The sequence below is a fragment of the Balaenoptera borealis genome (assembly GCF_965194805.1).
Source record: "Balaenoptera borealis genome assembly, chromosome: 18".
In the NCBI taxonomy this organism is placed as follows: Eukaryota; Metazoa; Chordata; class Mammalia; order Artiodactyla; family Balaenopteridae; genus Balaenoptera; species Balaenoptera borealis.
The window spans coordinates 53,720,586-53,792,674 of NC_138877.1; positions in this window are offsets into that span (position 1 = coordinate 53,720,586).

A 72,089-nucleotide genomic window follows, 5' to 3' on the forward strand; every position below is an offset into this window, starting at 1 on the left:
AAAGATACTTGATACGATTTCAATTTTCTTAAATTTGCCAAGGCTTGATTTGTGACCCAAGATATGATCTATCCTGGAGAATGTTCCATGAGCACTTGAGAAGAATGTGTATTCTGTTGTTTTTGGATGGAATGTACTATAAATATCAATTAAATCCATTCTGTTTAATGCATCATTTAAAGCTTGTGTTTCCTTATTTATTTTCATTTTGCATGATCTGTCCATTGGTGAAAGTGGGGTGTTAAAGTCCCCTACTATGACTGTGTTACTGTCAGTTTCCTCTTTTATAGCTGTTAGCAGTTGCCTTATGTATTGTGGTGCTCCTATGTTGGGTGCATAAATATTTACAAATGTTATATCTTCTTCTTGGATTGATCCCTTGATCATTATGTAGTGTCTTCTTTGTCTCTTGTAATAGTCTTTGTTTTAAAGTCTATTTTGTCTGATATGAGAATTGCTACTCCAGCTTTCTTTTGATTTCCATTTGCATGGAATATCTTTTTCCATCCCCTCACTTTCAGTCTGTATGTGTCCATAGGTCTGAAGTGGGTCTCTTGTAGACAGCATATATATGGGTCTTGTTTTTGTATCCATTCAGCCAGTCTATGTCTTTTAGTTGGAGCATTTAATCCATTTACATTTAAGGTAATTATCAATATGTATGTTCCTATTACCATTTTCTTAATTGTTTTGGGTTTGATATTATAGGTCGTTTCCTTCTCTTGTGTTTCCTGCCTAGAGAAGTTCCTTTAGCATTTGTTGTAAAGCTGGTTTGGTGGTGCCGAATTCTCTTAGCTTTTGCTTGTCTGTAAAGGTTTTAATTCCTCCGTCAAATCTGAATGAGATCCTTGCTGGGTAGAGTAATCTTGGTTGTAGGTTTTTCCCCTTCATCACTTTAAATATGTCCTGCCACTCCCTTCTGGCTTGTAGAGTTTCTGCTGAAAGATCTGCTGTTAAGCTTATGGAGATTCCTTGTATGTTATTTGTTGTTTTTCCCTTGCTGCTTTTAATATTTTTTCTTTGTATTTAATTTTTGATAGTTTGATTAATATGTGTCTTGGCGTGTTTCTCCTTGGATTTATCGTGTATGGGACTCTCTGTGCTTCCTGGACTTGATTATTTCTTTTCCTATATTAGGGAAGCTTTCAACTATAATCTCTTCAAATATTTTCTCAGTCCTTTTCTTTTTCTCTTCTTCTTCTGGGACCCCTATAATTTGAATGTTGGTGCGTTTAATGTTCTCCCAGAGGTCTCTGAGACTTTCCTCAATTCTTTTCATTCTTTTTTCTTTATTCTGCTCTGCAGTAGTTATTTCCACTATTTTATCTTCCAGGTCACTTATCCGTTCTTCTGCCTCAGTTACTCTGCTATTGATCCCTTCCTAGAGAAGTTTTAATTTCATTTATTGTGTTGCTCATCACTGTTTGTTTGCTCTTTAGTTCTTCTAGGTCCTTGTTAAACGTTTCTTGTATTTTCTCTATTCTATTTCCAAGGTTTTGGATCATCTTTACTATCATTATTCTGAATTCTTTTTCAGGTAGACTGCCTATTTCCTCTTCATTTGTTAGGTCTGGTGTGTTTTTACCTTGCTCCATCATCTGCTGTGTGTTTCTCTGTCTTCTCATTTTGCTTAACTTACTGTGTTTGGGGTCTCCTTTTTGCAGTCTTCAGGTTCGTAGTTCCCGTTGTTTTTTGTGTCTGCTCCCGTGGCTCAGGTTGGTTCAGTGGGTTGTGTAGGCTTCCTGGTGGAGGAGACTAGTGCCTGTGTTCTAGTGGATGAGGCTGGATCTTGTCTTTCTTGTGGGCAGGTCCACATCTGGTGGTGTGTTTTGGGGTGTCTGTGGTCTTATTATGATTTTAGGCAGCCTCTCTGCTAATGGGTGGGGTTGTGTTCCTGTCTTGCTAGTTGCTTGGCATAGGGTGTCCAGTAGCTTGCTGGTTGTTGAGTGGAGCTGGGTCTTGGTGTTGAGATGGAGATCTCTGGGAGATTTTTGCCATTTGATATTACATGGAGCTGGGAGGTCTACTGTGGACCAACGTCCTGAACTTGTCTTTCCCACCTCAGAGGCACAGCCCTGATGCCTGGCTGGAGCACCAAGAGCCTGTCATCCACATGGCTCAGAATAAAAGGGAGAAAAAAGAAAGAAAGAAAGAAAGAAGAATATAAAATAAAATAAAGTTATTAAAATAAAAAATAATTACTAAAAAAATTTTTTAAAGTAATGAAAAAAAAACAATGAAAGAAGAGAGCAATCAAACCAAAAAACAAATCCACCAATGATAACAAGCAGTAAAAACTCTACTAAAAAAAAACCAAAAACCCGACAGACAGAATCCTAGGACAAATGGTAAAAGCAAAGCTACGCAGACAAAATCACACACAGAAGTATACACATACACACTCACAAAAACAGAAAAAGGGAAAAATATATATATATATATCGTTGCTCCCAAAGTCCAACTCCTCAATTTGGGATGATTCGTTGTATATTCAGGTATTCCACAGATGCAGGTACATCAAGTTGATGGTGGAGATTTAATCCGCTGCTCCTGAGACTGCTTGGAGAGATTTCCCTTTCTCTTTTTTGTTCGCACAGCTCTTGGGGTTCAGCTTTGGATTTGGCCCTGCCTCTGCGTGTAGGTCGCCTGAGGGCCTCTGTTCTTTGCTCAGACAGAACGGGGTTAAAGGAGCAGCTGCTTCAGGGGCTCTGGCTCACTCAGGCCAGGGGGAGGGAGGGGTACGGATGCGGGGCAAGCCTGCGGCAGCAGAGGCCAGCATGACGTTGCACCAGCCTGAGGCGCACCATGCGTTCTCCCGGGGAAGTTGTCCCTGGATCACGGGACTCTGGCAGTGGTGGGCTGCACAGGCTCCCGGGAGGGGCGGTGTGGAGAGTGACCTGTGCTCGCACACAGGCTTCTTGATGGCGGCAGCAGCAGCCTTAGCATCTGACGCCCATCTCTGGGGTCCGCGTTTATAGCCGTGGCTCATGCCCATCTCTGGAGCTCGTTTAGGCAGTGCTCTGAATCCCCTCTCCTCATGCACCCCGAAACAATGGTCTCTTGCCTCTTCGGCAGCTCCAGACTTTTTCCTGGACTCCCTCCCGGCTAGCTGTGGCGCACTAGCCCCCTTCAGGCTGTGTTCACGCCGCCAACCCCAGTCCTCTCCCTGGGATCCGACCTCTGAAGCCCAAGCCTCAGCTCCCAGCCCCCGCCCGCCCCGGCAGGTGAGCAGACAAGCCTCTCGGGCTGGTGAGTGCTGGTCGGCACCGATCCTCTGTGTGGGAATCTCTCCGCTTTACCCTCCACACCCCTGTGGCTGCGCTCTCCTCCGTGGCTCCGAAGCTTCCCCGCTCCGCCACCTGCAGTCTCCGCCCGCGAAGGAGCTCCTAGTGTGTGGAAACCTTTCCTCCTTCACAGCTCCCCCCCACTGGTGCAGGTCCCGTCCCTATTCTTTTGCCTCTGTTTTTTCTTTTTTCTTTTGCCCTACCCAGGTACGTGGGGCGTTTCTTGCCTTTTGGGAAGTCTGAGGTCTTCTGCCAGCGTTCAGTAGGTGTTCTGTAGGAGTTGTTCCACATGTAGATGTATTTTTGATGTATTTGTGGGGAGGAAGGTGATCTCCACATCCTACTCCTCCGCCATCTTGAGGGTCCCTCAAGGTTCACTTTTTATGCAGTTCAATTCTTTGGGTTTTGATGTATGCATAACATTATGTATCCACTATAGGATCATACAGACTAGTTTCACTGCCATAAAAACAAAACAAAACAAAACGAAATGCTGTATTCTCCTATTCAACCCCCTCCTCCTCCCCCAGGACCTCTGGCAACTACTGATCTTTTAATGTCTCTACTGTTTTGTCTTTTCCAGAATATCATATATTTAGAATCAAACAATATATAGTCTTTTCTGATTAGATTCATTCACTTAGCCTTCTGCTTTAAGTTTTATTCCTGTCTTTTCATAGTTTGATAGCTCATTTATTTTATCACTGAATATTCCGTTGTATGGTTGTATCACAGATTGTTTCTATTCACCTACTGAAGGGCATATTATTTACTTGCAGTTTTTTGTGGTTGTGAATAAAACTGCTGCCTACATTCACATGCCATTTTTTGTGTGTGAATATAAGTTTTCAAATAACTTGGGTAAATACCTAGAGTATGACTGCTGTGTCACATGATAAGATGATGTTTATTTTTTAACAAATGAACAATCTATGATCCTGTTCTTACAGGGAGAAAGCTTCCAGTTTCTTATCATTAAGTATGATGATAACCATAGGGTTTTTATTGATGTTCTTTATCAAATTGAAGTGGCCCTCTATTCCTAGTTTGTTGAGATTTTTAAAAAAAGATTATTAATGGTATTATATTATGTCTAATGTTTCCATCTATTGATATGATCATATGATATTTCTTCTTTAGTCTTTTGACATAAAGGATTATATTAACTGACTTTCTAATGTTGAACCAGTCTTTCATACCTAGAATAATCCTATTTGGCTGTAGTGTATAATTCTTTTTATACATTGTTGGATTCAATTAACTAGTTGAGTATTTTTGCATAATTAGAAATATTGATCTTAGTTTTCTTTTCTTATAATAATTTTATCTATTTTTTTAGGTATTTTTTTAGGTATTAAGGTAATGACCTAAATCATATCTCCTCCCACTGAGAAGCTCCCTTCTCTAAGGGGAAATTCAACCATTTTTAGCAGAAATATAAGAGAAATGACATTTTTCCCACTACGTAAATCTTATTGTTCTTATCTTTTTTACTAACAATCAACCCAGAAACCTCATTAGGACACGTGAGGAAATGTAAAATATGACTTTTTGACGTCTGTGTCTTTTTCATCAAAGAGGTATCACCTTATTATGTGACATATAGCTACTTTATTATTACTATTATTATTATAATAAATGCCTTGTACGAAATGTTTTATAAAACATGAGGAAATGTAAATTTGATTTATGTATCTTTCTTTCAACTTGTCTATATCCCCAGAGGACTTAGAACTTCTCATATTCTATAAACCAATGATATACTTATGAACACATAGTTGCAGACAAGATGATCTCTCTGCCAAAAATATCATTTTTCACCATACTATACATGTTTTATCTTTGAGAATAATATGCTCTTTGGTGGCATTCTGAAATTTTACTTTTTTTTTTTTACAACAAGTTTTCCACCAGTATGTTTAATATTCAATTTTAGTGGTCACAGCTTGTTTCGATACTTAGTGGAGCACACCAGCAAACAATAAACATTAAAAGTGTGTTAATGTTTTAAACAGAGCAACTTTCTTCCAGAAAATGCACTTTATTTTTGCTTCCGGCACTGAAATGAAGAGAAAGTTCAAGCAGCAAACCACACTATTATTTCTTGTCAATAACAGTAAAAGTTATCTAGGGAATTTCATTGGCACATCTTCAAATATAGACTACTCCTCTGACCTTCCTTCACATAATAATTTTAATTTTGCTTTTGGGGAGAACTAAAAGATTTTTCTGTTTTTAACAATTTTTTTAAAAGACGCTGATGTTTCTTTTACTGTTCCTAGTAAAAGTATGTTTGAAGTTACCGTTTGTCAATGAGTGATTCTTTTAATTTGATGTCTATGCTTGTTTGTATAATCAACAAGGAACCTTTTTCATACTCTTAATCTAATCTGTGCTTTTCTAACAGTTCTCCCAGCTGATTTCTTTTTTAAATTAGATTTTATATATACTCAAAGAGGAGAGTCAAAATAATGAAGAGCATTACACTGAATGTTGCTGAATAATTGTAGAGTTGGATTAGTAGAGAAAGAAGGGCCATTTTAAAATTATTTACATTTTTCCTAGAAACATGATATATTCATTTATAATTTCTGATGACTCTTGAGAAGTGGGTCAGTTAGAGTATCTTTACTACTGATTTTCTAATCTTGTATTACTAAATTAATAGCCCTGTAGGACGGTGGGCATTCAGTGCTGGGACCTTTCCCAGGCTCTGAGCCTCACTCTGTCAATGTGTGTTGCCAGTCTATCAGACATTAGCAGTGTCTTAGAGAACCACCAGCAACTGCAAACATCCGGCCTCTGGTGAGGGCTTTAAAAGGTCAATTGATAGGAACCCACTTCAAATGCCTAGAATTGCCAGGACAACAGCAATTTCATTCTTTGAGTTTCGAAAGATTTAACAGAGAGCATAAAGAAGAAAAAAATTACCTGATGTCGACCTTATATAATATTCCATTTCAATTTTACATCATTGCACAGATTATTTTTAATATTTTTTTAAACACTAGGGCAGTAGCAATTTCATTTTTGGGGTTAAAAAATTAATGAAAAGCATAAATATAAAAAAAGAAATTTAAAATAACTGTTGTTGAGCTTATTTAGTATTCCATTTCAATTTGACACAAATGCATAGGTATTTTTAATGTGGCTTTTTCTAAACTTTTATTCCTGCACCACTGAAGAAAATCTTGAAAAATCTGTATGCATCTTAACAAATAACCAAATGGACTTTATAGAAGACTGGAGATTTTTGGTTTGTTTGATTTTTCATGGTTAGAGGGTGGTGATATAGTAGATAAATGTATCTTTTTTTTTCACAGCTGTGGCTTAATGCCCTTTTTTTAAAAATTATTATCTATCAGTACTTAGTTGTTCTTCTTCTGTTTTCTTAATCAGTTATAAACTTTTATTATCTCGATAAATTCCCTTATATCCTTACTTATATTGATCCCTAATTAAAAATAATAAAGGAAAAAGAGTAAATAGTATTTTTGAGTATATCATTTTCTTTGACAACATCAAATCATATAGTGTCACACATTACAACTTTTGAATAAACTATGAAAGTGTTAGAAGGAAAAAGACCATCTTTATTTACTGAAATGAGTATAATTCTAAAATAATATTTTTTAGTTTAATACTCTGTTTCTATTAAGCAAATAATTAATTATGGCTTACATTAATAGTTTTCTTAAATCTGGCTCTTACGACTAAATAAAACACAGTATAACTCAACAATGAAAGGCAATATGTAATTACAAAGTTGCTGAAAATTGCTCCTAGAGTATGTGTCCCATTAACTAATGTCTAACCTTGGTATATTAGTATATTTTGGGACTCAGCCACTTGAGAATGCATATGAATATTGAAAAACTACAATCATCAGGTTAGGTATCCTGCTCACAAACAATTTCTAGTTATTTGAGGTAAAATGTTGGTTTAAATGGTGTGTTTAGTTTAATCTCCTTTTAGCTACATTTCTGAGAGGTATAAGCAGACTGAAAACAACAAACACAACAACCAAAAAAAAAAAAGAAAAGAAAACCAAAGGAAGTCTGTAATCGTCACATTACTTTAGGTATCCTTTCAGCATTTAATTTGAGAGTTTGTTGAACTATTCTGAGATTTTGTTTATTTGTTTGATTTAGTTAATGAGGATAGAGAATAAATTGAACAATTACCAAGATGTTCTCAAACAATAATTTTTCAAAATAGTATTCCTAAAAGGCAGCTTTTTCATGACATGCAATAATTGCTGAAGAGCAAGAAGATGGATACAGACTAAATGATAATCTGACTCTCTCAAATCAAGAAAGAGTTAGAAAATAGGAAAAAATATCTGTAAGAGAAGAAAATGCAAATAGAACCAAGGAAAATGGGGGGTATGTTGTTGATGAAAAATACTCTCAAAGCATTTCAGCTCATTTTTGAGGTTGTTTGGAAATCTTGGGGGGAGAAACTTTACGTAAGAATTCTAGTAACTACAACAAGATTTGGCTACAATTCCAATTTAGAGGAAAGTGATTGCATCTTTTTATTTTCTCCAAAGAACATCTCAAATACTTTATACTCCAAATTATCTATAAAGAATGTCCCATTAATGAGTGTCCCATAAATTATTTTTCACAAATTAAACTAATAGTTTTTCTTGGTAATTCTATTTCTTTCTCTGTACAGCTCCATATGCCAACAAATGTCTCCTACTGTTCATAAATGGAAGACTTATCACTATGTTCACTTCAAAGGAACAGCAGAAAATGTGCTCATTTCAGTGATTAAATTATGTCAGATCTTAAACTTTTAAATTTGGTGAATGTCTAGATCAGGGATCAGCAAATTATGGCCCATGGACCAAATTTGAACCACCAACAGTTTTTGTATGGTCTGCAAGTTAAAAATGCTTTTTGCCATCTTAATGAATAAGAAACAAAAAAGAAAAAAATGAGATTTTGTGAAATATGAAAATTATACGAAATTGAAATTTTAGTATTCATTAAGTTGTATTAAACACAGGCATGACCATTCCTTTATGTTTTGGGTAGAGATTCCTTTACACTACAAAGGCAGAATTGAATAGTTGTTACAGAGACTGTATGCCTGCAAATACGTATTTATTATCTGGCCCTTTTATAATCTGGCCCTTTCACAGAGTTTTTTGCTGACCTCCTATCTAAATAAAGATACTATGAATGTGGATATTAAAATTATTATTTGCTAATTCATTCACTGATCCACTAAACATGTATTTACTTATTTTCTTGTCTGAAGACTTTTTAGCTAGTTCCTAGGGCTACATCTTTTGGAACGTACAATGAAACATGATTTAGTCTTCCTGCCTTCAAATAAAATGAAATAAAAAATACATGGGTGTTAAAAATCTTATGAGAATTAGAAAGTAAGGCCAATTAATGATAATAATACCTTCAATTTTTAAAGAGTTTAATAACTTAATTATGCTATCACATATTTAATCTCATTTGATTCCTACAGAAACTCAGTGAAGTAAGCAAATCAGGCATTGTGCCTATATGATAGGAATGTAAATACTGAAAGAAAAATTGTGGCTTTTCCAAAATCAACCATCAGTGGTAATTTTACAGTGACAATCTTATGTACTTCCTAATATATTACAATGATGATGGTCATGACAAACTTCACTATGGTATTTGAACTGGGCAGTGAAGGATGTTGCACTTGAATTCAATAGAGAGACAGGTGGGGACAGAGTTAGTAGAAGAGAGGCAGAAGATGTAGCTATTAAGAAAATTAAATCCATAATTTTAAAGAATTTCCAAATTACATCAATGGACTCTCAGAAAATGGGAACAGAAGGGAAATTCTTCAGCTTGATAAAGAGCATCTACAAAAACCTACAACTAACATTATACATAATGGTGAACTACTGAGTGCTTTCCCCCTAATATTGAGAAGAACGCAAGACTGTTCTCTCTTACCACTCTTATTAAATATTGCTAGAAGTTCCAGCCAGTAATGTAAGGCAAGAAAAGGAAATAAAATGTATGCATACTGAAATAGAATAAATACAATTCTTCCTATTTGCATATTACATGTTTATGTAGAAAATCTCAACAAATTAAAAAAATAACCTATTAGAACTAAAAGGGAATTCAGCAAGATCACAGGATACAAGATAAGCATATAAAAGTTAACTGTATTCTTGTGTACTACAAAGGTACATGAAAACACCAAAATTACATCTTCAATATCATTTAAAATGCACGAAAATTGAATATTTAGATGTAAATCTAACAAAACCTATTCAGGCTTTGCATGTTAAAACTACAAAATGTTGAGAAAAGAAATCAGAGAAGATCTAAACAAATGGAGAGACATATTATGTTCATGAAATGCAAGACTCAACAAAGTAAAGATGTCAATTCTCCTCCAAACATATATATATATGTTTAATATGATTCTTATCAAGATATCAGCAAGATTTTTTTGTAGACAAGACAAAATTATTCTAAAATGTATATGGTGGGAATTCCCTGGCAGTCCAGTGGTTAGAACTCTGCGCTTTCACTGCCGAGGGCTCAGGTTCCGTCCCTGGCTGGGGAGCTACGATCCCACAAGCCATGCAGCATGGGCCAAAAAAAAAAAAAAGTATATGGAAATGCAAAGGAGCTAGAAGAGTTAAAACAATTTTGAATATGAAGAATCGAGTGAGAGAAATCTGTTTTCTTAATTTCAAGATATTAAATAGTTCCAGTAATCAAGTATGCAGTATTGGTGGAGGGATAGACATATGGATCAATGGCATAGAATAGAGAATCCAGAAAATACACAAGGATACCCAACTGATGGAAGTGCAAAAGTAACTAAATGGAGGAAAAATAGCCTTTGAAACAAATGGTGCTGAAGCCATTGGACACCCATTGATTAAAAAATAAAAACCTAAACCAGATAGCTTATTCAAAATTTATCTCAAAATTGATTACAGATTTAAATGTAAAATGTACATCGAATGCTGATTTTATTGTATTTCAGCAAGAAAAATACAGAGTAGTTGAATTTTCTGTACATTGTCTGACAAATATTGAATTCTTAGAGGAACGTTAATGTAAATTTCAGTGAAAGATAACTATAAAGTAAGTTACGCTTCCTTAAGAGTGGCGTTGGATAAGGTCATTTTAACATGTTTTTTTTGAAGACGGAGATAATTACACTAACTCTTCCTCAGGGTTTTCCAGATGTGTGGAGAGCTTCAAATCTCTGCTGGATGCAACTGACTTCATTTTACCTGAGGAATTCAATCTCACTAGCAACTCATCAAAAAGACTGCAGGCCACTGCCAATGGTTGTCTATAAAGTGTGCTTCGCTTTTGAAAACATATGTTTTGGAATTTCACAACAATGGGAATAGAATAAGCAGGAAAACACTTATATTTTTGTTTCTCTCCCTTTTCTCTTTAACAACTCAAAACAGAATCTCAAATTCCTAGTGGTTGGAGATTTTGTTACTGTTTCTGTTTAGCCTGAAAGCACTGTAATAATTTCCACTATCCAAGGAATATGTACTTTAATGGTGATGATATAAAATTTATCAGTTTTCCAAATGTGATACTCATTGAGAGTAATAAAAGGTGAAAATAGTGGTACAATTTTTTTATGGTAATTACCTATTTATTGGCAAATTAAAAGTGATTACTAGTATATGAGCCTGTGCCACATTTTTAATGTGTAACAGAGTTCAAAGCTTCTTAATTTTCTCTTGGATTAGTTTAATAATTTTGTTATCTTGTAAAAACAGTGATGAGGCTGAAATTTTCAAGTAAGCTTAACTAGAACTGTAATTAGTATTGGTTTGCATTTAATTTTTTTCAGAATCTTTGGTTATATATTTCTTACATATAAATGTTTTTTCTCTTTTTTAATAATCTTTCAACTTTTTTTTGATAAATAAACTTACTGGATTTGTGATTTTTATTATTCCATTATTTGATTAATTAATGTTTGATTTTTATTTTATCGTCATTAGGATTGCTTTGCTGTTCTTTTCTGGCATCCCTATTGAATACTTAATTTGTACATTTTCAATGCCCCTTGCTTAATTTGGAAGTATTTATGAGTACAGATATGACAGCATTCTGAAAGCACTGCAATATACTATATAAATATATGATTATTTTCCATTATATCTTATATACCTCTTTCCTCTATGTATCATATACAGTATAACTGTTTATAATTGCATATGCTTATTTATAAATATATATATGTATTTATTTTCTACATAGTCTAATTATACCCCTGATTTCCTCTCTTTTCCAAAAATTATCTGAGGAAGGATGTGTTAAAATTTTTAGCTGATTTAGCTTTGTTTATATCTAATTCTGTAATATTATACACAGAAAATATGGTTAGTGTTATTGTCAACATTACAGATTTATCACAGCATATTTTTTGTGTCAAATGTTTATATTTTAATGTTCTCTAGGTACTTGTAAAGGCCATATGCTCACTCTTCTTTGCAAGGTTGAAAGTTTAACACACATTTATAAAAATATACTTATATAATTCAGATTAATATTTTAATTATTATAAATGTATTAATTATATTTGGTCAATCTTGTAATTAAGATTAACTGTACTTATCAGATTTTTGTCTACTTGATATATCCAAAATAAAGAATATATTTTTTCTTTATACCCAGTACCATTAGATTCGTATGAGTTGTAAGAACAGTACAGAGAGATCCTGCATGTCCTTTACCAAGTTTTCCCAGTGCTAACATCTTGCAAGTCTATAGCATAATATCCCAACAAGGATATTGAGATTTATGCAGTCAAGATACAGAACATTTCTATCAACGTAAGGATTCCCACAAACTGTCCTTTACGATCATGCTCACTTCCCTTTACCACCACACCCTCCTCAACTACTGACAACCAATGATCCATTTTCTATTTCTATAACTGTACAACCACTGTACAATCCGGCTGTTCTCTACTCCTGTATCTGATACATAGGATACCTTTACTACAACAGGTTTGTATCCACTGAAACTAGAGTAGAGATGGTTAGAAAATCATTGCTGGCTCTGAAATTACCACTAATATGATGTTAAACTGTTCTTTATCTGTACTTTGCTACTGATAATATTCTTGGCCTTTGATCCATTTGAAAATGACACAGGTTTTCAGTTTATCCTCTCTTACACTTGTGATCAGCTTCTGGACAGATGTACTTCTTAAGACTCACTGTGTGTTTCAAAAGGATTTATTTCTGAATTTCTCTCCCTTGTTTTGAGTGACCCAGCCTCACTAAAGAAATCACATCCTGACCCATTTGGTCCACTCCAATCAATCTTCCCTATAAGAAAGCAAAAGTAAACCATTACTAGGTTAATTGCCAGAGGTACGCCAAATAGAATGAATGTATCTGGACTGGGAGTCAGGAGCCCAGCTTAGTCTAAGTTTTACCTATTTCTGTAGCATAGAGCTTCTCTGAATCTTAATTTCCTTCGGAAACATAATGTGAAAATAAATAAAGGAAAACCTCATTGAAAATGGAGTCAGGAAGCCCTGAAGGGAGAGCTCTCATTCACATCCCACTCCTTGCAGCCTGCATAACCAGCAGGAAGAAGAAAGACCTTAACAAGGTCTATTTGGATTAAATTTTTTGTATAAAGTTCTCTCAGTCTCAGCTTTTTACATCATGGATAAGAATGTTACTCTTTTTCTGGTACCAGGGAGGACATGTTTCACATGGGAATTTCATCGCCTGCTTTTAAGCAAAGGAAGCAAGAGGCTTCCTGTCTCAGCAAGAATGCACTGACCACCTCTTGGAGCCAGTAAGAAACTGCCACAGCCTCGAACTCTGAACTCTTTTCTTCTCCAGTGAACTTCTAACTTTTATTCAAAAAAAACTCTCCTCAATTTCCTCCTAAAACCTAATAAAAGGAAGCTCCTCTCCTTTGCTCTCTGGATTTGCCTATGATTCGCCCTAGCTTGTTTGTCCTGAATTGCAATTCTCTGCTATTCCTGAATAGGCCCATTTTGCTGGTAAAATAAATGGTTATTTTACTTTTGAGGTTGACAACTGAAAGGTAATATCCTTGTACTCTTTTTTTTTTAATTAAAATTTATGTATTGTTTATTTATTTTTGGCTGCATCAGGTCTTAGTTGCGGCACGCGGGATCTTCGTTGAGGCACGCAGGACCTTTTGTTGTGGCGTGCGGGCTTCTCTGTAGTTGTGGCGTGCGGGTTTTCTCTCTCTAGTTGTGCCGCGTGGGCTCTGTAGTTTGCAGCACGCAGGCTCTCTAGTTGAGGCACGCGAACTCAGTAGTTGTGGCACGCGGGCTTAGTTGCCCCGCAGCATGTGGGATCTTAGTTCCCTGACCAGGGATTGAACCCAAGTCCCCTGCATTGTAAGGTAGATTCTTTACCACGGAACTACCAAGGAAGTCCCTATCCTTGTATTCTTAATTTTTTTTAAAGATATTGGTATTTTGGAAGATTTTAATGCCCCAAAAGACTTTAAGACTCTAGGAATCAAATAAATAAGCTTTAGTAGTATAATGTAGCAGGAACATTTGCCTTGAACTCAAATTTTTGAAATCACGACACTTAAGTAGCTACATATTCAACCTACATGTAAAATCCAACTTGAAGAAGTGTTCAGTAAAGCCTTGGTGGGTGTCTCCATGCTCAGATTACATAACCAATGTAATTTAAAAAAGAAAAAATATTGAACTGGATGTCTTGCTTATACAGTGCCAAGCAAGTGAGTGGTAGAGTTTACCCAATATGATCAAATGTGTTTTAAAAATGTTATTTAACTTGGGTTTCCATGAACTTATTCAGTATAAATCCCTATATATATAGCACACAGGAGAAAGGATAATAGGTTGTTGAACTTAAAAAAAGTTATATAATCAGTTATAATCTATTGTCCCAATGTAATAAAAAGCAAAGACATTTTACTGGATCTTCTTTTTGTCACTCCAGTAAGAAGTTCTTAAAAATAAAAATATATCTACATTTTTCTTATATACTGTTTTATAACAGCAATATCAAGAGTTAAACAGGGTAATTTTTGAGTTAAATTGTGAATTTAAATAAAGCAGAGTTTAAATATTTACTACGCAAAAAAATGTGGAACACTGAAAAATAAAGATAGGTACTGTTACCTTTTTACAGATTTCTCTTTTGTTATTCATCATATATGATAAAAAATTCTTCAGGTTAGATAATTTCTTTTCCAAAAGAAATAGGTGCTTTAATATCATTTTATGATCTTGGAAAACAAAGGGTCATGGTTTTAGTGCACTAAAATATTTAGTCACCATCCTAGGAAAGGTTAACAACTCTTTTCCCCAGAAATCCCTTAATGTACATAGAGCAAAGTACTATTATTTTTAAAAAGCATTTAGGCCACACAGCCATACTTTTTGAGTATTTAGTAAATATAAAGGAAGTAAGCTACGGTTCCTTTTAAATGTAGGTTATGATTTCAGTCCAACCCATTAAGTTTTCTAAACTAGGGCTTGTGGTATTTGGCATCAATTCTTCTGTTCTTTTGATAAGTACCTAAACAGGATGTCCTTGCAAATTAAATGAAAAATAGCTCTGGAAGTTTTCCTCCCTTAGGAATAAGCATTAAGATTGGCAGATGGCTTAAGTGGAAATACACAGGAATGCACTTTAGCCAGCGTTAGAAAAGTGTTCCAGCAGATATTACTGAGGTTAATTCAAGAAGGCCCATCTCACTTCCTTCTGCACTAAAATGTTTAATGGCCTTAAATTGAAGACGCTTAATTTATTTTGTCTAAACTGTTACAAGACAGCCTCAATGAGGAAGAGAGCTTACATATAACTAGTAAAATAAAAATAATAGCTGATTTCTTACCATAGAAATTTTATTTATTGATGTTGAAGAAAGAAGAAACACCTCAACTCAAACATGTTTTCTAAATCTTGGACTACCCAGAGACTAAATCATTCTCCATACAACCTAAATCCTCTAACCTCACATTTCTTTTTCTCTTTCTCTTCCCACTTTTAGGCACATAAAGTTAATATACCAGATATTTTCATCATTCTCTCATGATTAAGTGTTCATACTTTATGAAAAAATTAAGTGCTCAGTAGTAATGCCACACAACCATCACAAATAATACTTTAAAACCATTAGAAATACTTTAATGTTCCAACTTAAAGATTTCAGGTATTAGAAATAATTGGAAAGAACTTCATGAAAATGGGAATTGGGGAAACAACGTTTGAAAGGAATACCCTATTTTTATTTAATTGAATGATTCATAAGTAGGAGGTATCCCTTTAAACTGTAGTTATGTTTAAGGGCTGATATTCCCAAAAATATGAACATAATACACTTAATAAATTAGGAAAGATCCTAGGAATAAACTCAGATGGGGAAAATGTGGAATTGCCCAGTACAATCCCACAGTAGCTTTTTGAGTGACACAAACTGACCTTTCTTGATCTTGTCAAAAGTACAATCTCTGTCAAGCATAGTGAAATACATATAGGAAATATTCAAAGAATCTGTAAAACTTTTTTAAATGTATACTTTCAATTTCTTCCTTCCTTATTCCACTGTCTTACAGAACAATTAGAAATCAGCAAGGCAGCTATCCACATTTTAGTCCTCATCATGTGGAGGTACACATATTTGGTGTAAATTGAAGGTCAAAGAATGGAGAACAATTTAAAAAATTTTAATAACAGAGAGACTTAACTTGTAGGATTTGTCCTTTCTTGTACAACCCAAATTATATTACAGTTTTCTTTTACTCTCTCTAACCTTCCAAATATGGCTGTCGTAAAAAATGTGCGTACTCTTTTCTGTACCATTTCAACAAAAATGACAACAAAACAGAGTAAAATCCAGCTAATCACTAAACCCTCAGTGATCACTTTTTCACATTCAGCTGCCAAACATCCTCAGCTCCATTTATTCATATTCTCAATTGTCTTGAAATTACAAGTGATATAAGGATTCAGACAAGTCAATAAAATTCTATGAGCTAAAATGTTTTCAACTGAAATGAATAGATAGAGATCATGGTAACTTTAAAAAATACCTCAACTTTAATATTAAAAATCATAGGAAATTATATATACTTGTAATTCATCTTTTTGTTAAAAGAGAAACATTAATACACATTCACTATTCTTTATAGGATGTTTCCAAAATGTGTTAAAATGTTAATTTGCCCTATTTTGTGTGTGTGTGTGTATTTTTTGCTTGCATATTGGCTGTGGTTTTTTAGCTGTTAAACAAATACCAGCAAAATATACAGGCGAAGGTACTCCCTTAATTTCCTAAAAATGCATTATATTGTCTTAGGTTGAAGATGTTTTATTAATGACTTTTTTGGGGGAACAAACTTGATAGTGTCTATCAGTAGGATTGGCGATAGCCATGACTATAAACTAATCAAGGTATCTCTGGGACTCTGCTATCTCTCCCTTTTCTAATTTCATAAATCCAAGAACCTAGTCTTTGTTTCTCAGTTATACCTCATATATATCAAAAAAATCCCCAAATTACATTTTCAGCCTAAACTTCTGTCATGAATCTCAGGAAATCTAGACTCAACATATGTCCTTACTTGAACTCTTTATAATCACCTCCTCCAATCCTGATTTTTCTTCTGTATTCCTAAAATAAGTCAATAGCACTATCCTCTACACCTAACTACCCAATGCAGAAAACTCAAAACTCTCATTTCTCTATCACGTCAATTATCCAATCAACAATTAGGTCTTGTTAATTCTGTTAATGAGATAGCACTAAAATATTTTCCTGCCTTTAAAACAGGTTTACTTAGGAATTATTACAGCAACTATATGAATAGTTTTGCTCTCTCTTAAATTGCCTCATTTCAGTACTTATTCCACACTATTGCAAGAGTAATCTTTAATACAAATAGGATCATGTCACTCCTACCAGAAAAAAAAAAATCCTTCCTAGAGCTTCGTTGCCAATAGGAAAAAGTAAAAACTCCTCATCACAGTGTATTATATTCAGGACCTCTTAATCTGAGACTGTTTACTTTTTCAAACTTACACCATTATACAGCCACACTGAATCCCCTCAACATCAAACGATGTGTTTATCAAAACTATTTCCTTGCAGTATATCACCCTGAGATCACAGTGCAGAAAGCACACAGGATGATTGTACGTCTCTTTCTTCTTTAAGCTCCATCCATTCTTCCTGTATATGTTTAGATCCTAATCATTAGCTGCATTAAAAAATATGCATTGTTAAATATTTCTATTGGACTGAGTCTTTTTTTATTACAAAGTATCTTTTTACCTCTGCTATCACTTCTTGCCTAAATTCTCCTACCTAAAGAACCACTACTCCTTTGGCTGGTGTTTGCATGGTATTATCCTTACTATCCTTTCAGTTTTAGATTTTTTTGAAACTTTATATTTAAGGCATTCTATTGGAAGTAGCATATATTTGGATTTTTATTTTTAATCAATTGTGAATTTTTTAATTGAATTTTAATCTATTTATATTTGATATATTTACTGATGTATTTTAAGTTTGCCACATTATTCTTTCTGTCCTATTTATTCTGTTACTTTTGTTTTCCTTCCTATCATTCTTTTGGATTAATTAAATGCTCTTTTATCATTTTATTGGTTTTTTAGTTTGTTAGTTATACATTATTTAACTAATCTTTTAATGGTTATTTAATTTTATACCATGAGTCCATGACATATTAAAGTCTAGTATGTATTAGATTTATTAAAACCTAGTATATATATTTGCAACTTCCCATAAAATAAAAGGATCTTAGAACACTTTCACTTCATTTTCTTTTTTAAAAGGCAGGTCTTTATGTAATAACATACTTTTTTGTTGTTGCAAGCCAGCTGTTAAACAACAGCCATTATTAAAAATTAAGTTTGTAAATTTACAATTAAATTATATTAAAAATAAGATTAATAAATATTCAGAATTTATCCCTTCCTAGTTACTTTACTAAAAAATGTTTAATTCTAAACTTAAAAACTTAAAAGACACTGATGTTTTTTAATTCTTGTATTTGCTCTGTCCTCTATCCTTTACTTTTCTTGTTTTTCTAGGTTTTCCTGTTGGATAGTTTTCCCACTGCCTGAAGCATTTTCTTGAAACTGGTTCTGCTTGTGACACATTATCTCAACTAATGTATGCTTGATAATGTCATCATTCGCTTTCAATGCTGAAGGATATATTCACAATTTACACAATTCTAGATTGGTAGTTACTTTCTTTAAATGCTCTAAGTTATCATACTTTGTCTTCTTTGCTTTACTATTTCTGCTTAAAACTGAGATGTTAGTCTTAGACTTGTTCCTTTTAAGGTAATATGTTCCTCCCACCACTGTGACTGTTCTTAAGATTTTCCTATTTTTTTGTTTTGTTTTGTTTTTGGTCTACTCCACTCTCCCTATGGTGTCATAATGTGCAGTCTTACTGCTAAAGTTTTGTACTACTTCATTATTATATTCTTTGAAATATTTATGGGAGCTACTCGATTACTAGTTCTTCAAATATTGCTTCTGCCTCATTCTCTCACTCCTGTTCTCCTAGGACTCCAAATACATGTATTATTTTACACTCTTGTCTACATTTTCTTTCTTTTTTTCTTGTTTCCATAGATATCTTTTTATTTGTCTTATCTTCCATTTAACTAATTCTCTTTTTGTATGTTTCTGATTTCTTGTTAAACCCATATACTGAATTCTTAAATTTTTATTACATTTTTCAGTCTAGAGTTTCAATATAATTCTTTTTTAATAGTTTCCTGTTTTCTACTAATATTCTCTTTCCTATGATTTAATTTATTGAATTTTTTTAATGCTCCTTTCTGGTTACCCTTGTGTCTGACATTCAGTGGGTCTGTTGCTGTTCTTCTCTCATAGTTTTTTGGATAATTCCCATATTCTGCTTGCCTGGTTATTGTGGATTGAAGAGAAGACTTTTGGAGCCGGAATGAGAGAGAAATAGGAGTTGAGGTTCTGTAGTTCTGCATACGGCTATATGTTCTTCAATAAAAAATTTACTTTCTGCTTACGGAAAGTAGTTGAGGAATGGCAAATTAATTAATTAGAGGTTGAGCTGATTCAAAGTAAAGCTGAGCTTAAGTTTTGCAAGAGTTGGTATATATCTTGCTCATAAAAATGTAGTCTTCTTCATGTTCAAACTGAAAGCCTAGGGTGCTTAGCAGGTCTCTCTTACTTACATTAAACTATAATTCCCTTCACTGGCATAAAATGGCAGAAATCTTGGTTTTATGTCTAAGTCTCTCAAACTGCCTACTTGAAGGTCGGCAAATACCTCAGGGGTGAAGCAAGGTCAAATATCAAGATTTCCTCTGCTGGTTGCCCTGCTCTGTATTACCTTGGTTCCTTAAGTCCTTGATGCTTTAAAAGTTTTCTAATAAGCCCTGCCACCCCATATTTTACATTTTGTTCAGCCATTTTATTTGATTTTGGAGACAGAACCGTTGTTTTGAAACAAGCTCGCCCGTTATTACTGGAAGTAAAAATTCACAAAATGCTCTAGGCTTTGGGTATAAGTGCTAATTATAAAGGTTGACCAAGACAGAGAGACATTCTGATCTAATGGAGCTTATATTTTGGAATGGAAACACAAACAGTAAGAACAGCATGTGGAAAAACCCTGGGAAATGATCAAGATCTTTTGTCTTTTATGAGGATGAAGCCTAGTGTAGCCAGTACGTAATGAGTGAGGTGAATGAGCTGAAGGTGAAGTCAGTGAGGGGGCCTCCTATTTCCTAGGGGGAAGCCTCTGAAGGTTTCAAACAGAAAGATAACGAGTTGATGTGTATATATATATATATATATATATTGGGGAGTGCTAATTCTGCCTTATGTGAATAAAATGGGTAATAATGTGAGTAAGAGCAGAATTAAGGCAGGATTCCAGGCAGAAGATAATTATGATTGAATTAACCTGATACCAGTAGAAAGACAGATGTATAAAGATTTAGAATACGTTTTGAAGAAAGCACCCAAAAAGCCTGCTGGTGGATTTAAAGTAGAGAGGTGAAGAAAAGACTCAAGAATAACTCCATTGAGGGGGAGGTTTAAACCACTGAGTAAGACAGTGATGTCATTTAGAGAAAGAACATACATGGAGAGAAAAAAAAATCAAGTGTTACCTTTAAAAATGTTAAATCTGCGATGTCTATAAGATAGTCATGTCAGGCTGGAAACAGTGGTTGAAACTGTATATAGGAGAATGGAACTCAGTGTTTTAGTGTTAAATTTTGATCAGAATTCAATGTTTATAAATGTTTAATGCTGCCAATTCACTAATAATGAATCACTTTTCAACTGTGAAAAATTATAAATTAAAAATGTTTCGACTTATTTCTTACCACATAATTTCAAATGCATCGCTAAACTAAATGCATCATCCTCTTTTCTTAGTTTTAAAACTTATACTTCTAATATGAAGAAAATTTAGATCAAAAATACCATTCTGTTTGAAATAGATTACGAATGATTTCTCAGTCCCTCAACCTGAACTCCAATTTTCCTGCCTTATCTATAGCTACACATCTTTATCTCTTTTCCCCTCAGTTTCATTTCTCCATGCTTGGACATTTGGCTTTCATTTTTGTTTGTTTTCAAAAATGTTCTCTATGAAATCATCACTAATCTTTTCCTTGTCAAACCCAATGACTTCTCTCTGGTCATTATTCTATTCTACCACTCCGTAACATTTTATAATTTTTAGCTTTTTCTTCTTCTGGGAGGTTTTCAAGCTTGTTCTTTATAATAGCAGGCTCCCTCATACAGCCCTTAGTCTATAACTTCTAAATCTCCTTCATTGATTCCTTTTTCCTGTAAATTACTTTAAAGATAGACTTCATTAAAATCCCTCCCATGGGCTTCTTCTTCTTTCCCTTGAGACACTCTCCTTGTGTGATGAGCTCTCCTCCAAATGCTTCATCCACCACTTTCACTCAAAAATATCCAAGGCCATTTACTACCTCATACAAAAACATTTATTGGTGCCCGAGGTGTATGCAAGACTGGACTGTATCATAAGGAAGAAAAGTGCATAAAATATTAGCAAATATACTGGAGTTATAAGTCAAATACATACGACTGAAAAACACAATTAAAATACCATATGATAATGACTTATAGAGCACAAAATGTTATGGGAGAACATAAAATAAATGGTCGTTCTCGCACACAAAATAGGATAGGCTATACGGAGAGGAAGAAATTAGGTTAAATAATTAACAATGATTAAGATTTTGCTTGGTCACAAATCAGGAGGACAATGTAAGCAGAAGAACAAACTGTATAAAATGATAAAGGGGACAGATGGTTATTAGATTTATCATGGTGATAATTTCATGATATATGCAAGTGTCAAATCACTATATAGTACACCTGAAACCAACATAATACTGTGCATCAACTATATTTCAATAAAAAACACTAATTCTGTCATTTTTTTGGCATGATAGAAGATGTGCCTTGCATGCTTTCCCTCCAAATCATCTCTTCCAATTATCCCTGAAATTCTACCATTTGAGAATGAACCCTTTTTCTCTGCATAACACTTTGATAAGGCTTTCTGTTCTTATGCGACTTCTTCTGAATGGTGCTATGTATTTCCCATCGACTAAAGAATGTACTATTATATCATTCATTTATTCTTTATTAAATCATTCAGCATTTATGAAGTGCTTAGTAAGTATTAACAAGAACTCTTGGATAAATGAAGTATAAAATAACAAATTCTGATTTCAATTAACTCACAGTTTACTGAGCAATAATGTTTTCCTATACTAGAGGTGGGAAATAAAGTTACAGAATTATTGAAAGTCAGCATGTAAAGAAGCATAAAAGAAAGAATAAAAAGTTCTAAGGGGCTGTAAGAGTAAGTATATAGTACTGAAAAGTAAGAGAAATGTAGAAAGAGGAGGGTTTTAAAATGTGAATTCATATTCATAATTTCAGGTAACTAAAAACAGTTTCCTCAATCTGATGCAAGGTGATGTTTTCATAAACAAAAATTTTCTCTGCTATAATAATGATCTCCCCCACAGAGAGCATACCATATGCTCTGCTAGATGCTTTAATGATGAAGAAACTGAGACTCAGAGCTATTGGTAACTTTGCTCCTAAGTTGACACAATTCCTAAGCAGTTTATCAGTCTTACTCTAAAGCCCATTCTTTTTCCCTTACTTTATCACTCTATAAAGACAGATATTATTGATTCAATGTTTAAAGGATTATTGGCTTTAATCCTTGTAGTATTAGTAATCCTCATTTTTCAGACGTTCAGAAAGGTGAAATAACTTGGAAATATAGCTGGTAAAACATTTATTCTTACCAAAGAGTGGTCCTTGTACTTCGGAGATCAGAAACGCAAAAAGGGCCTAGTGTCCAGCTCTATATTCTTAAAAATTTCTTATTGAGCTGCTCCCCCTCTACACACTCATTATTTTCCCACCCCTCTCACTTATGCCTAGTTTTATAGTTTGAGACCATTGTTTAAAGCTTAGAAATAATATTTCAATGTTCGAAGTTCTTGTTTCCAAATGATAATATACAGTCAGAATATATTTACATATTTTATTTCATGATTTAGTTTTAAAAATACACACTACACAGATAGTTAGAATTATTTTAGAAAGCATGCCTCAGTGCTTTTTGTATTTCTATTTTTAAAGGCTCTTGAAGAGAAAAATCACACCTTGAGTCTAATGTTGGATTACTTTTCCCCAAACCTAAAGTTTTTGTCCTCAGTTCTTAAATTCCAATTACTAAGCACATTGCCAACATCAAGTAGATTCTCAAAAAATGTGTGTTGACTAAACAAGCAAATTAATTAATTATTAAGTGAACGGATATGGTGCTTGACGTAGGATTGCTCACAAAATCTCCAATCCTACAGAATGAGCAAGGTAGAAAAAAAGTGAACGCTTCTTGGGCTGAAAGGCAAGAGATCCTTCCGAACTTATTTAACTCCCTCTAAGGCACACAGATGTTTTTCTCCCATAGGGAGAAGGAGCAGGAAGATGAAACTGAAGAGATAATAGTATGTCTTGTCAGCAGTTCTGGAGCGACTGCCAAAGAGATTCACTGTTAGCAAAGAGGGTTCTGAGCGACTGCCAAAGAGATTCACTATTAGCAAGGAGGGTTCGGAGATAACGCAGTGCAACAATTCTATCTTCACACAGGAAGCAGAAGGCTGGCCTTTTTTAAAAAAAATCAATACCCTGCTATTTGTAATATGCATAGTTAGAGGTAGAGTGTGGCAATGAGAGAGAGAGAGAGATAATTCAATTGTTACACAACCTTGAGAGAGAACTAGATACTTGGCTAAAATGGTATTTCTGTATATTTGCTTCGCTAAGTAAAATTCTGAAAATTAAGTTGTTATAAAAGATTAGAAAATACAGGCAGTTGTAATTCTCATGAGAAAATGGTGAAGTATGATAGCCTCCTGCCAAATTTTCCTTCCTCTTCCACCCGTCTTCCTCCATCTCCCTATGTTTCATCTTCTCTTTCTACCTCCCTTTCTCTACCTCTATTTCTTGCTTTCTCTTTTTCCATTCTCTCTTTCTTTCTGTTTCTATGTTGTCTTTCTTTTATATATATATATATATATATATATATATAGAGAGAGAGAGAGAGAGAGAGAGAGAGAGAGAGAGAGTGTGCTGTTGCACCTGACTGCTGAAATTTTTAAATACATTTTCAGTGTTAAAATGAGGATTCTTTCAAATTTGCCAGGGAGCATTAATCTTGGAGTCTTACTTTGTTTAGTATTTTTAAAAATTTAATTTCATATTGCAGATATTAAAAGTACATTTCATTTGCTAAAAAATGTACATTTAATTTTGCATATTAATGACTAAGAAGGCACTTTAAAGAATCTTTGTTCTCTGTTTCTAGAGAAGACATTTATGTGAAGTAGGCATTTCTTTGGATTTAGGAAGTCCTTGATCTATTGTATTTACCTGACACAATGAACAGAGATGTTTAAACAGGCACCAGCAGTTGAATTAGCAAATACAGGTAGATTAGAATGATACAAATTCTCCAGATCTAAAAAAAAATTAGCACTGTATGGAATTGGGTGACGTATTTTTAAAACTATATTTAAAATGTTAAAATTTGTTTATGGGGCCCTAACTCTTTATCCATCACATAACTATACTATACATATATTTCTGTGTTTGTGTGTGTGTGTGTTCTGATTTGTGTGTGTGTGTGTGTGTATATATATATATATATATATGCATATGTTTTGTGTCTGTGCATTTGCCTTAGAAATTCATTATTATTCATTCATTATTATAAAAATGCATTCATTATTAAGAATGAAAATTACAGTTCTAAGACAGAGACCACTGCATACCTAGAAAATAAACTACAGGACCCAAATGAGGTTCATTGTTTTAAAGAATGCTAGCAAAGTGGTATGAGTAGGAAATTCAAATTGATTAGATATGTGCTAAAAATGTTCCTAGGTGAAAAAAAAAAGGTTGCTAGAAATGACCATATCTTTCAGTTCAGAGTGAGTGACTATACTGCACTATGTGGCAAATTATACGTGCCTCTCTTGGTTATTTATAGCATGAATTTTTCTCCTTGAGTTCAGAAGTGAATGGAGGCCAACTGGATACACAATTGCTATTGCTTCAAAAAATATTATTCAATAAAGTGTTGTGAACAATATTGAAATGAGTCATTCAGGTCGGTAAAACTGAACTATGCATGAACACTTGCAAATTCCATGTACTTTTATTAAACTACACACTCAACAGCTAACTGTTGAGCTAACCCTCCCATAACCGTCTCATACCCTCTTCCAGGGAAACCCACCAGTTAAAATATGCCTAGAAAGAGAGAGAGTCCCTGGCTAGCCCTGGATAGGAGCAGGATTAATTCTGCCAAATGAAATTAGGTAATGAATTCCTAAGACAAGGCTCACCACAGAGGCTGACTCTCTTTAGTTTTTATAATTTCAATCTGAGACTATCAGCAAGAGGAAATAAAACAAAAAATATGATGTTTAAATATACATGTGGAAAACAATTTTTATATAGCTCGTACATATCATCCTTCTAGTTTTCTCTTCCTTTGTTTGAATTATATACAAGCTCTAAGTTACATTACAATAACTATAGCTAATGTGTATTTCACACACTGTAAATCCAGCACTGTGCTTAGTGCTGTTAGAGATTTTATTTCACTTAATATTCTCATTATCATTTTATTCTTCAAGAATCTGTCTAAAGTTGTTCCTAAGGAAACATTTATAGAAAAGAATACATTAGAAAAAGGTAATGTAAGTTGTAATTTTTGATGCGGTTATTTTAGTATCATACTTATCAGTCACAGAAAATTTTCCTATGATTTTTATTTTTCCTGTTTGCCAAGTTATCCTCAGCAAAGGACAATCAGAAGGAAAACAGAGTTCGTGGGAAAATATCAACCTAATATGAAACATTAAAAAGTATATTTTCTTATATGTTTATTACATTTACCTTTTAACATTTTTAGAAAATAAATTCCCTGAAGGTGAGAACATTTATTTTACTTTATTTTCTCCACAGTGTCTAAAATACCACTCTGAGCACAAAAAATTTTCCTGATAATAATATGAACTAAAAGTAAGCCACATTTTAATAAAATTCCAAAACAATGAGGAAAAAAGACTTATTTATAAATTTTATTTATGAAATGTGTTCAGATAGCTTATAAACTTCTATCAGTTATCAAATTTTAAAAAAGTATTTATTTAAAGAGATATTATAATATAAAATTCAACATGAATGAGAAGATTGTACTGCTAATTAAGATGCTCTATGGATGATATTTATTTGTAGTTGTGATTGATTCAAACATTCACTCACTCAATCGGACAAACTTTCATTCACTTACGAGTTTATTTATGAAATATTTGTTAAGCATGTTAGATCCTCTTAAGTGTTAAAATATTATCTTGATAAATGTTTCTAAAAGTACTAAAGAAAGCAAAGAGAAAAGCTTAATAAGGATGTTTAGAAGAAGGCAGAAAGGGGGGAGGAAAGGAAAAAGCAGTGATGGAGAAATGACAAAGGAAAGAGAAGTCACATCTACTACTAAAATAACTTTATATCAATATTTTACAGTTTCTATAAATGATATTCATTATATCAGTTTTATGGTTTCTACATAATGGTATTCAATTAAAGAAAATAAATAACTGAAATTTTAATAAGAATTTATAGTTTGAAAAATACTATTAGTAAATTTGGCTTAAATTTGAATTTTTCAAAGAATTGCAGCAGAAGGCAATTTACATATCCTCTCTGAGGATCAATTTCTTAATTGGAAAAGAAGGAGCCTCTGAAAATCTTTACTGTGATTTTTCTAGGTTGCAAATTTCAGGTTCCTTGAATGTTACTGACTGAGCAACCGCTAGAGGGCACTCAAAACAAGTGCTCTGGCGATCAGCTTTCTGTTTAATGTCACCAAGGTGGTTGTCTTTCTATCAAGTTCATAACCACAGGAAAATAAGAAAACTATTTCTCACTCAATGAAATTGATTAGAAATGTGACTTTGTGTCAAAGCAGTAAAATTTAAAGAAAGAAAGTAGGTAAACACTTTGTGCTATAAATAAGAATAAATTCCATATTTTTAAAAAGTTTGATTTGGAGGCTTTAGACAAATAGGAATCTCTAGGTAAATTTTCTCAACAGGGATACCAATGGTGAAATAATAAGATCACGTGATGGAATGATAACAGGATTTAGAATCAGAATAATAATGATAGATACTCCTTATAAGGGCTTATGACGCCCCCCATATTATCCTGTACACTTTATGTATATTACTTCTTTTAATTTACACACACACACAATGTGTTTCACTGACTCAAACATACTGTCAGGAAGGATTCTTTAGAGAAAAGGAATAGAAGGCCTTGGAAGTGACTGTAAATCAGACACAGTGTTTCTCATTGTGTTTTTATGGAAAGTTGACTCCACAGTTTCAAGTGAGCTATGATGTAACACTAACATTTAAAGAGAACTTGTTTCTGTCTGAAATGGTATTTTTATCTTAGATAATCTTTAATCAAGTAATAACATATACATGTAGTTAGATTTATCTTCCCTTTGATTCTCTTTATCTAGTTTATTTCTTTTTTTTAAATTTATTTTTGGCTGCATTGGGTCTTCATTGCTCTGCATGGGCTTTCTCTAGTTGTGGTGAGCGGGAGGCTACTCTTCATTGTGGTGCGTGGGCTTCTCATTGTGGTGGCTTCTCGTGTTGTGGAGCACGGGCTCTAGGCGTGCAGGCTTCAGTAGTTGTAGTACACAGGCTCAGTCGTTGTGGCTCGTGGGCTCTAGAGCGCAGGCTCAGTAGTTGTGACGCACGGGCTTAGTTGCTCTGCGGAATGTGGGATCTTCCTGGACCAGGGCTTGAACCCGTGTCCCCTGCATTGGCAGGCAGATTATTCTTAACCACTGAGCCACCAGGGAAGCCCTCTTTATCTAATTTACTTCTTTTTCTAATTTATTTTTAGCAGCTAAGAAGTAAGTCTTTGAAATTTAAAAACAAATATTCCAGAATTGATTATGGTGATAATAGAACCCAATGGGAAATATTATTTTAATTTCCAAAGCATAATATGTAGTTAATAAGTCATTCTTTATTAATTAGCGATGTTAATTCATGACAAGGTTTATGCTAAACATGACTCCTTATTATATTGTCCATGAAGAAATGTTAAGAGTGCTACCCCTCACTGTCCCTATAGTCATTGTGAGATCTCAGACAAAGCAGTTAGATAAAAAGTATTTTTCCCATTTTACTCAGAAGATGAAGACACAGAGATTTTAAGTTATTTAAATTACTTAAAAGTAACAAGTATTGCTATGGATGAATGTTTATGTCCCTTTCCTACTCCCCAAATTCATATGATAAAACCTAATCCCAAATGTGATAGTATAGTCGTCCCTGGGCATCTGCGGGGATTGGTTCCAGAATCCCTGCAAATACCAAACTCCATGGATTCTCAAGTTTCTTACATAAAATGGCACAGTATTTGCATGTAACCTGCACACATCCTCTCATGTACTTTAACTCATCTCTAGATTACTTATAACACCTAATACAGTGTAAATTATATGTAAATAATGGCAGCATGTGACAAATTCAAATTCTGATTTCTGGAACTTTCTGAACTTTATTTTTTTGAATATGTTTTGATCTGTAGTTGGTTGAATCTGAGAATGTAGAACCCACAGATATGGAGGGCCAACTGTATTTGGAGATTGGGGCCTTTGGGAAGTAATTCCATCATGAGGGTGGAGCCCTCATGATGGAATTAGTGCCCTTATAAAAAGATACAGGAAAGAGCTTGCCTTTTCTCTGTTTCTGCCCTGTGATGATATATCAAGAAGATAGCCATCTGTAAATAAGGAATAAGGCTCTAAACAGACCCCAACCATGCTGGCAGCCTTATCTCAAACTCCCAGCCTTCAGAACTGTGGAAAATACATTTCTGTTAAGTCACTCGGTCGATGGTATTTTTGTTGTAGTAGCCTAAGCAGACTAAGACAATTATAAAGCCTTCAAGTACTTGTTAAATGTTATCCTGTCATTATATTTAATCTTATATTTTCTCCTTTGCCTCAGAGGTGTAGAATTGCATTGTTATTAGTCATTAAACACCTCATTATATTGCTGTATGAGCTTATAAAACTCTTTGTATCTTTATCCTTTTTCCTCATGGTTAATATCATATTTAAGCCATTTTCTCCATAATGGCTATTGCTCAGGAAAACTCTAAAACATGCAAGTGACAAAGTAGAGAGTTGTTTTAATAAGATAGGAAGGCTCTGTTTAACAAAAGTAGCAAAAAATGAACAAATAATCAAATCAGTAGGCTGACATTGTGACATCTGGTCTCATATTTTTAAGGCTTAGCTCAGAGGGCTGTTTCATGGGAGATCATCACTGTTAGTTCAAAGTGTGAGAACTGAATCTTACTGAATAAAAGTGTTAGAACTGTTGAAATTGTATTAGTATGTGCTTTTCATCTTAGATAAGTCATCTTAATCACAGATTACGAAAATATAGAAAAATCACAGGACTGTAGTCTGTGTTTCTGCGACCTCTGCAAATTCAACAGAGCTGTGGTAGAAATATAATGTAATACCTTCCCTTCAGTTAAACCTTGAGTTTTATGGGTGCTGTAATGCCTGATGCAGCCAAAATAACTTGAGCAAAATGAACACAGTAAAGAAAGGACATTTTCAGAGAGGGTGTCTACTTTGGCCAACATATGTCAGGCTAGGGCTCTTCAAAGAGATGACTTTTAAACAAAGTCCTAAATGAGAAGAAAGAAACATCTACAATAACATCGGAGAGAAATCGTTCTCTCAGCATAGGAACAAGTGAGTGAGTATGGGTATACAGGGTGCTCAAGGGATAGAAATACAATTTCAGTGGATGGAGCTCAATGAATAAGACGGAGAATGGAAAGAGACAAGGTCATAAAAGTAGATGGGGGCCAAATCCCACAGGACCTTGAAAGTCAGGGTAAGGAATGGGGTTTTTAATCTAACAGCTATGGATGCCATTGGAAAGAAATGACGTGGTTTGATTTCAGTTTGGAGACATTATTCTGCTGCTAATAGATGGATGTTGAGGCACGAGTAGAAACAAAGAGATCAGCGAGGCTGCTAACATGCAGTCCAGGGAAAGACTGGAAGAGGTTCTTAGTGAGAGGCTACTGGATTTTACACATATTTTGCCCCTGATGAACGAGAAGTTGAGTATGAGGCCTTGAGGGGAATCCAGGATGAATCCTATGGTCCAGGCAGAGCTACTCAGTTGATGCTGAGACTATTTGCTTGTCTAGGGAAGAGTGAAAGGAGAACATTTACTATTTACAAAGCAAGGACTGGACCTTACAGATGCACTGGATTATCACTGCCTTGAATTCAATTGCTGCCTGGTAAATATTTATTTATATTCTTTACTAAAACTTCCACAGTTTATATAAAATACATAGATACGTCCATTATTTGGACTGCTTGTAATAGAGTAAGTAGCAAATTTATATAATAATATATATGTATATAACCTTTCCAAAGACATCTCAGAACACAAAACTAACCGAAAATGGAAATATAATCCTATTTAGAAACTCTAAATAAATTTTAATGATCGTATAAATTAGAGACTGGCTTACTGATGACAGAAAAAGAGGTGAGGGGTAATTCTTGTTTTCAAAAACAGAGAAAGTTGGCCTAACGAAATGATATTGGACAGATTCTTTCAAATTACAGAAAATAAAAAATACAAGTTAGAATATTAGGAGTAAAATGACCTGATGTGTATCAAAGACATGGACAGGGAGAAAAACAGACACAAAGAAAAGAAGTATGATGAGTACTACAGGAGGAATAATTCAAGAGTTTTAGTGTTGTATAATTCTAAGGACTATATGACAGTTTTCTTTGTCATGATGCATAATAAAAATTGAATTAGAAATGGAAGTCAACCTTTAATTAATTTTGATTACAATCTTACTATTATGTAAGTTCTTGTCCTTGTTAAACAAAAAACTGTCACTGGTAGTCAATATGGAAAGTCCACTGAGTAGGTCAAAGAAAGGGAACACTTCTAGAAGTAATAAATAAACACTAAAGAAAAGAATGTTAATACATTCAATAAGATGCAATAAGAGGCATACAGAAGACTGGGAACAGTCAAGAATGGCACACAATTGTAAACATCCACCTTTCAAGGAGAGAACAAATACATGGTTGATTAGATCACCAGATCTATTTTCTACTTCTCATGTATGCTTTGATCATCCACAAAAGAGAGGAAGAAAGAGAAAGAGAGAGAGAGAGAGAAGGAAAGAAAGAAAGAAAAGAGGAGAACAGAATTAGAATTGGCACCACCATGTGGTAGAGTGAGTTGAACTGAATTGAATTGAGCTGCTTTGAATTGAACTGCATTGAATAAAATTAAATCGGGGGATTGGTACTGATTGTGAAGAGCTGGCTGTGTGGGAGAGTGGCTGAGTGATTAGCCAGGAGCTTTACACTAAAGCTGACTGTGTCAGACTGCTGCAGAGTGAGTGGAAAAATAAAATGAGGGTTTCCTGAACAGGAACTGGATATTAAGACTGTAAAGTATAAATGTTAGAATTGAAGAATAAAAAGCTACTCATGGAAAAGAAATTTGCTACAAATAGATGCCAGAAATAAAAGCAAATGGAGACAAGAAGAAACACAGGAATGAAAAATACTGCAATAGAAATCTATTGAAAGACATATATATATATAAAATGTATCTATATCTATAATTATTTGATTTTTTATTTGGCTGCGCCATTTGGCTTGCGGTATCTTAGTTCCCTGACCAGGGATTGACCCCAGACCCACGGCAGTGAAAACACCAAGTCCTAACCACTGGACCACCAGGGAACTGATTTTATTCTTTTCTAATTCTTGGGTATTACCAAGTTTAACTTCCAAGAGCTCTTCTTTCTTCTCAGTTGAGTGCAATGTACAAATCCTCATCCCCAATCAGATGAGCCACTAAAGAAGGAATCATCCATTGATGGCTCTTGAGTAATGGCAGAGATCTCTGAATGACTGAATTGAGGTTGACAATGTCCTGTGTCAGTTGCTCACAGCTGCATATTCATTATCTTCCTAAACATGGAAAATCGTAACCTATGCAATGGGACATTTAGCTGTTTCATGGGTATCAACCAGGAGCAAAGCATAGATAGTCCTAGAGGTCCATTTTGAATAAGAATATTGATAAACAACAAGGTCTTACTGTATAGCACAGGGAACTATATTCAATAACCTGTGACAAACCATAATGGAAAAGAATATGAAAAAGAATACATATATATATATAACTGAGTCACTTTGCTGTACAGAAGAAATTAACACATTTCATTGTAAATCAACTATTCTTCAATGCAATTTACAAAAAAAAATTTTTTTGTTAGAGTCTTCATTCTAAAACCATCAAAGCATGACACATTATCTTCATCAAGTAAGCCCTACTGCCTCACCGAAATGACTCCTTGAAATGGGTAATTATCTGTTCTTATGCTTTTAAAAATACTATATTTTGTGACAATATAAATCTGCCTCATGGTTCTGTGTAACTTGCAAACTATGAAACACCTAATCAAGAAGTCCTCTGCAGTCCTACGCTGGAGCAGCCTGTACCAGTCTGAGGGATCTGATGGGATGCACCTTGTCCCAACTCTGTTTTCAGTGACTTTTGACTGGTGACTTGAAATCAGCCGTGGTAGGAGTATTTACACCTCAGAAATCACTGATGGTCACAAATCGAAGCTCCCTGCAACCTCAGAGCCCAATCCTTAAACATTTACCAGCACACCACTGTCAAATGAATTTGAGGGTCATGAAGCCAGCAAACAAAAGTGCTATCCACACAAAGAATGCGTCTGTCCTTCTACTTTGTACTCTCCTTGTTTATCACAGTGTGTTGGTAATGGACATTTGTAATAGCATTAGAGAAATATAGATTTAAGTGCCAACTCCATCATTTAATAGCTCTGTGACCTTGGACACATTAAATACCTTCTCTAAGCCACCATTTCCACACTTTCTGTTTCTTATAGGATTGTAGAGAGAGAGATAGGAAGTAATGTGGTAAAATGTTTAAATCAATCCCTGGCATATAGTAACTGATACTGAGTAGCAGCAGAATAATATATTGTATGCTCATTAATTACTGCCTTAGTTTTTCAATATCTTTTTGACTCTTTGCTTCTCTCTCTCAACTCCTTCATAGTATCTATCAGGACTTGGTTGTATGTTTGATTCTATTAGCTTTAGCACTCAGCTAGGCTTATTTCTTCTGGCTAGATCACAAACTTTTCCTGGTAGATTATCCATCACCCACTTGCTATATGTGCCACCTCTATGCATTTCTATCAGATCCTGTCACTTAGGGTACAAAATGAGTACAGTGTTAAGGTGATATATTTATAATAAATTTTCACTTATAAATCATGATTTAAATAAACATGTACTGTGATTACCAGAAGACCCCCAAAATGATGATGATGTTGATTTTATACCATTTCAGTTTATAAAAGGTTTCATAGAAATGCTCTATTTTCAGATAGCAGGGGAAACCTGTGTATAATTTTTTTTCCCTGGGAGACTTCCTTAGCTTTGTATGACTTTTATCACATCCCATGTGTCTATCAGTTCTCTACTGATGTGTTTTGATAGAACTCAGAATGAATTTGGAACAAATGAGTCTGGGAAATAGAATTTTTAGCAGGTGGGGAGGAGGAGGAGGAGCTGGCAGGTCAGGGAAGTTTCACAAAGTAAGTGAAAATGGGTACTGTGTGCCAATAGATAGTATCTAGCTCAGTTTGATTCCTGGCCCATTCAGAAGCTATCAAATATCGAAGTAACATTATCTTTTATGACTCCGTTTGCTTTGTTTTTTCATTCTGTATTTCACATCCCCACTCATAGCTAACACTGATAACACAAAACCAATTATAATCCAATTTAACTTAGGAATATAGACGTGAATGATATTGAATAAAACATTAGCAAACAAAATCCAACAAGGTATTAAATGCTATTATATTCTTACCAAGGTAGGTTTATCTAAGAATATAAATATGATTCAATGACCGGTAGTCTTGTGAATGGATTTGATTGAAAGAGAAAAGCCCTTCACTATTAGATGGCAAAGAACATGTTGGACAAATTCAATATTCCAATTACTTTCTTTATAATATAGCAAGGATTTTGCTTTTTAATATAATATAAAGCATTTATCCTTGCCAAGTTGTGTGGACCAGGGTATTTTCAGACTCTTCCCACAGTGCTGAGTCCAGACTCCACTTGCTTCCGTGTATTACCTGTCAGCTGATGCCCATCAGTTCAGTCTCATTCCATCAGAGATGCTCTCCAAAGATGCAAATTCCAATCAGAAGGGGTCAATATACTTATCCCTCTATCCCTCTTTTGCTAAGGAAGTTCCTTGGCCCTGTGTGTCAATTTGTCTATTTCCCTGAGCTAGACAGATCTGGTGGGTCTAAATCCCACCAAGGCCCCAAAACCTGAGTTGCTCACGCTCACATAACCTTCAACTGCTTCCGTACGTACGTCTGCACTGTAGAATCCCTCCACTTGTCACTGGGAGGGAGATAAGATGGGAGAGGTCAGCTGAAAACCACCACCATTGCAACCTAGGTGGACTCTTCTGGGTCTAACTATTCTTGGAGGGATATATGAAAGATAATTAGTTATCCAGGCAAACTCATGGAGAGTATGTGGCCTTAGCTCTAAACGTAGGGTCAAGGGCTATATTTGGCACTTTTTGTTAGCCTCTGCAGTGAGTGCTGACAGTAACGTACGTTAGCTGCCTCTGTGACTTATCTTGTGATGTGCCACAGTAGGGTAACTGCTCTGTCTGTGTGGGGGCAGCTGCTTCTGGGAGGCCGGAGAGGAGAGGGGACACAGCATCAAAACAACCCGAACCTAACAGTTCCCCTCTTCCCAGAAAGTTCTGAGCTGTGAACAGAAGCAGAGAAAAGAGAGGAGCCTTTTCCAAGGTATTGTTTTTGCTTTGTTCTCTTTTTTAAATAAAATACTAGTACACCCTGTTTTAGAACATCTGGGAAGATACTTTAAATCTAAAAGAAAATGATGATGTTTGATATAAAAGTACATAAGTATGAAGAAATATTGATAATATTTTAGACTGAAAAATCACAAAATAAACACAAAAGTCATAGAGATAATTAAAATTTTAAAATAGGCAAACTTATTTATATGTTAATCATTCTGTTTTTTAGGAGTTTGAGATTTTAAAAGATATTTAAATTCTCTTTAAAAATTTTGAAGAATATTTTAAATTTTTTAAAGAATAAAATATGTATTTAAATATGAAAAAAATGAACAAAAATTACCTATTTCTAACGTAAGAGAATTGAGAAAATAAAATATTCTTTTCTTAAAAAGCAAATAATTCCATGAGGCAGAGAAGAATATGCTTTGAGCTATAAGTCAAAGCCTTTTTTTGTCACAACTCAAGAGGGACATCAACTAAGTTCCAAACTAAGAGAATTGGTTTTTGTCTCTAAATTGAAAAGTATGAGTTACAATAATTTTTTCAATTTCTCTGGCTCTAGCATTCTCTAAATCACATTAACCTCTGTATTTCTACTCAGAACTACTTTCTATTTTATTTTCTAACAGCAAAAGTCAATATTAATGCAACATAAGTATACTGTACGTACAATGGTACCTAGAACAGGAAAAATAGTCATGTGCCAGGAAAGCATATACAGACTCATATAAAATATTTTTAATTGAAGGATTCTAATAGATGACAGCAAACATATTTTGATTCATTTAAAAACTTAGTTTAAAATCAATCATAAAAATTTAAAAGAGTTAAAATATTGGACACTTATGGAAAAATACATTAGTTTATAATCCTGCAAAGAACTTCAATACTGTAACCTGTGAGTTCTTTAATTTTGGAATGCATCTATTCCTTGGTAAGGCTGACCTATAAATTGTCAGAGTACCTGACTCTAATGATTTCTTACTACAACTCTAACTAGATTTTGTAAATTCCAAAGAGGGAAATTCTTATTTTCTATATATCAAGAGGAGATATTTAAATAGTAGCAGGATATTTAGGTAATTATACACTCAAATATCACTCATCCTAAGACTGTTTAAAATTGTATACCTGTTTATGTAAAATACTCTTCAATTACTTATATATTCCCCAAATAGCTATAGGAGTCACTGCTTAATATTGCAATCAGGGGGCCATCCTGTCAGTAAACAGAAGGAATCAGGTACTGTAATAGAGAGAATTTAATATGAAGAATTGTTAACTAGGAATAGAGTTGTTAACCAGGTTATTGAAGAAGCACAAGAGAACACTAAGGTATCAGAGGGATAACAACTGCAGGAAGTAATGAGCTAGGATGCAGGAAACAAGAAAAGAGCTTGGACGTTTCAGAAATTTAGAGGAGGGGTCCGATGGAACCCACACTCAAGGGGAGAGGAATTAAGCTCCCACTCCTGGTGGGAGAAATAATTTGTGGACATATGTTAAAACCACCGGAGTATTTAATAAATATTTCAGGGGAGATGCCTTGTCATGCTATGTTATGCAAATATCCTTTTCTCCTTAAAGTTTCACCTACTAATTTTAGGGTTCATCATAATCTTGCCTGTGGCAATTATTACTGTGGTATTCTAATGGTGATTTTCGGTCTTCATTTCTTCTACGTGTTTTATTTGGAAGTTTTTCATAAGGAAGTTTGTTCATTCTCCCTCTATTTTTTAATGTATTCAATCATTTATTTATGTTATTTATTTATGTTTATCAAAATATTTCATTGTATTCCTTAGATTACAATATAATACTATCACTGTTTGTTGTTCAAATTGTTCTAGCTTTGATTATTGGGAGCTTTTTCAGGCTAGTTCTTTGTCCTGTGACGTGAGTTCATGACCTCCCACCCCCCTTTTTAAATTTTGTCACTTTCTGGAACTATAAGACACTCAAGGCTCATATTTTATTTTTTCTGCCCAAATCCAAGAATCAGCCATTTCTTCAGGGATCCTTGGCTCCTTCTATTGAATAATTGGCATTTAGAAACTTAGGTATGAGCTCTATGTGTGCTCATACAAAAAAATGAATTTTATTTTATATCATTTTGAAATAAATATTTATGTTTATGATTTCAGATATTTACTATGAAAAGTAAGGAAAATAGATAACATTATAAAAAAGTAATAAAAGTATGCCATATACCATCATCCTGTGATAATCACTATCAATTTCTTCATAGACTTTCCTTTTTCTATACATATTTTTTGTAATGGGATATGATTATGATTTGAGTTTAATTTCTGCTTAAATAGTTCTTAATAATTATTATTTATTATTAAACATTTTTTTGAGGATTTGAACCTACATCATGATTCATTCTATTTCTGAACTTCTGTGCAAGGGATGGGCTGAAATCAATTAATGCACATTCAATGACCAAAATAAAAGGAGACTAATACAAGGGGTGTGTTCTTAATTTAGATGAAAATTGATAGTTATATAGATTCTTATCTGAGTAGATAAATTTGAAACTAAAATATGCAGTATAAGACTTTTGGAGCATAGTATTATATTATTTAAAAGGTCTGATCACAGCCAAGAGAAGAAAAATAGAAGATTTGCCAGCTATTCCTAGCTTAACATATCTATCTCTGCTTTGTAATTTCTTATCTATTTAAACTTTATAGTTAACTTTCTTTTTTTATGGTACATAATATTTTCCTTTTTAATAATAAAGGAGTTCAAAGTGACACAAGCTGCAAAATAGGATTACTTATGTAGTCCCAATTTAAATTTAATGTACATATTCACTTAATTTTTAGAATTTTAAAACCAAGAAATAAAAATTTACTCTAGTGTTGGCTTCAGTTTGTTTAAGAGGAAATGAACAGAAGGATGATTAATAGATTAAAAGAGTGCCTTAATATTAAGAGAAATGGAATGAATAAAACCCATTGCACTCTATCTTTTCAGGAACAAAACAGAACAAAAGAATTTGAAACAAATGAGAGGAGTAACAATAGGAAAAGAAAAAGGAAACAATTCTTATACCACATTGGCGATGTGCAGAGGCACAATTAAATGTTAAGTTCAGCTTGGTTCATGTGTTTCATAACTGCTGAAGAAATGCCTAAATCAAGCAGTATCTCTACTGTTAAGGTCAATAAGAATTCGGACTTTTTTCCTACTTGTGCTTTCTGTATTGTCAGTAGTTCATACTCAGTATTTTTTTTCCGAAATCATTCATTAAAATAAACAATTAAATAACCACCCTTACTTAAATAAATCCAAAAATCATCAAACAAACAAAACAAATCTTCAGATAAACCTGAAAATGAACAAAACAAAAAGAACTTTAACTTTTTCATTGAATCACATGAAGCCATGCTATCTGAATGTTTCATAAGTGTATCTAGGTGGTACCATTTCAGCTCCTGGGGGAAAAAAGTCATCACAAAAGAATGATATTATATAGATAAATATGAAAAAATCAACACAAATGTATGAATTTTCTACTGCTGCACAGCAAATTACCACAATCTTACCAGCTTGAAACAACACACAGTTATTGTCTCTCAGTTTCTGTGGTCAAGAGTTCTGATCTGACTTAGCTGGGTCCTCAGCAAGGCAGCACTGAAGTGTCTGCCAGGGTTCAGTTCACATCACAGAGTAAATAAGAATTTACTTGCAATAGATCCACTCCTAAACTCACTCTGGTTTTTGATGGAATTCATTTCCTTGCAGGAGTGAAACTCAGGGACCCAGTTTATGTCTGGCTCTCACCTGGAGGCCTCTCTCACTTATACAGGCCACCTGCAGTTCCTTCCACAAGGCCATTTTATAAGCTCTCTCACAATATGGGGACTTGCTTATTCAAGTTCAGCAAGGGGTGAAGAGAGAAGTCAGCTAGCAAGACTCAGCCTTACAATATAAGTGCTGTGATCATGGGGGAGATATTGAATTACCTTTTATTTTCTTTCATTCAGAAGCAAGTCGAGGGTCCCTCCAACACTCAGTGGGGGAAATTATGTGAATACCACAAGGTGGGGATCAAGCGGGGTCATATTAGAGCCTGTTTTCTGCAGTCTGGCCCTTGCCCCCTATGAGTCATGTCCCTCCCGCATGCAAAATACATTTACCTCATCCTAAGTGTCCCAAAGAAGTCATGTTATTAAAGCATCAGCTCAAAAAATAGAGTACCAGCGAAGTCTAAAATCTCATCATATAAATAAGGTCCCAGTGCTGATTATTATCCTGTATGGAACTATTTAAGCAGCTCCTGGGAATACCCATGGATTTGTCAAACTAAAGAGACAAATTATCTGCCTACTACACACCCAACATACAAGGGGGTAGAGGAACAGGTTATCAGGTTTTGATATAACCCTTCAAAAAAGGGAGTTACTGATCCATAGCAGTTTTGAAATCTAGCCAAACGAATGTTGGGAGTTCCTTGGTTAGATTTAAGGCCTAGAAATAACTTCCTTAAAAAGGAAACCCTCTTTCTCCTCATGATTTTTGTTCTGTGTATAATTTAATACAACTCCACTTTCTGTGCTCTTGATTGCATTCTGGGCTTTCGGTTCCACCCTCTGGATAATCTTTCCTTTTTTATGAAAGGTAACATGTGTTTGCAGTTGATTAGTACTATCAGCCGGTTTCCTGCCAGTAGAAACTTAGGGGTCTGATAGCCTCCATTCATTTTGTATTCTCTCTGTCTCATTCAATTCAAACTTGTAGTGTTTCTACTGAAATAATCTTCTCAAGAATCTTGTGGATTTCTCACGGATTTCAGGTGGAGTCACCCCATTACATAAAATTCATATCCACGGATTCTTTGAGATAACTTCTCTACCTCCTGCTGAGATGGCTGAGGGCCCACCACCTTAAGCCTCCTTAGGGTCCTATGGTTTGATGGAGAGGATCTGTGAGGCACACCCTTAATCTCTGAAAGAGACCTTTGTAAGACTGAGTACCCTGAGCTTTTCATTTTTCTGAGGTCTTAGGAAAGGGTTTTACAGTCACATCCTTGGCATTTTCTCTAGAGTGTGCTATCCTCACAATACATCTCCTATTTTCTGTCTTTTGCCATCTGGAGAGATTGAGAATTTTCAAAATTATCAAAATTAGCAAGCCATGGCTCCTTTTTTAAGTTCTTCACTCAATTAATTATTATCCTCTCATATTTTACAAGCAACAAGAAAGAAAAAAAAAAGACAGATGGCACCTTCAACACTTACTGTGGAAATCTCCTCAGATATATTACCAAGTTCACCACATTTTGCTAATCTCATTTTATTCCTCCACTTTTCTTTGTGCCGGAATAACTCAAAGTAGTCATTATGCCATTTTGTCTGTCAAATACTTAACATATACATCTTTTATTGACCCAGATGCTTAAAAAATAGCCTCCATGCCATCCATTATCACAGACTACAAAATTTATTTTTTTCCTTTCTCCATATTCATTTTATTTTAGAAAACTAAGCTATTGGCACCATTCACAGAATAGAATGGAGTAAAGGGTTTTTTTTGTTTGTTTTAGTAAAATATTCTAGTTTTTTATTGACATATAACATTGACATGTAATTAACATAATATCATGTAAGTTTAAGATGTACAATGTGTTGATTTGATACATTTATATATTGCAGTATGCAATATATTACCCTCAAACTAACACCTCTATCACGTCACATAATTATTATTTGTGGTGGGAACAATTAAGATATAGACTTTTAGCAACTTTGGTGTTTATGATACAGTAATGTTGTCTGTAATTGCTATGTTGTGCATTAGATCTACAGAATTTATTTATCTACTGATTGCAAGTTTGTACCGTTAAACAACATCTTGCCTTATTTCCTCTGTACCTCAGCCTCTGGTAACCACCATTCTACTCAGTTTTTATAAGTTCGACTTTTTTTGGATTCTACATATAATATCATGCAGTATTTGAAACTACAAACTTTTTATATTGATTCTTCCTCCTCTAAAAATTGTACTAACAGCGTTCCCTGATGGTTAAGAAAGCATAAATAATAAGATCTCTACAACTAGGTTTAGCTCAAATCTGAGCTTTAAAATATTCTTTGTGTTGAAGAATATATGATTGCTTCAGTGGATTTTTTTTTTTTTTTTTTGCTATTTATAGCAAAAAACAAGTCTTTTATTTAAAAATGGCCACAAATGACTGAAAAATTTTTACTACAGGAAACCTTTAAGAAAAACAATGCTTTCTTTTAAACTTTCCAAATGTCTGCTCTTTATTCTGTGGTGTGTGTGTATATGTGTGTGCATGTGTATGTGTGTGTATGTTTGTGTCAGTGTTGTGAATACTTGCACACAGTTTCATTTGCAATTCTGCCTCCTTGAAGACCTACAGTGTTTCTCCATCTTTTTTGAATTTTGCACAACTACTCTGGGAGCTCATCAAATCTGCAACATTTTACTACTCTAATTTACCCTTGGATTCTTCTCTGTCCCAATCTAAAGTGTGCCTGGACTACAGTCTGCACTTATGTTGTCAATCTAATTAACTCAAGCAGGATAACACACACACACACACACACACACACACACACACACACATACACACACACACAATCTACTTTTTTTTTTCAAATTTCTCATTGCAATGTATTATAATTAAAGGAATACCAACATGCTTTAGTAATCACTGAATATTCTCAAGTTTACCAAGTATTCAAAATATATCTAATTTCCCTCATCTTTATAATACGACATCCCACCCCAACCCCATCCCTACAAAATCAACAGGTAAAACCTCTAGAATCATTCTAATTCTTTCCTCCCTGTGCTGAATGAAATCAAATCTTCACAGTTTTCCAAAATATGTAAATACCTTTCATATTAGATTATCTACTACTCTCATATTACTGTATCCTTGTTATTTGTAAAATGAGAATAAAAATAGTAATAATTGTCACAAAAGATTGAACGTGTTGTCAATGAAATAATGTAAGTAAAATGCTTAGGTGAGTGTTTGACATAAACAGGTGTTACATAATAAAGGCAGTTATTACTATTAGCTGAATCCTCACTGAATCCTCAATTCCTGTCCTTATCTCTAGGCCAGTTGCATTTCATTCCTGTTTAAAACAGTGGGTTAATCTAGCAGAAGTCTGCTATTCACTGGGGAACACAGAGAATAGGAAAACACATTCAAGACAAATTACCCCTACATCTAAACACAGGCATTTAGGCTGGATTATTCTTAATAGACACAATAAGCACAGTCAAACACAGTCTTATTTCTGTTCACCATCATGGCCCTAGGGGAACATCTGGCTTTTGAATAGGATAGCTTTCCTCTGTGACACTGACATTTCTGGCTTATTAGAATTCATTTCAGTTACAAATATGCTGAATATTAAACACAATAGGCTGTGACTTTGGGGATCATTGAAATTAAAATGAGTTAAATATGATATCAAGCCCAAAAATATTAGAAATAAAAAGAATATTATTTTTACATGGCAATGTTTTAGGGTATTTCTGCACAATTCAGAAGCAGAATATGTTTTAACAGAAGGAAAGGCTGCCCTCTAGTGTTTTAATTGAAGATGAACAGTTAGCTAAACAACTCTATCTCACTTGTATTATGGATACTAGGTACTTAACTGAAAATTATTTTATAGAGAGTATAGATTAAAACAAAAATAAAGTAAGAAGGCTATTAGTATTAGAGAACAGGCCACGTGAATCTGTTTATTATTCATTTTTCTAAACTTTAAAGCCTAGAAAAGGGTTGGATCAAAGTTTAGACTCAGTTATGATAACGGCCTCTTCTGATACATAATAAAGCACAGCCCCTGTTTCTGTAAAATCTGCCTCAAGCATGGGATTGCTACATATTTATAAACAATATTACAAATGTCAATGTAAAAAAATTACATAGACGCAACAAACATTTTTATTACAAAACCATTGATTGTGTACTACATTTCCCTTAAATTGATTGCTTTCATATTCTTGAGTGATAACTTTACCCTTATTGGATCAAAAATAATGTAAATTGCTTTTTAAAAAATCTTAAAAAAATTTTCACTAAATATGGTCAGCATTTTTATGTCCTGTTTTATGAGAACGAAGGCTAAGATACTGTATTGTCAATTTTCCACCTAAGCTGAATGTGTTTCTCCACAGTTTACTCAAGAGGGATTTACAGAAGAGATGCTGTGAGACTACCCTCCCCGATACCCTTCATAGCACCAGGCCTGAAGTGTCTGTATACATAAAAAGACGAGCAGCAAAATGCAAATCATTGGCTACTTGATTCTTTAGCCCTACATGATCCCCTATCATGGGCTGAATCATGTCTCCTGCTCCCCAAACCCATATCCTGAACACCTGGTACCTCAGAATGTGACTACATTTGGAAATAGGGCCTTTAAAGAAGTAATTAAGGTTAAATGAAATCTTTGGGGGTGGGCCTTAATTCAGGACTTAATTTAGGACTGGTGTCCTAAAAAAAAGAGGAAATTAGGATACAGGCACACATGGAGGGAAAGTCATATGAAGACACAGGGAGAAGGAAGCCATGTACAAGTCAAGGAGGGAGACCTCAGAATAAACCAACCCTGCTGATATCTTGATCTCAGGCTTCCAGCCTCCAGAACTGTGCAGAAATAAATTTCCATTAAGCCACCCAATCTATGGTACTTTGTTATGGCAGCCCGAGCAGACTAATACATCCCCTGAGCTGTTTTCCTCTGTATAGTGTAGAGATTTGAAATTCATTTTTTCAGAAAACAGTACTTTCACATCAGTTTTGAGCTCCAGTAAAGGAAACTTAAACATAAAATGGTGATAAATAGTATAAACTTGCCCATAATAGATGATCAATAAATATTAGCAATGATTTGTATTAGCTGGGCCCATGGCTATGCTTTCTCCACATGATGGTGTCCACTCTATATCCTTTTTCTCCTCCTTTTGCCCAGGACAGACACACTGCTTCCTCCCTCCCAACAAAACAACTGGTCCACCTGGCAGCAGAGGACCAAGAGGAGAGGAAGTCCTCATCTTAAGCTATAGTCATCTAGAGTTACACACAGTTCTCACAGTAGAGCTCAGCGTGCAGATGTTAGAACCCACATCTTACCTGAACATCTTACCCTGGCACATCACGGTGCCAGGGGAACTAGGTAGAACTAAACCAAACCAGCCAAGACCATGTTCTTCAGTCATTCAACATTTAAAAATAACATTCTGATTAAAATGATTGTAATTTGTAGAATCTTTCACTCAATTTTGATTGTAAAACACAGGGATGTCTCAAATAAATTGCGACATCTGATCAACTTTCCCAAGTTAATATTTTAAAACACATTCTGTTGTACTATATAGAAAGCAAAATAGAAGGATGTAATGTTCATTTATTCATTCATTCTTCTGTTCATTTATCATTTTTTCAATAAAGAATTATTGAGCACCTATTTTCTGCCTCACACTGACACACAAATATGGGTAAGGTATTATATTTGATTAGTCTTAGAGAGAAGAAAAAGAAGTAGTACCTGGTCAGGCAACTCTTTCCTGAAAAATGTGTTTGTTTTTTTTCCTGTGTGTACGTGTGTTTGTGTGTATGTTTTTTTTCCCTAGAGTTGCTGTAACTATAATGAGTTGACATGTGTGAAATACTTAGAAAAGTATCTCGCAGAAATTAAGTGCTCAATAAACTGGGAAAGTGACATAATCTGTATAAACCCCAGCTTCTGCAACCGTAAAATGAGACAAAAAAATATCCACCTCTTAGAGTTGTTGTCAGTTTTGAATGAGATAATGCATATAAATAAGGATATAGATAGATAGATAGATAGATAATAGAGTAGTTAATACTAAACCAAATAAATGCATATATTGTGAGCACAGGATGATTTACTCAAGTTCTGTTAACATTAACAAATTATTCGTTTTATTTTCTGTGTTAGTGATAAACTCTGAAACTCAAAGTTACTTTAAATATAAATATCACTGATTTCTCAAGCTTTCTTATTCTCCTATGAGATGATACCAGTATCAATGCTCCAGAAAAAGGGAAACTTTGAAAAAAATGTTTAATAGTGGTAAAATGCTATTTTGACAGGAGAGTTTTCTTTTCTCTTTCTTGAGGTCATCAGTTTAAATGCTCATTTGACAGGTTTATTACCTTATTTTTTTATGTCTTTTGTCAATACTACACTTTCTTGATTGGTCTAGCATTACTAGTCTTACCACAAGTAAGTCATGAAGCCAGGTAATATGGTTCCCGAACTTTTTTTTGAAAGAATTATTTAGTCTGTTCTAGGTCCCCTGAAAAAAAGTTTTTGTAACCTAATACTTCCTAAAAATAACTTTTAAAATGGTCTCAATTGGAGATTTGCTCATGGTTGTTCTGGATTTCCGATGAGAACCGGGCTCTCAGCAGCTTATCAACAATATCCAGCTCATGGATTCTGGTTAGTTTATTTCCCAAATTCCAACTCTGACTCTGAAGGAAAAGACTAGCATTCAACCCAGGGGGAAGCTAATAGCATAACTTTCGTTAGCTAACATATTTATCTCTAATTTCTCCCTGGAAACTTGTCTTGAAAAGAATTTTGGTACTGCATCTGGCATTGGGCAAGAGAACTGGTGTACTGGAAGGACCGCAGTGACTCAGGAGCAGTGACTACACAGCTGCTGCATAATTCACAGCACCGACCGCCCTACTTATTTAACTTCCCATGAATCTTTACAGATATGCTGTTTACCAGACAAAAATGGAATAGATGCTCTAATAAAGTGCTTGATTTGTGAATTTTTATATTAATTTTGTATGACATTAGTCACTTTAGAGATACTGTAATAATGTAAACGTCTTATTTGAAACAATGAAGTTACATGAAATCAGAAATATCTTGCCAAATTCAACACATATGGTAACTATACCTAGGAATGTTAATTTTTAAATGAAGGTTATTTTTTGTACATCTGTGTTTGGTTGACAATGTTCTGCTTTCCCGTGTTCTAGTTAATGGACATACAGTATTAAGATTTTTCCATATGTCTCTACATGATTATAAGCTATGCAAAAGTGGCAGATAATCACTGTAATGTTGAAATTTTTTAATTAATAAAATTAATATGGTCCTTGTAGAACTAAAAAAATACAAAACATTAGGAAATTAACATAATTCCAAATCCCATATATATTAAAGCATGTTGTATAACCTAAATCATTAAATATTTTTAAAAAGTGATATGAATGATTAGTCAGTTTTCCATGGTACCTATGTAATACAATTTATTTAAGATATTTTGAATGTTTAGATAGCTTTCAAAGCTTATTGAACATTGCATGTTATTTTACAAGTTTATAATAATTGTTTTTTGACATATTTGAGTTTATATCTATTATCTCTTTCATATGTTCTAATTAATCTCTCTATTCTTTCTTTTCAATTATTTTTTAAAATTTAATTTCAATGTTTTTTCTCCTACTAGTTTAGAATAATGCACAATATTTCCAGTTTGAATGGCTATCTCAGCAATTACAATACATACTTATGTAAGAAGTTCTAAAATTAATCAGTATCTTCAAAATAATACAAGGATTTTATAAGACTGAATTTATTCAACATTTTCTGACATATGCTATTGTTGCTTTGTATTTTAATTGTTTTTTCTTTTCAATTCATATATGATAAATAATTTTATTTTACCATCAATATATCTTTTGATTTATGAACACATCTACCATTTGTGTATTTTGCATATAACAGGAATCTATTATAGTTCAAATCTTCCATGTAAAAAACAATTCACCTCTGTCTGAAATAGCATCCCTTAGAATTTTCATTTTTTTAGGATATCATGATGTGAACAACTCGCAGCTTACCTAAATTTTTAAAAAAATTTTGTTTCCATTCTTGAAAGATCTTTTACTTGTCAAGAATTACACTTGGACAATCTATTTTCTTTAAAAACATTGAACATGGTATTCCATTGTCATCTGACACCCTCTGTTGTCATGAGATAAATTGTCCGTTTAACTGCTGTTCCTTTGATGGCACTCAGTTTTTTCTCACTGGCTGCCTTTCAAATTCTCTCTTTGTATCAGTGTCCTGTATTTTCTCTATAATATTTCTAGATGCATGTTTATTTCAGTTATCCTAATTATGATTCATTGAGATTTAAAAATCTGTAGAGCGATATATGTCTCAGAAACATCTAATGGACTCCTCAGAATCTCTTGCCTTTTTCTACCCCTGGGGTCCATAGCAATTTTTTTAACTTCAATAACTGATATATATTTTAACTCTATGTGATCTCCACCTATGTTTGTGAACCCCATGATGCTTTGCCTTACCTATGTCATACCTTCTGCATTCTGCCTCCTGTCCCATAAAATTCCATGGCTCTATGGAATACCTTTGATTCACAGTTAATGCTCCAAAGGGGTAAATTTTGGCCAAGGAGATACAGGAAAGAATAGACTCTGATTTCTATGGAAAACTGACAGTTGCTAATTGATCCACCATAGGCAACAGTCACTCAGAATAAGAACTGAATGACTAATTTGATGGTCTAATGATAATATGGACACCACTGATTGTTGTAGGTAAAATGGTGATAATCCCTGTTATAACATGTCAATAAAACCACTGAGGCTTTAACTTATGCTTAATGGGGAGTGGGTGCAGGTAGGAGTTGAAGTACTGAGAGAAGCGGTTGTTGCAGTTGCTTGATATGAGGACAATGATGATTATAAAAATTGTGGAAAGAGCTGGCTCTGTAAATCACACTGAAATTTTTACAAAAAGATATGTTAGGCTCGGAGAAGCCAACAGGCAACTCATCGCATACTGTGAGAGGTCAGTAGGTCTTGTCTTCACTTTTAAGCAGATTCTAATAACTTGTAGTCACAGAGAAGACTACTGAAAACCTGACCTAGAATCTGGTAGGGTTGCAAAGGAGCCTAATATGATTAGCTGGTTCCAAGGAGGATTCTATTACTGGTATATATTGTAAATAATTTTTAAAAATCACATTCTGGGAAGAATTGCAGAGACTAATGTCACTATCAAAGATTTAAAGAACACATAGGGCCTCCCTCCAAAAAAAAACAGATGGAGTTTGACAGTTCACAAGGGACTGCCATAACCTTAACCTGACTTGTTGGATGTTGTCTCTTTACTGGAGCAAATCTGCAGAGCTGCTCTCATTTGGTACGCTGCCACTATCGATCTAGCACATGCATTCTCTTCAGTCACCTGTCAGCAGGGACGAGCAAACCCAGCTCACCTTTACAAGACAGTATGCATTCCGGTATTGCCCCAGGGCAATGTTTATTCTCCGGCTCTTTGTTGTAAATTAGTCTGCTGGACTCATCAGTGTCTTGCATTTCACGTTGTACTTGTCCACTGTATTGATGATACTTTATTATTTGGAATTTAGTTCTGGCTAGAAGTGACAAGTTCCCTTGCAGACTCTGTTTAGACGTTTCCCAGAGAATAGGAGACGAAATCCAATGAAGAGTCAGAGCGTGTCATAACAGTGAAGAGTTGTGGAGTCCAGTGGCCTGGGTGTGCCCTCTAAGTCTAAGGGTAAGGTGATGCCCTTCACACTTACTATCTCAAAGAAAGAGTGCATGGCGGGCCACTGTGGATGTTGGAGACAGCGTGTACTGTACCTGGGAATGGTGCTCTAATCCCCTTATTCAGTTTCAGAAAACTGCTGATTTCAAGAGGGCTGGAGAATGAGAGGCAGGTCAAACAGGCTGAGGCTGAGGAGCAAGATGACCTGCCCCTGTGGGGACATAACCCAGGACATGTGATGGTAGCAGAGGTGTCTCTGGTTCATAGGGTGCTGTATGGAATCTCTGGCAAATTGCAAAACAAGAGTTTCAGAGAGGACCCTTTGGGATCTGGAGCAAGGCCATTCCTTTACTGACAGAAAACTCTCAGTTTGTAAAGCAGCTCCTGTCATACTACCAGCCCCTAGTAGATCTGTCTGACCGTAGGACACTGTAATAACCCAGTATCTTTACCTCTGAGCTTTCCTGCACAAAATGATTGTAATTAGATTTATTATGTCATAAGTTCCAGCAGGTCTGACAGCAATCCATTGTAAAATAAAAATGATACGTTCAAAATTAGGCCCAAGCATGCGTAAAAGACATGAGTAAATAATGAACAGGTAGCCCTTTTCTTCAACTCAGAACTAAGGCCTCACAGAGTGGTCCCTAAAGTTAACTGAAAATGGAAAAAAGATCTCACTCAGGCTGGAATCAGAGATGAGTTGGCATGAAATATCGGCATCAGCCAGAGATAGATGGTTACTGCATATTCTCTCCACTCAGATTACTCAGAGACCTGCAATGAAGGGAAATCCTCCATGTAGAATGATGTATAAAATAATTGCTTTTCTTTGCATTCCTTGGGGTACAGAGAGAATTTCAAGTTTATTCTTACAACTGTGATGTCTTTGAAGTCCCCGAGTTATATGAGATCATATTCTAGTAAGCTGTTTAACTTGGACAAACCTGAAATTCACTTTTACCTATTTTAGCAAATATTCCTCAGATAAAAAGTGGCTGAAGGACTCAACTTACTTTTTGGGATTCCAGATTTCACTAGTTCCCTAGCCTAATAATTCTTTTTCCTTTCTTACCAGCTCATCAAAATCACACTAAGTTGGGACTCTTACCAAGTTTTTAATCTTCAAAACACATCCCATGAAAAGAGAAACTAGTCAAGTGTGAGAACTGATTAAGAAAAGTGGTGTCCTAAGGCAAGATTAAATAGTTTGTTAGACGGTGGATATTCACAAGAGAACTAAAAAAGAAAAGATGGTGGATTGAAAGGCAGTTTAGAAAAATTGTTCTACGGGTTGCTTATACGAGGTTCCGTGCTCTCAGAGGAGCTTACCTGTGTCGGACATCTCCAATAATTTGTATGCAAAGTATGTAATTTATAAAAAGTTGAGAATGAGTTCATAAGATTGATTTTCTCCTTCACTATTCAGGTTTTAGCCTTTAAAAAATATGTCTGTATTCATTCATTCTTTCATCTGCCTATTAGTAACTGAAATGTTTCTCATAAAGCAGTCAGATCCCAAGTCTCTTACCGCTCCCCAGGGAAATAACACTGTATTTATCTAAGTGTATACACTGGTTATTGACTTGATATGATTTATGGCTCTAGGGGACTTCTAGAGCTTCTCAAGTACAAATCTTGTATCTTTATTCATCTTTGTGCCCCTCCTTCTAGAATACAGTTGCTTCTCAGTGAATGCTTATTTCATTTAATAAATTAGCAGTCCTCTTCCTCAAAAAAGTTTCCTGTCTTAATTGTCTTGAAATGCCCCAGCTTAGCTTTCCTTTGCATAAACGTGAAGGTTTGCAATTCAAAGGCACACATCACATACTATTTCGAAGGAATAACATATTGTGTCATACCCCTTAAGCAAAAAAAATAAACTATATCCTAAAATAAGCTTTTCAATAATTTTGTTAGTGCATGAGAAACAGAATATCAATGAGTTTTGCACAGAGAAAGGGTAGAGATTATGAGGTGCAATGACTTCTGACACTACCCAAACTTAGGCCAAGTTTCACAGATTAAGAGCACAGGTGGAAGACTGTCCTCACTTCAGATAGCTGTCAAAAGTTTGAAAATCCTCAGGCTAACCTCACTTCCGAGCAACTGGCTACAAATTCAGGGGTTCCATTACCCCCTTAGATCTGATGAATTCCAAACATGACTCACGGAATCAGGAAAGCAATATACTTACAGTTATACTTTCATAACAAAATATACAAATCAGAACCAGCCAAAGGGAGAGATGTATAGGGTGAGTTCTGGGAGGGTCCCAAAGGCAAAGCTTCGGTTGTCTCCAGAGACATGTTACCCTCTTTGCGCACTGATGTGTGACTATATGCAGAGGATTGCCCATCAGGAAAACTGGTGTCCAGAGTTTTTACTGGGATTCAATCATGTGCTGCCCTTGTAGTTGACCTCTGGCCTCTATCCCTTCCTGGAGGTTTGAACTAAGAGTTTTAGTTTCTAGTTTCTCTGGAGGTTGGAATTGATATGGCATGTTCCAAAGCCCCATCATAAATCATATCATTCAACTGTCCAGTAGCTATCGGAGATACTTTGATCAGGCAGAACATTTTAGGGCTTCAGAGATCCCCTTCTAGCAGCCAAGGGTAAATGCCAGACCGCTGCTCTTTGAGTGAAGTTAGTTCTCCACTATGCTGGAGCATTTATGACTTGGAGTACCACTTGGGAGGATGCTGGTAGTAGGTGTTAGAACTGTAGTTAGGTGGCAAGGAGCAGAGATTTTCAAAGAAAATAGACAATAATGGATATCTAAGCAAAGGTCAAGGACTGTGTGTTTTCATCTGGAATCAAACTTCTCCAAGCCTCCTGATTACATTTTCCCTGATTATCATTGCCTCATTTGACTAGTTACCAATACTTGTACAGGACACTCTCATTAAGGAAACCTGAGCCTAACAACCTTTCACTAGAGATATCAAAGATGAAGTTGAGCTGCAGGTAAACATCTAATAACAGGGAGATAAACAACAATAATGATATCTTCCATTATTGGAGATAAGATCAAAATGCATATTAATTGAAATTCATTGTATTAGTTTGCTGGGTCTGCTGTAACTAAGTACCACGAAAAAACTGGATGGTTGAAAAAACAGAAAATTATTTTCTCACAGTTCTGGAGACCAACAGTCTGAGCTCAAGATATCAGCAGGATTGGCTGATACTGAGGTCTCCTTGGCTTGCAGATGGCTGTCTTCACATGGGCTTCCTTCATGTGGATTCTGATTTCCTTATAAGGATACCAGTCATATTGGATTAGGGCGTACCCTCAGGACCTGATTTTAACTTAATACCTCTTGAAAGACCCTATCTCAAAATACAGTCACATTCTGAGGTCCTGGGAGGTAGGACTTCAACATGTGAATTTTGGGGGAACATAATTCAGCCTATGACACCATGGATCCATTCCTGTGTTTTTACCAGTCTTACCCATGTTATCTCCATCCTTTGACTGTGAGTAGTGTTTGCAATATCAAATTATTTGAGATATCTGCAGGGTAAAATACTACGTAGTTTCACAATTATTATAAATTTATTATAATTATTTATACTCTAACAAATAATATGTGAATTACATAAGTGAATATTTGGATCTGATGTTTTGTACAGTATTGATGTGGTGAGCTTTTCCATAGATAATTAAATAAATAAGAGTTATGATAATAATTTATAATTTATTTAGCAATTAACTATCAACAATTTTTTTTCAACAATTTTTTAAAATATATAAAAGTATGTTACTGAAATGCAAGTATTGGTAAAAAAAAATTGTGTAGATAAATCTAAGTAAAAAAGTGTAAAAATTTATTTATTTTTTCTAATGTCACGTTTAAACAGTCACACTCCAATGTGATTGTTTTTAATCTAATAAAGAAGCAAAGGGGGCTATTAAAATATCTTACCTTTGGTTATCATTTCGTATAAAGAATAAGTTATACATGCTTTTGAGATTAGTGTAATTTGTGAAATCTAGAATTCTTCCTTCCTGTGGGATATTTCATAGTTTTCTAAAAAGACTGATTCCACAAGAATGCATCATCTTGCCATGTATTGTGAGGGGGATACTATCATATGCTTTGTCTATGCTTCACTGCATCAGGTAAATGGAAGATTATTAAAGGATTTGAGACCGTTTTTTAAGGGTGAAGGTATGATTCAAGAAGGATGCTCTCTAAGTAACTTTCAGCTAGAGTTGTAAATGAAGCAAAGAACTTTGATAAGGACTTGACCTATATGACAAAATACTTTAGCAATTTCATAAGGACAAAAGAATGGTCCTTATTAGCCCAAGAGGTGGTTCTATATAGCTATCAGAGTTCATACATTATTGGTTAACTTTAGTGGAACACTCTGACATTTTGGAGAAGGTTAAAACAACATTTTCACAGACTATGATAATATAAGAATTCTAACTCTAATAACATTTACCATTAAAATAAAAACAATTATATATGCATTTCATCTCTGGGAAAATAAGATATATCTCTGAGATACTTCCAGGAGACTTTTGCCAAAGTCATGCTGTAACATTTTGTGAAACGTGTGGATAAGTATTTACTGAAAAAAGGAAAATCTTAATTGAACCATGATTTCTAATGTTCAAACACTGTTGTCACTAATCAAAAGAAAATAACATTACATGCTATACTTGATACAATAGCATAATAGGATATGAACTTCCAAATATTTCCTTGTGTTATTTTTTGATAAAAATGCATCAACTTGAAGTATATTATAGTCAATTTTTATTGCTTATTGTAGGAAAGGTATTTTATTAGGTATTTTTCCTGTTGAGATCGATTGGAGTTGGAAAAATTGGACAGGAAAAAATTAATAATTCAAGTTACACTTCTTTGAAGTCTTTCAGGTTATTTGGGGGTAATTATAAAGTAATCATAGATGTTTCAGAAGATTACAATGGCTCTGACTGAAAACTGGATAAGGATGATGGAAGTGGGAACAGGGAGGGCTGTAAGGAGGCACTGAGGTAGTTCTCTGGTAGGAGAAGATAGTGACTTGGACAAGGATGGTAGCTGGAATGGAAAAAAGTGGATGGATTTAACATATTTTTTGGAGTTTCAGCTGATAGAACTCACTAATGAATTGAACTGGTGAAGTAAGTTGTGGTAAAGAAAAAATTAAGAATGATTACTAATTTTTTTGTCTAATTTCTAGTTCATTACGTGTTAAGTAATTATTAGGATGTCAAAATTGACAATACTGCAGGTCTGCAAAGGAGGAAACCAAAAGTTTTCCTTTGGATATGTAAAGTTTGAAGTTTAGAATAGTTATTTATGTAGTCATGTCAAGAAAATCCTAGATACATCTGCAGCTTAAATTATGAGTCATAACTGGCTACAGCAATGTGTGAATTGTCTGTATGCAGATGTTATGTAACACTAAGTTGTTATCATATGGGAAAGGAATTTAGATAGACAGGCAGTTAGGGATTAAGAATAAACTTTAGGGCACTCCCAACATTTGGAATTCAGAAGGAAGTACAAAAAGCATCAAAGGAGACTAAGAAGAGGACAGTATATCAGAAAAAAGCACAGAATATGTAGTGTCAGAAAAGGAAGAAAGTTTACAGAGTAAGAAGTCATCATCTGGGTTAAATAATACATGAGATGAGAACAGAAAAGTGGTTGATTATACCCAAATCATCCATAAATACTCACAGCTCAACATTTAAAACACATCCAGATCTGACCACTTTTTATTACCTTCACTGTTATCCACGCCCCCCCCCCCCATCCATACCACCACCATCTCTAGTCTGATACACTGGGATAACTTCTTTGATGGTTAATTTCATGTGTCAACTTGGCTTGGCTACGGTGCCCAGGTTTTTGGTTAAATATCCGTCTAGATGTTTAAGAGAATCAACAGTATTGACACACCATTAGTTTGACTTACCAAGAAAAAAAAGGAGGAATCAAATTGCTAAATCATGAATGAAAAACAGGACATCACTACTGAATTTACAGAAGTAGAAAAATTATAGTGGGATGAACTATTATGAACCGTATGCCAACAAATTAGTTAACCTAGACGAAACCAATTTGTTCCTTAAAAAACACAAATTATTGAAACCAATGCAAGAAGAAATAAAGAACGTTAGTATAGTAATTTAAAACTTTCCTCAAAGAAAAGCCCAGGTCCAGATGACTTCACTGGTGAATTCTACCAGATATTAAAAAAAAAAAGGACAAAAACAAAAAGAAAACAGTGAATTAATACCAAATACTTACAAGCTCTTCCAAAAAAAACAGAAATGAAGGAAACACTTCCTAATTCATTTATTTTATACCAGTATAACCCTGATACCAAAATCTGACAGATGTCACAGCAGAGAAAACTACAGACTAATATCACTTATGAATACAGATGCAAAGTCCTCATCAAACACTAGCAAACTATGTCAAGTAGCATATGAAAAGGATTATACAGCATGATCAAGTAGAATTTATTCCAGGAATGCAAAGTTGGTTTAAAATGAAAATATATTGCTATAATACACTATTAATAGAGTGAAAGATAAGAACCGTATGACTGAATAATTAGAATTTCACAAGCTAAACAATGATTGAAATGTCAATCATTGCAGGAAATGCAAAATCTAACACCCTTTTAATGAAAACAACACTCAACAATCCACAAATATAAGGGAACTTTCACCTTATAATGGGCATTTTTAAAAACCCACAACTTACACTTAATAAGAAGAGATTGAAAAATATTTCTGCCAAATTCAGCAACAAGGCAAGAATGCTCGCTCTCACCACTTCTACTCAACATTGTGCTGGAGGTTCTAGCCAGATCAATGAGGCAAGAAAAATATATACAAAGTATCCACATTGTACAAGAGAAAAGTAAAACTTTATTTATAGATGACATAATATATAGAAAAATCCTTAGGATTTCACACACACACACACACACACACACACACACACACACACACACACACAAACTGATTAGGTCAAATAAACAAATTTGGCAAGGTTTCAGAATATAAGATCAACATATAAAAATCAATAGTATTTATACATTCCAGAAATGAGCAATCTGAAAATGAAATAAAGAAAACAATCCCATTTCCAGGAGCATCAAAAGAATACGATATGTAGGTATAAATTTAACAAAAGGAGTGAAAAACTTGTGCATTGTAAATTGCAAAATATTGTTGAAAGAAATTACGGAATACCTAAATAAATATAAAGTGATACTATGTTTAGGGGATGGAAGACTGAACACTGCTGCAAACTGATCCACAGATTCGACACAATCCCAAATTCTCAGATTTAAATTTCAAAATTTTACAAGTGAATCCTAAATTTCACATGAGACTGGAAGGGAGCCAGAATACCCAAAACCATCTTCAAAATTAGAACAAAGTTGGAAGACTCATTTTTCCCAACTTCAAAACTTATTACAGAACTGCAGCAATCAAGATAGTATGGTACTGGTGTAGGACAGACACATAAACTAATAGAATAGAAATTATAGTACAAAAGGAAACCTTTACTTTATGGTCAATTTAATTTTGACAAAGGTACCAAGACAATTTAAGGGGGGAAAGAACAGTCTTTTCCATAATGTGACTGCGTCAACTGGATATCCACATACAAAAGAAGAAAGGTGGACCCCTACCTCTTACCATAGACAAAAACTTACTCAAAATGGATCATGGACCTAAATGTGAGAAATAAAACTGTAAAACACTTTGAAAAAAACATAGGAGTAAATCTCTGTGCCCTTGGGTTAGACAATTATTTCTTATATATGACATTAAAAGTACAAGCGACAACAAAAACACTGATAAATTGGCTTCATTACAATTGAGAATATTTGCATTTTAATGACACCATAAAGAAAGTGAATAGACGACCCACATATTAGCCAACAAGTTAAAATAACTCAAAAATCCATCAACTGATGAGAGGATAAACATCATGTAGAATATCCTTATATACTAGAGTATACTATGAATGTTATTTGGCTGTTAAAAGGAATGAAGGGGGCTTCCCTGGTGGCGCAGTGGTTGAGAGTCTGCCTGCCAATGCAGGGGACACGGGTTCAAGCCCTGGTCTGGGAGGATCCCACATGCCGCGGAGCAACTAGGTCCATGAGCCACAACTACTGAGCCTGCGTGTCTGGGGCCTGTGCTCAGCAACAAGAGAGGCCACAACAGTGAGAGGCCCGCGCACCGCATTGAAGAGTGGCTCCCGCTCGCCGCAACTAGAGAAAGCCCTTGCACAGAAGCGAAGACCCAACACAGCCATAAATAAATAAATAAATAAAATTAAAAAAAAAAAAAGGAATGAAGTACTGATATATAATGCAACATGGATGCCCCTTGAAAACATTATGCTAAGTGAGAGAAGCAAGTCACCAAAGACCAACCACATATTATATGAATTCATTTGTATGAAATGTCAGAATAGGCAAATCCAGAGAGACAGAAAGTAGGCTACTGGCTGCCAGGAATGGGGAAGGGGATAGTGGGAACGACTGCTAATAAGTATGGGGTTTCTTTTTGGAGTGATGAAAATATTCTAAAATTATACACTGATGATGATTGCACAACTCTATGAATATACTAAAAACAGCTGAAATGTATACTTTAAAATGGTGAAGAAAAATTATACACACGCAACTACTAAAGACAATTTTTCTATCTTTCTGTGCTTGACACTAGCGCTACCTAGATGTATAATTTGTTATAAGATTACATTTTGCATAAGCCAGTTTAGATAAGGATTTCTACCACTTGAAAATAAAAGGGTCCCACTTTTTATGTACTTATTGTCTAGGTTAGAGAAAGGTAATGCCCAAAGGAAATGAAATAACAGATGACAACAAAAAATGAAGATAACTCATGCTACTTATTTTTTAACATCTTTATTGGAGTATAATTGCTTTACAGTGTTGTGTCAGTTTCTGCTGTATAACAAAGTGAATCAGCTATATGTATACATATATCCCTATATGCCCTCCCTCTTGCATCTCCCTCCCACCCTCCCTATCCCACCTGTATAGGTGGTCAGAAAGCACCGAGCTGATCTCCCTGTGCAATGCAGCTGCTTCCCAGTAGCTATCTATTTTACATTTGGTAGTGTATACATGTCAGTGCTACCCTTTCACTTCATCCCAGCTTACCCTTCCCCCTCCCCGTGTCCTCAAGTCCATTCTCTACATCTGCGTCATTATTCCTGTCCTGCCCCTAGGTTCTTCAGAACCATTTTTTTCTTTTCTTGGATTCCATATATATGTGTTAGCATACAGTATTTGTTTTTCTCTTTCTGACTTACTTCACTCTGTATGACAGACTCTAGGTCTATCCACCTCACTACAAATAGTTCAATTTCGTTTCTTTTCATGGCTGAGTAATATTCCATTGTACATATGTGCCACATCTTTATCCATTCATCTGTCAATGGACACTTAGGTTGCTTCCATGTCCTGGCTATTGTAAATAGTGCCGCAATGAACATTGTGGTACATGTCTCTTGTTGAATTATGGTTTTCTCTGGGTATATGCCCAGTAGTGGGATTGCTGGGTCATATGGTAGTTCTATTTTTAGTTTTTTATTTTATTTTATTTTTTTTAAATTTTATTTATTTATTTATTTATGGCTGTGTTGGGTCTTCGTTTCTGTGCGAGGAATTTCTCTAGTTGCGGCAAGTGGGGGCCACTCTTCATCGTGGTGCACGGGCCTCTCACTATCGCGGCCTCTCTTGTTGCGGAGCACAGGCTCCAGATGCGCAGGCTCAGCAATTGTGGCTCACGGGCCCAGTCGCTCCGTGGCATGTGGGATCTTCCCAGACCAGGGCTCGAACCCGTGTCCCCTGCATAGGCAGGCAGATTCTCAACCACTGCGCCACCAGGGAAGCCCTATTTTTAGTTTTTTAAGGAACCTCCATACTGTTCTCCATAGTGGCTGTATCAATTTACATTCCCAGCAGCAGTGCAAGAGGGTTCCCTTTTCTCCACATCCTCTCCAGCATTTATTGTTTGTAGATTTTTTGATGATGGCCAATCTGACTGGTGTGAGGTGATACCTCCCTGTAGTTTTGATTTGCATTTCTCTACTGATTAGTGATGTTGAGCATCCTTTCATGTGTTTGTTGGCAATCTGTATATTTTCTTTAGAGAAATGTCTATTTAGGTCTTCTGCCCATTTTTGGATTGGGTTGTTTGTTTTTTTGATATTGAGCTGCACGAGCTGCTTGCATATTTTGGAGATTAATCCTTTGTCAGTTGCTTTGTTCGCAAATATTTTCTCCCATTCTGAGGGTTGTTTTTTCATCTTGTTTATGGTTTCCTTTGCTGTGCAAAAGTTTTTAAGTTTCATTAGGTCCCATTTGTTTATTTTTGTTTTTATTTCCATTTCTCTAGGAGGTGGGTCAAAAAGGATCTTTCTGTGATTTATGTCATAGAGTGTTCTACCTATGTGTTCTTCTAAGAGCTTGATAGTGTCTAGTCTTACATTTAGGTCTTTAATCCATTTGGAATTTATTTTTGTATACAGTGTTAGGGAGTGTTCTAATTTCTTTCTTTTACACGTAGCTGTCCAGTTTTCCCAGCACCGTTTATTGAAGAGGCTGTCTTTTCTCCATTGTGTATTCTTGCCTCCTTTATCAAAGGTAAGGTGACCATAGGTGTGTGGGTTTATCTCTGGGCTTTGTATCCTGTTCCATTAATCTATACTTCTGTTTTTATGCCAGTAACATACTATCTTGATTACTGTAGCTCTGTAGTATAGTCTGATATCAGGGAGCCTGATTCCTCCAGCTCCTTTTTTCTTTCCCAAGATCGCTTTGGCTATTCAGGGTCTTTTGTGTTTCCATAAAAATTGTGCAATTTTATGTTCTACTTCTGTGAAAAATGCCATTGGTAGTTTCATAGCGATTGCATTGAGTCTGTAAATTGCTTTGGGTAGTACAGTCATTTTCACAATGTTGATTCTTCCAATCCAAGAACAGTATATCTCTCCATCTGTCTGTATTGTCTTTAATTTCTTTCATCAGTGTCTTATAGTTTTCTGCATACAGGTCTTTTGTCTCCATAGGTAGGTTTATTCCTAGGTATTTTATTCTTTTTGTTGCAATGGTATATGGGATTGTTTCCTTAACTTCTCTTTCAGATTTTTTGTTAGTGTATAGGAATGTAAGAAATTTCTGTGCATTAATTTTGCATCCTGCTACTTTACCAAATTCATTGATTAGCTCTAGTAGTTTTCTGGTAGCATCTTTAGGATTCTCTATGTATAGTATCATGTCATCTGCAAGCAGTGACAGTTTTACTTCTTTTCTGATTTGGGTTCCTTTTATATCTTTGTCTTCTGATTGCTGTGGCTAAAAATTCCAAAACTATGTTGAATAATAGCAGTGAAGGTGGGCAACCTTGTCTTGTTCCTGATCTTAGAGGAAATGGCTTCAGTTTTTCACCACTGAGAACAATGTTGGCTGTGGGTTTGTCATACATATATGGCCTTTATAATGTTGAGGTAGGTTCCCTCTATGCCCACTTTCTGGAGAGATTTTATCATAAAGGGGTGTTGAATTTTGTTAAAAGCTTTTTCTGCATCTATTGAGATGATCATATGGTTTTTCTCCTTCAATTTGTTAATACGGTGCATCACATTGATTGATTTGCATATATTGAAGAATCCTTGCATTTCTGGGATAAACCCCACTTGATCATGGTGTATGATCCTTTTAATGTGCTGTTGGATTCTCTTTGCTAGTATTTTGTTGAGGAATTTTGCATATCTGTTCATCAGCATTACTGGCTGGTAGTTTTCTTTATTTGTGAAATCTTTGTCTTGTTTTTGTATCAGGATGATGGTGGCCTCGCAGAATGAGTTTGGGAGTGTTCCTCCCTCTGTTATATTTTAGAAGAGCTTGAGAAGTATAGGAGTTAGTTCTTCTCTAAATGTTTGATAGAATTCGCCTGTGAAGCCATCTGGTCCTGGGCTTTTGTTTGTTGGAAGATTTTAAATCACAGTTTCAATTTCAGTGCTTGCGACTGGTCTGTTTATATTTTCTATTTCTTCCTGGTTCAGTCTCGGAAGGTTGTGCTTTTCTAAGAATTTCTCCATTTCTCCCAGGTTGTCCACTTTATTGGCATATAGTTGCTTGGAGTAATCCCTCATGATCCTTTGTATTTCTGCAGGATCAGTTGTTGGTTCTTTTTCATTTCTAATTCTGTTGATTTGAGTCTTCCTTTCTTTCTTGATGAGTCTGGCTAATGGTTTTTCAATTTTGTTTACCTTCTCAAGGAACCAACTTTTAGTTTTAATGATCTTTGCTATTGTTTCCTTCACTTCTTTTTCATTTATTTCTGATCTGATCTTTATGATTTCTTTCCTTCTGCTAACTTGGGTTTTTTTTGGTTCTTCTTTCTCTAATTGCTTTAGGTATAAGGTTAGGTTGTTTATTTGAGATGTTTCTTGAGGTAGGATTATATTGCTATAAACTTCACTCTTAGAACTGCTTTTGCTGCATCCCGTGGTTTTTGGGTCATTGTGTTTTCATTGTCATTTGTTTCTAGGTATTTTTTGATTTCCTCAGTGATCTCATGGTTATTTAGTAGTGTATTGTTTAGCCTCTATGTGTTTGTATTTTTTACAGATTTTTCCTTAATTGATATCTAGTCTCATAGCACTGTGGTTGGAAAACATACTTGATACGATTTCAATTTTCTTAAATTTACCAAGGCTTGATTTGTGACGCAAGATATGATCTATCCTGGAGAATGTTCCATGAGCACTTGAGAAGAAGTGTATTCTGTTTTTTTGGATGGAAGGTCCTATAAATATCAATTAAGTCCATCTTGTTTAATGTGTCATTTAAAGCTTGTGTTTCCTTATTTATTTTCATTTTGGTTGATCTGTCCATTGGTGAAAGTGGGGTGTTAAAATCCCCTACTATGATTGTGTTACTGTTGATTTGCCCTTTTATTGCTGTTAGCATTTGCCTTATGTATTGAGGTGTTCCTCTGTTGGGTGCACAAATATTTACAATTCTTATATCTTCTTCTTGGATTGATCCCTTGATCATTATGTAATGTCCTTCTTTGTCTCTTGTAATAGTCTTTATTTTAGAGTCTATTTGGTTTGATATGAGAATTGCTACTCCAGCGTTCTTGTGATTTCCATTTGCATGGAATATCTTTTTCCATCCCCTCACTTTCAGTCTGTATGTGTCCCTAGGTCTGAAGTGGGTCTCTTGTAGACAGCATATATATGGGTCTTGTTGTTGTATCCATTCAGCCAGTCTATGTCTTTTGGTTGGAGCATTTAACCCAATTACATTTAAGGTAATTATCAATATGTATGTTCCTATTTCCATTTCCTTAATTGTTTTGGGTTTGTTATTGTAGGTCTTTTCCTTCTCTTGTGTTTCCTGCCTAGAGAAGTTCCTTTAGCATTTGTTGTAGAGCTGGTTTGGTGGTGCTGAATTCTCTTAGCTTTTGCTTGTCTGTAAAGGTTTTAATTTCTCCATCAAATCTGAATGAGATCCTTGCTCCGTAGAGTAATCCTGGTTGTAGGTTTTTCCCTTTCATCACCTTAAATATGTCCTGCCACTCCCTTCTGGCTTTCAGAGTTTCTGCTGAAAGATCTGCTGTTAAGCTTATGGGGATTCCCTTGTATGCTACTTGTTGCTTTTCCCTTGCTGCTTTCAATATTTTTTCTTTGTATTTAATTTTTGATAGTTTGAGTAATATGTGTTCTGGCATGTTTCTCCTTGGATTTATCCTGTATGGGACTCTCTGTGCTTCCTGGACTTGACTATTTCTGTTCTCATATTAGGGAATTTTTCAACTAAAATCTCTTCAAATATTTTCTCAATCCCTTTCTTTTTCTGTTCTTCTTCTGGCATCCTTATAATTCAAATGTTGTTGTGTATAATCTTGTCCCAGAGGTCTCTGAGACTGTCCTCAATTCTTTTCATTCTTTTTTCTTTAGTCTGCTCTGTGGTAGTTATTTCCACTATTTTATCTTCCAGGTCACTTATCCGTTCTTCTGCCTCAGTTATTCCGCTATTGATTCCTTCTAGAGATTTTTTAATTTCATTTATTGTGTTGTTCATCATTGTCTGTTTGCTCTTTAGTTGTTCTAGGTCCTTGTTAAACGTTTCTTTTATTTTCTCCATTCTATTTCCAAGGTTTTGGGTCATCTTTACTATCATTACTCTGAATTCTTTTTCAGGCAGACTGCCTATTTCCTCTTCCTTTGTTTGGTCTGGTGGGTTTTTAGCTTGCCCCTTCATCTACTGCATATTTCTCTGTCTTTTCATTTTGCTTAACATACTGAGTTTGGTATCTCCTTTTTGCAGGCTGCAGGTTCATAGTTCCCCCTTTTTTTGGTGTCTGCCCTCAGTGGCTACAGTTGGTTCAGTGGGTTGTGTAGGATTCCTGGTGCAGGGGACTGGTGCCTGTGTTCTGGTAGATCAGGTTGGATCTTGTCTTTCTGGTGGGCAGGACCGTGTCCGGTGGTGTGTTTCGGGGTGTCTGTGACCTTACTATGATTTTAGGCAGCCTCTTTGCTAATCGGTGGTGTTGTGTTCCTGTTTTGCTAGCTGATTGACATTGGGCGTCCAGCACTGGCTGTGGGTGGACCTGGGTCTTAGTGTTGAGACAGCGATCTCTGGGAGAGCTCTCGCCCACTGATATTACATGGGGTTGGGAGTTCTCTGGTGGTCCAATATCCTGTACTCGCCTCTCCCATCTCAGAGGCTCAGGCCTGACACCAGGCCTGAGCACCAAGACCCTGTCAGCCACACAGCTCAGGTAGGAGACAGCTAAATATGCAAGTATCTGAATGGCTTCTTAAGTGATGGGGAAGATGTGATGCATGGAGGACACCAACTCAAGTCTCACAGCTAAGTTCTGTGATCTTGGACCAGGCAGTTAACTTCTCTGTGCTTCAGATTTCTCTTCGTGCAACACCTCCTTGCCCCAGGGGCCCAGTCAGGTGCAAGGGAAGGGCTGTCGCTCCCAGGCTGTGCAGGGAGGAAGCCTGGGAGGCTTGCACGGGACCTCCCATGTTACTTTTTAAATCAAAATGTCAACTCTAATTAACTTTAAAAATGCAAATCCTTTTATTGGACTACTGAAAAAAGATATACCAGATTAGGATATCGTTTTTAGCATTTGTGGACCTTTTCTTTCCCCATAATGTAGTAACAAAAAATAGCTCTCTAGAGCTTTTATTACGGGGGGAAGAGCTGCTATTTTTTTCCGCAATACACAGAGTAAGGATCAATTTACCATCATGAATGTGTAGGTGAATTTGGAATTGTACTTTAGTTAACAGATTTCATTTTAAGATATTCAAAAGAACATCAACTCTCAGTAGTATATCCCTAAAATTATTGTAGCTATAATGGTTTGAAGTAAACAGAATCACTTAAGGGATAGGAAATTAGTTATATTACTGATTCAACTAGGGCAATTTACCAAGTTGCCATTTTTCATGACCTATTCAATGTACTTGTCACACAAGGTGAATCAAGACAAGGAATGAGTCATTCTAGAAACCACTATATTAGACGAGTTTCTTTATCCAGGACAGAGCAGTGATTTAAATTTCATTAAAATAAACTTATAAGAGCTATGCACATCCTTACAGACAGAGAGAGAGAGGAGCAGGGGGAGGGAAGGAGTGGACAGAATAATTACAGTAATTTTTCTCCCTTTAGTTTTAGTGTACGGTAGAGGAAATTATAACATATTTATTCTTAATCTGTTGGTTAAAATGTAACACTGGACATAAATCCATACAATTTGATTTTCTTTTCTGGGGTTCTACTTTTCTGGGTATCCTTTATGCATTTTACAGGTGAGAAGACTCTTTTAACTACTACTCCTGGAAAAGAGTATTTACTTCAGGAGCACTTCTATTTGTAGACTTATGACAGTAATTCAGAATAGCATCTTCTATGAACACAATTAGTGCAATGATGTACTCTCCCCAAGTGGATCAAAAGTCATCAAGATCAAAATTAGCCACAGGTAAAGCAGTATTTTTCTGGTAGATTTATCACACTTTTCATTAATTGTTTACATTTCCTAACAATATTTATTGATAAATAGTAGGAAATTTAAGTACAAGATAAGGTAAGTATTATACAGCCATCACAACATTTGTCTCATAAAAAAATCAAATCCCATGTGACTAATGTTTATTTTAATGGCTTTTCCTATACATCTGGGTAAGTTTCCTCATTTGCATAAGATGCTATTTTCCCAACAAATTGCCAAAAGCCATTTGGAAATCCCAAAATTTTTAGCTAATAGTAACTGTGTGAACTACAAGCATCAGAAAAAATAAACGTAAGTTGCAAAATATTATGAACTCAAACAGATATAAAGCTAGCAGCCCCTAATATATAATGGATATGCAGGCTGTATTTCATAAATCTAGTAGACACTGCTTAATATAAAAACTCAAATAATATATATTACTAAGAAGGAAATTACAAAAGGAAAATAAAATAATAAAATGTTTGGTAGATGCTGGAGTAAGCTTGTAATGAAATCATTTCTGTTGAAAAGATGGATGAGGAGGAGCAAATTGGGTAAGTAAGCAGAATACCCAAATTTTTGTGATTCCGCCGAGCAGTTTTGGACTTTGACCTGATTCAATTGTCAGTTCTGTTTTCTTCTCGTCTGCTCTGTCTTCTTTACCCTTTCCTTCTTCTCCATCATGTCCTCCTCCTCCTCCTTCTTTGTTCTCTTTAAAATTTCATGTAACAAATAGACACATTTGTCATGAAAGAAAAAAAAAACTATTTCAGAAGAATACAGAGTCCAAAATGAAGGGTTCTCTGCACTGACCTTCAATTCCACAACCTTCCCCGGTGCAACAGCTGTTACCAGTGAAGTTTTACTCACACTTTCAGGCATTTGTCCATGTGATCATATAAATACAATTTTAAAAACTTAGTGAATACAATACAAATTGGTTTGTTTTACTGTTCTTTTGTTTTCCTTAACACTGTAAGGGACCATGTTTTACATATCATGCAAGTTCTTCCTGTGTCAATACATATAAAACTCATTTTTAATTTTTAACAGCTCCATTATATTGGTGCACTTCACTTTATTAACCATTTGTTCCCTAATCCTTGGTTACTTCAATTGTTTCAAACTCTTTAAACAAACTTTGGTTTATCTTTTTTCCCATTTATGTGTTCCTTTAACTCTGTGACAGCAGGGATCCACTTATTGTAGTGTCCTGGCTCATTTGGAATAGGAATTATATCAGTACTATTGTGATCAAATAACAAACCACAAACAATAAAAAAGTCACTGAAAATTCGTAAGCTACCAGTAACATCTTATAACTCTCATGTAAACAATCTGAATCAAAACTTGAAAGAAATTTTCCTAAACTTCAGAAACTTTTACTCCCTGTTTAATTACTTTTCACCTTTTGATGCCCTTCACACATTTCTCCCACCCCTCTCACCCCCTGCCTCTGGCAACCACCAATCTGTTCTCTGTATATAGGAGTTTGTTTTTTGTTTGTTTGTCTGTTTTTTGCTTCTTTTCTTGTTTCGTATTTTAGATTTTACCTGTAAGAGAGATCATATGGTATTTTTCTTTCTCTGTCTGATTTATCTGATTTAGCCTAATGCCCTTGAGGTCCATCCAAATTGTTGTAAATGGCAAGCTTTCATTCTTTTTCTATGGCAGAATGATATCCCATCATTATTATTATTATTATATAAATGAATACATATGCCACAATTTCTTTATCCATTCATCCATTGGTGGACACTTAGGCTGTTTCCATATCTTAGCTATTGTAAATAATGCTGCAATAAACATGAGAGTGCATATATCTTTTTGAGTTGGTGTTTATGTTTTCTTTGGATAAATACCCAGAAATGGAATTGCAGGATCATTTGGGAGTACTATTTTTAATTTTCTTTTTTTTTTTTTTTTTTTTTTCACACACACACACTGTATTTTATTTTTACAAGAGATAAATCGACTGACACCAAGCATTGTACATGGATGACCACAACAAAAGCAACAATGATTGCAATTACCAAACATGAAACACACTCATACTATGTCATAGTATTGACATTCAGTCCAGTAATCCTCCACTGTAACAGCTCCTTTACTTTGCAGTGAAAATTGATTTGTATATTCTTTGCCTCTGAGTCCTTGTGGAATTTTTTTTTTTTTTTTTTTAATTCAGACAGAAAGTCACAAAAATTATACTCATCCTCATCAGTTCACTCAGTCCCATGTAATTAATTTTTTTTTTCATCTTGATCTTTTGTTAGCACTTTTATGAGTTCATCAGTTTTTCATTAGAGTTCTGAAAATGCTTATTCATTCAGTTCAGCAGTACAGTCCGTTACCAGAAACCTGTACTTGTCAGAGTCTTTTCCATGTATTTCTTGAAGATGAAACCCTTTTATAGGAACATATTTGCAAAATCATCAGAGTACACCCAGAACTGTCTGTAAATGACAAAAGACTTAAAAATGACCACGGTTAAAGATTTGATGACAGTTCATAATAATGCAGTTGACAAGAAAATTAGTTATTTCTGAGATATACATTTTAAAGTAATAACTAGGATTATTACTTATAACATTATACCAGAACATATAAGATTTTTAGAAATTTCATGTAATGTCTGAAACATTTATATTGACATATTTCCATACATATTTCCATACAAGTACAAATATAAGATTTTTAGAAATTTCATGTAATGTCTGAAACATTTATATTAACATATTTCCATACATATTTCCATACAAATACAAATATGATTTTTAGAAATTTCATGTAATGTCTGAAACATTTATATTAACATATTTCCATACATATTTCCATACAAATACAAATATAAGATTTTTAGAAATTTCATGTAATGTCTGAAACATTTATATTAACATGTTTCCATACAAATAACCCAATGAAAGTTTAGTATTAGTTGTTTTGTTTGTTTTTTTATACTGCAGGTTCTTATTAGGCATCAGTTTTATACACATCAGTGTATACATGTCAATCCCAATCGCCCAATTCAGCACCCCACCATCCCCACCCCACCGCAGTTTTCCCCCCTTGGTGTCCATATGTCCATTCTCTACATCTGTGTCTCAACTTCTGCCCTGCAAACTGGCTCATCTGTACCATTTTTCTAGGTTCCGCATACATGCATTAACATACGATATTTGTTTTTCTCTTTCTGACTTACTTCACTCTGTATGACAGTCTCTAGATCCATCCACGTCTCAACAAATGACTCAATTTCGTTCCTTTTTATGGCTGAGTAATATTCCATTGTATATATGTACCACATCTTCTTTATCCATTCGTCTGTTGATGGGCATTTAGGTTGCTTCCATGACCTGGCTATTGTAAATAGTGCTGCAATGAACATTCGGGTGCATGTGTCTTTTTGAATTACGGTTTTCTCTGGGTATATGCCCAGTAGTGGGATTGCTGGGTCATATGGTAATTCTATTTTTAGTTTTTTAAGGAACCTCCATATTGTTCTCCATAGTGGCTGTATCAATTTACATTCCCACCAACAGTGCAAGAGGGTTCCCTTTTCACCACACCCTCTCCAGCATTTGTTGTTTGTAGATTTTCTGATGATGCCCATTCTAACAGGAGTGAGGTGATACCTCATTGTAGTTTTGATTTGCATTTCTCTAATAATTAGTGATGTTGAGCATCTTTTCATGTGCTTCGTGGCCATCTGTATGTCTTCTTTGGAGAAATGTCTATTTAGGTCTTCTGCCCATTTTTGGATTGGGGTGTTTGTTTCTTTGATATTGAGCTGAATGAGCTGTTTATATATTTTGGAGATTAATCCTTTGTCCGTTGATTCATTTGCAAATATTTTCTCCCATTCTGAGGGTTGTCTTTTCGTCTTGTTTATGGTTTCCTTTGCTGTGCAAAAGCTTTGAAGTTTCATTAGGTCCCACTTGTTTATTTTTGTTTTTATTTCCATTACTCTAGGAGGTGGATCAAAAAAGATCTTGCTGTGATTTATGTCAAAGAGTGTTCTTCCTATGTTTTCCTCTAAGAGTTTTATAGTGTCCAGTCTTATATTTAGGTCTCTAATCCATTTTGAGTTTATTTTTGTGTATGGTGTTAGGGAGTATTCTAATTTCATTCTTTTACATGTAGCTGTCCAGTTTTCCCAGCACCACTTATTGAAGAGACTGTCTTTTCTCCATTGTATATCTTTGCCTCCTTTGTCATAGATTAGTTGACCATAGGTGCGTGGGTTAATGTCTGGGCTTTCTATCTTGTTCCATTGATCTATGTTTCTGTTTTTGTGCCAGTACCATATTGTCTTAATTACTGTAGCTTTGTAGTATAGTCTGAAGTCAGGGAGTCTGATTCCTCCAGCTCCATTTTTTTGCCTCAAGACTGCTTTGCCTATTCGGGGTCTTTTGTGTCTCCATACAAATTTTAAGATGATTTGTTCTAGCTCCGTAAAAAATGCCATTGGTAATTTGATAGGGATTGCATTGAATCTGTAGATTGCTTTGGGTAGTATACTCATTTTCACAATGTTGATTCTTCCAATCCAAGAACATGGTATATCTCTCCATCTGTTGGTATCATCTTTAATTTCTTTCATCAGTGTCTTATAGTTTTCTGCATACAGGTCTTTTGTCTCCCTAGGTAGGTTTATTCCTAGGTATTTTATTCTTTTTGTTGCAATGGTAAATGGGAGTGTTTCCATAATCTCTCTTTCAGATTTTTCATCATTAGTGTATAGGAATGCAAGAGATTTCTGTGCATTAATTTTGTATCCTGCAACTTTACCATATTCATTAATTAGCTCTAGCAGTTTTCTGGTGGCAGTTTTAGGATTCTCTATGTATAGTATCATGTCATCCGCAAACAGTGGCAGTTTTACTTCTTCTTTTCCAATTTGTATTCCTTTTATTTCTTTTTCTTCTCTGATTGCCGTGGCTAGGACTTCCAAAACTATGTTGAATAATAGTGGTGAGAGTGGACATCCTTGTCTCGTTCCTGATCTTAGAGGAAATGCTTTCAGTTTTTCACCATTGAGAATGATGTTTGCTGTGGGTTTGTCATATATGGCCTTTATTATGTTGAGGTAGGTTCCCTCTATGCCCACTTTCTGGAGAGTTTTTATCAGAAATGGGTGTTGAATTTTGTCAAAAGCTTTTTCTGCATCTATTGAGATGATCATATGGTTTTTATTCTTCAATTTGTTAATATGGTGTATCACATTGATTGATTTGCGTATATTGAAGAATCCTTGCATCCCTGGGATAAATCCCACTTGATCGTGGTGTATGATCCTTTTAATGTGTTGTTGGATTCTGTTTGCTAGTATTTTGTTGAGGATTTTTGCATCTATATTCATCAGTGATATTGGTCTGTAATTTTCTTTTTTTGTAGTGTCTTTGTCTGGTTTTGGTATCAGGGTGATGGTGGCCTCATAGAATGAGTTTGGGAGTGTTCCTTCCTCTGCAATATTTTGGAAGAGTTTGAGAAGGATGGGTGTTAGCTCTTCTCTAAATGTTTGATAGAATTCACCTGTGAAGCCATCTGGTCCTGGACTTTTGTTTGTTGGAAGATTTTTAATCACAGTTTCAATTTCATTACTTGTGATTGGTCTGTTCATATTTTCTATTTCTTCCTGGTTCAGTCTTGGAAGGTTATACCTTTCTAAGAATTTGTCCATTTCTTCCAGGTTGTCCATTTTATTGGCATAAAGTTGCTTGTAGTAGTCTCTTAGGATGCTTTGTATTTCTGCGGTGTCTGTTGTAACTTCTCCTTTTTCATTTCTGATTTTATTGATTTGAGTCCTCTCCCTCTTTTTCTTGATGAGTCTGGCTAATGGCTTATCAATTTTGTTTATCTTCTCAAAGAACCAACTTTTAGTTTTATTGATCTTTGCTATTGTTTTCTTTGTTTCTATTTCATTTATTTCTGCTCTGATCTTTATGATTTCTTTCCTTCTGCTAACTTTGGGTTTTGTTTGTTCTTCTTTCTCTAGTTTCTTTAAGTGTAAGGTTAGATTGTTTACTTGAGCTTTTTCTTGTTTCTTTAGGTAGGCTTGTATAGCTATAAACTTCCCTCTTAGAACTGCTTTTGCTGCATCCCATAGGTTTTGGGTCGTCGTGTTTTCATTGTCATTTGTCTCTAGGTATTTTTTGATTTCCTCTTTGATTTCTTCAGTGATCTCTTGGTTATTTAGTAACGTATTGTTTAGCCTCCATGTGTTTGTCCTTTTTACGTTTTTTTCCCTGTAATTCATTTCTAATCTCATAGCGTTGTGGTCAGAAAAGATGCTTGATATGATTTCAATTTTCTTAAATTTACTGAGGCTTGATTTGTGACCCAAGATGTGATCTATCTTGGAGAATGTTCCGTGCGCACTTGAGAAGAACGTGTAATCTGCTGTTTTTGGATGGAATGTCCGATATATATCAATTAAATCTATCTGGTCTATTGTGTCATTTAAAGCTTCTGTTTCCTTATTTATTTTCATTTTGGATGATCTGTCCATTGGTGTAAGTGAGGTGTTAAAGTCCCCCACTATTATTGTGTTACTGTCGATTTCCTCTTTTATAGCTGTTAGCAGTTGCCTTATGTATTGAGGTGCTCCTATGTTGGGTGCATATATATTTATAATTGTTATATCTTCTTCTTGGATTGATCCCTGGATCATTATGTAGTTTCCTTCCTTGTCTCTTGTAACATTCTTTATTTTAAAGTCTATTTTATCTGATATGAGTATAGCTACTCCAGCTTTCTTTTGATTTCCATTTGCATGGAATATCTTTTTCCATCCCCTCACTTTCAGTCTGTATGTGTCCCTAGGTCTAAAGTGGGTCTCTTGTAGACAGCATATATATGGGTCTTGTTTTTGTATCCATTCAGCCAGTCTATGTCTTTTGGTTGGGGCATTTAATCCATTCACGTTTAAGGTAATAATCGATATGTATGTTCCTATGACCATTTTCTTAATTGTTTTGGGTTTGTTTTTGTAGGTCCTTTTCTTCTCTTGTGTTTCCCACTTAGAGAAGTTCCTTTAGCATTTGTTGTAGAGCTGGTTTGGTGGTGCTGAATTCTCTTAGCTTTTGCTTGTCTGTAAAGCTTTTGATTTCTCCATCAAATCTAAATGAGATCCTTGCCGGGTAGAGTAATCTTGGTTGTAGGTTCTTCCCTTTCATCACTTTAAGTATATCATGCCACTCCCTTCTGGCTTGCAGAGTTTCTGCTGAGAAATCAGCTGTTAACCTTATGGGAGTTCCCTTGTATGTTATTTGTCGTTTTTCCCTTGCTGCTTTCAATAATTTTTCTTTGTCTTTAATTTTTGCCACTTTGATTACTATGTGTCTCGGCGTGTTTCTCCTTGGGTTTATCCTGTATGGGACTCTCTGTGCTTCCTGGACTTGGGTGGCTATTTCCTTTCCCATGTTAGGGAAGTTTTCGACTATAATCTCTTCAAATATTTTCTCTGGTCCTTTCTCTCTCTCTTCTCCTTCTGGG